Source organism: Chroicocephalus ridibundus, chromosome 9, assembly GCF_963924245.1.
Source record: "Chroicocephalus ridibundus chromosome 9, bChrRid1.1, whole genome shotgun sequence".
In the NCBI taxonomy this organism is placed as follows: Eukaryota; Metazoa; Chordata; class Aves; order Charadriiformes; family Laridae; genus Chroicocephalus; species Chroicocephalus ridibundus.
In genome coordinates, this window is record NC_086292.1 from 19,264,120 (window position 1) to 19,334,361 (window position 70,242).

Below are 70,242 nucleotides of genomic sequence, written 5' to 3' on the forward strand. Positions count from 1 at the left end.
AGCAGCCGGAGCGCGGCGGGAAGGGACCGCGACTGAACGTGCTTGGGGGCGCTCAGCGCGGACCCAGGGGTCCTCCCCGGCCCGGCGCCGAAGGAGGAACCGCCGGTGTTTGCGGCCTCCGCAGCGGCCGCCATCTCCCGGGCACCGGGGCGGGCTCGGCGCCGAGAGGCAACAGGCTGCCGTGGCGGCGGAGGCTCCCCGCGCCCCTCCGCGCCGCTCCGCGCCCCGCTCCCGGCCGCGCCGCGCCGCGCCGCGCCGCCGGCCCCGCCCCGGCCCCGCCCCGCCGGCCGGCGGCTCGGCTCGGCGCTCTCCCATTGGCTGCGGGGCTGCGCGCCGTCCCCGCCCCCGCCCGCCCATTGGACGCGGCGCGCCGTCGCCCGCCCCCGCGCCGCCCGCCCCCGCGCCGCCCGCCGGCGCTCCGGACTGCGGGCAGTGGCGTGCGGCCGCCGCAGCGAGCGCCGGCGGGAGCGGGCTTGGCTCGGCACCGCTCGGCTCCGGCACCCCGCTCCCCATACGCCATGCCCGGAACAGCCGCCGCGCCGCCGGCTCGCAGCGCCTGAGCGGGCGGCGTCGGCGCGGGGAACCGCGGCTCCGGTGCCCGCACCACCACCACCACCACCACCCCCCCCACACCACCCCCCGGCCGGCCGGCCCGCCCGCCCGCCCGCCCGCCCGCCGCTGGGGCAGCCCGGCGGGCGCTGCCCGCATGAGGGCGGCCGGCCGCTGAGGCGGGCGGCCGGCGGCCGTCGGGGGCGGTGGCGGCGATGGGGGCTCTCCCGGCGCTGCTGGGGGCCGCCTTGCTGTGGGCCGGCGCCGGGGCCCTCGTCAACCTGAAGTACTCGGTGGAGGAGGAGCAGCGGGCCGGCACGGTGATCGCCAACGTCGCCAAGGACGCCCGGGACGCCGGTTTCGTTCTGGACCCCCGTCAGCCCACTGCCTTCCGAGTGGTCTCCAACTCGGCCCCCCACCTGGTGGACATCAGCCCCGGGTCGGGGCTGCTGGTGACCAAGCAGAAGATCGACCGGGACCTGCTGTGCCGGCAGAGCCCCAAGTGCGTCATCTCGCTGGAGGTGATGTCCAGCTCCATGGAGATCTGCGTGATCAAGCTGGAGATCAAGGACCTCAATGACAATGCACCCAGCTTCCCCACCGACCAGATCGAGCTGGAGATCTCGGAGACGGCCAGCCCCGGCACCCGGGTGCCGCTGGAGAGTGCCTACGACCCAGACTCGGGCAGCTTTGGTGTGCAGAGCTATGAGATCACCCCCAACGACCTCTTTGGGCTGGAGACCAAGACGCGGGGCGATGGGTCCCGCTTTGCCGAGCTGGTGGTGGAGAAGAGCCTGGACCGCGAGACTCAGTCCCACTACAGCTACGTGATCACGGCGCTAGATGGTGGTGACCCGCCCAACTTTGGCACGGTGGAGCTCAGCATCCGCGTCATCGACTCCAATGACAACAACCCGCTCTTCGAGGAGCCGGCCTACACCGTCAGCGTGCCTGAAAACGCCCCGCCGGGTACGCCGGTCATCCGCCTCAACGCCTCCGACCCGGACGAGGGCACCAACGGCCAGGTCCTCTACTCCTTCCACAGCTACGTTTCCGAGCGGGCCCGGGAGCTCTTCCAGATCGACCCCCAGAGTGGCCTCATCACGGTGAGCGGTGCCATCGACTACGAGGAGGGTCACGTCTATGAGCTGGATGTGCAGGCCAAGGACTTGGGGCCTAACTCCATCCCTGCCCATTGCAAAGTGACCATCAGCGTCCAGGATGCCAACGACAACCCGCCGCTTATCAACCTGCTCTCCGTCAACAGCGAGCTGGTGGAGGTGAGCGAGAACGCCCCCCCAGGGTACGTCATCGCCCTGGTGAGGGTCTCGGACCGTGACTCCGGGGCCAACGGGCGGGTGCAGTGCAAGCTCCTGGGCAACGTGCCTTTCCGCCTGCAGGAGTACGAGAGCTTCTCCACCATCCTGGTGGATGGCAGGCTGGACCGGGAGCAGAGGGACCAGTACAACCTCACCATCCAGGCCAAAGACAATGGTGTCCCCTCCCTGCAGGCCACCAAGTCTTTTACTGTCAAGATCACCGATGAGAATGATAACCATCCCCACTTCTCCAAGCCCTATTACCAGGTCATTGTGCAGGAGAACAACACCCCAGGGGCCTACCTCCTCTCAGTCTCGGCCAGGGACCCTGACCTGGGCCTCAATGGCAGTGTCTCCTACCAGATCGTGCCCTCCCAAGTCAGGGACATGCCTGTATTCACCTACGTCTCCATCAACCCCAACTCTGGAGATATCTATGCTTTGAGGTCCTTCAATCATGAACAGACGAAGGCCTTTGAGTTCAAGGTCTTGGCAAAAGACGGGGGTAATCCCTCTCTGCAGAGCAATGCCACTGTCAGGGTGATCGTCCTGGACGTCAATGACAACACCCCTGTGATCACAGCCCCACCGCTGGTCAATGGCACTGCGGAGGTGTACATCCCCAGGAACGCAGGGGTCGGCTACTTGGTGACAGTGGTCAAGGCAGACGACTATGACGAGGGTGAAAATGGCAGACTTTCCTATGAAATGGTGGAAGGAGACAGGGGATTTTTTGAGATAGACCAGGTCAATGGAGAGATAAGGACCACCAGAGCCTTTGGGGAGAACGCAAAGACAGCCTATGAGCTGATCGTGGTGGCTCACGACCATGGAAAAACATCTCTCTCGGCTTCTGCCTTGATTTTGATATACCTGTCTCCAGCCCTGGATGCCCAGGAGTCCATAGGATCTGTTAACCTCTCCTTGATTTTCATTATTGCCCTGGGGTCTATTGCAGCCATTCTTTTTGTCACCATGATCTTCGTGGCAGTCAAGTGCAAAAGGGATAACAAGGAAATCAGGACCTACAACTGCAGGTAAAGACATCTTTGTTTCTGTGCACCTGCCAGGTCTGCTTTGATTTTTGCCATCACACTTTTCCATTTGCTGCGCTGTACTTGGGGGGGGGGGGGGGCGGGGATGTGGAGGGGTAGATTTGCTTTGGGGGCAAAAGTGAGGTTCCCGTCCCTCTAAGCAAATTTCCTGCAAAGCTTTAAAAAAATTGCTCTCTGGGAGGAGAACAGAAATCTTTGCCGAGGAACAGATCGACTTAATTGTGCGGCTTGACAATCTGTTGCAGCATCCGTGATTTTATGCGCTCCGTTGCAGGAAAGCGGGGGGTAAAGAACAGTTTTCTAGCGGCCACAGCACGGTTCCCGTGGGCAGCCCCCTGTCCCCGGGCTCACGAAGCGGGGGGAAAAAGCCCCCCCAACCCACCGCAGCATCCCCTGGCATCCCTAAGCCCTCGCTCGCTGTTCAAAAGAGCTATTGTGCGCCCGACGCGGCCCCTCGCCACGGCCGACCATGGGGCCAACCGGAGAAAATAACGGCAAAAAACCCACCCGTTTTCCCCCCAGTTTCCCATTCCGGAGGCCAGCACGGCTGGTTGGGCTGGGAGCGACTGGGGGCAAGGGAGGATTTTTGCAGGACTGCGTTATTTTTGCCCCGGTTGAATGCGTGTTCCGCGGGTCCGAAATGCCGGAGGGGAGGTCAGCCCCGCGCCTGGAGCCCCTGAAAGGCTGATAGGGAAAATCCAGTCCCCTGAATATGTAACAGCCGGGCGATTATTGTCTCTCTTTTACTATTCTCTGTGTTACACAAGTTAGGAGACAAATGCTAACCACACATGAATATCAATCAGATGCCATAAAAGAGCAGCTGCAATGCCTCATAAATGGTTTAATCCTGTTACTAGTGAAATAGCCATGACTTCTCCATTCCTTCGGCACCGAGTCGTTTCGGAGGGGAGGGATGGAAATTAATTTCGCTCTACCTTGGAAACGCATGCTGGCCCCCCGGCAATTCTGCGGCGCAGGGGGGGGATGTGCAGTCTTTAAAGTTTTATTTACGCAGAAATAATGCCGGAGAGTTGGGGGTTTATGCCCTGTTTTCACAGCCTAAAGTGCGTTTATAAGCTTTTTTTTTTTTGCTCCATGGAGGAAAAATCATCTGCAAATAAAGGTCGGTCTGTGCTGTATTACGGGATGCCAGGCTCCAAGTGAAAGCTCATGCACCAGATTTCTTGCCAGCTCGGCCCGTTAAACGAGAACAGGACCTGAATGGATAAAAAAATCATGTCGTGGTGGTGCCTCTAACAGCTTCACACATATGTATAAGCCCTGGGTTTACTGTGACGGCTTAGGGATTAATGAAGTGCAGTTTAATTAAATAATTGGTCAATAGAGAAAGGACAGCAAAATGAATGCCTGCAGGAAATAATTTGGCTCTGGCATTGCCAAACTTAAACATTTAGGTAAACAAAACAATTAAAGCTTCATCGAGCATTGTTAGACGAGGCAGCAGCGTATAGATTGTTGGCAGGACGGAAATCCCTGCCTTGCCCTGCTTTCTTTGCGTGGTCAGGGGGCTGCAGGGGCTGTTAGCGATGTGCAATCCGGGCAGGAGAAGTGGAGAAGCCCCAGGTAGGCTTCAGCAGCGGCTGTGATCACGGGGCACTCTCTGCCCGCGCTGGGTGCCAGCCTCGAGGCTTTGCTTTCCGAGGTTCTTCACAGCAGCTGCCAGAGAGCCTTCGTAAAACGTGTTAATTTATGAGGCACGTCAGGTTATATGAGAGCTGTTCGACTTGGTGGCATTTTCATGCTCAGGCAATTAGCTTTCTGGAACAAGAATATGTGTCCGATATTTGCCTTTCTAGATAAACTGTATTATTTATTCATCCCATTATTTCTGTTGCAGCTATTGTTTTTTTTTTATTATTTTTTAATGCTGTTATCAAAACAAGAAGAGGAGCGAAATCCCGACTTTAAAAATGTGTATTTCTGACTGTGGGGAGCATGCGATGTGCTTCCCTGGGAAATACCGAGCTGCCCAACGCTGTGCATGCACAGATTCATCTGTAGGGCATCAGCTGGGGCTGTGTTGCTCCTTGTGGGAAGAGGAGCCACAGTCACCCTGAGCCCAGCACACCCAGTTAATGCAAGGTGCAGTCACACTTGTCATTATTTGGTCAGGCGCCGGTTTACGATAACTTTTTTTCCGGTGGTGTTTTGCAGAAAGCATTCGAGGCACTTCGTCAGTTGATTCTTTTGGCAGGTGGGAAGCAAAGAGGGAAAGAAAGGCAGAGGAAAAACAAGCTTGCAGTAAAAAAAAAAAAAAAAAAGGTCAAAAAGGATCATTTCTCTTTGCAAAACACAGTTGTTGTTCTCCGATTTCTAGAAGGTGAAAGCATTTCCCAGCAGAAGGGGGTGTGCGTGTCGGGGGGCGAGGGAAGGCTAGGATGCGGTTGGAGGAAAGATTTCGAGTTATCAGGTATTATCAGGAGACAGTCAAAACACCAGCAATTTGGATAAAGCATTAATAAACAAACAGCCTTTGGAGTTTGAGAGAATAGAGCTTGCCAGCTCGGACTGCTTCTGGGTCTGCTTTATTTACTGCTATGGAAAATGAAGTGGGGAAAAAAATCTGCTATTCATTTTGAATTTTCATTACAGGGACCAAATTAAATCACTTTTAAAATCCTTATTACGCATGGAAATGAATGCAGGTACCCTTTTCAGTTCAGGGATTTTAACATCTCAATTTTTCTCTTCTGCAGGCTGGACTTTACTCCTAGTAACTAAATATCAGCAATTATAAACACTAGAGAAAAACAGAGGCACTCTCCCTTCCCATTACTTTTCATATCTGACCCGAAAACATTATACATATGAAAATAAGCTAAAGACTGTGTCGTGCCACCAGACCCAGAACATGACGTAATGTGCATGACTAAGAAGCCTACACGGAGATGGGGGCCAAGCCCTCCGGGTTTCTGCATGTGTATTTAGCGGGGCAGGGTTCGGGATGCTCTCAGCTACTCATTTTCCTTCTGTCCCCTCAGAATCGCAGAATACTCCTACGGGCATCAAAAGAAATCAAGCAAGAAAAAGAAGATCAGCAAGAATGATATCCGCCTGGTACCACGGGACGTGGAGGAGACGGATAAAATGAATGTTGTGAGCTGCTCCTCTCTCACTTCATCCCTCAACTACTTCGATTACCACCAGCAGACCCTGCCGTTGGGCTGCCGCCGCTCTGAAAGCACCTTCCTCAATGTGGAGAGCCAGAACAACAGGAACGCCGGCTCCAACCACATTTACCATCACACCTTCACGGGGCAGAGCCCCCAGCAGCCTGACCTCATCATCAATGGGATGCCGCTGCCGGAGGTGAGCAGCCCTGCGCCCCACGGGCATCGGTCGCGGCTCTGCACGTGGACCGCGCGCGGCATGCGGGTCTGGTGGTGGAATTGCTGCTGAAACAGCGTGTTGAGCGAACAGACAAGGGCGTTTTCCACGCATTGGACACCCCCAGGGCGAGGGAGCGTTGGAGGACGGGTTGAGGGGGGAGCGGCGGGCACCCCAGCTGGTGGGTTGTGGACCACTGGTGGTCGTGGGTGGATGGTTCACCCCCAGGCACTGCTGAGACCCCCAGAAGTGCCCAGGCAGGGATTGTGGCACTGCCGGGCCAGGTCTCCGTGCTGCCAGGAGGATGGACGTGGCGGTTTTGTGAGTGGATTTTGAGTGTGGTGATGCTCAAGGGAAGGGACACCCTCACAGGAGGTTTTTAAAAGGCTGTTGCAAGTGGTGTTGGTGGCTGTTGCTGTGGAGGCAGCCGGTTGTGCTGGGGATGCTGGCAGCACGGGGTGCCCCGGTGTCACCGCCAGCACGGTGCTGTCCCCTTGTCACACACCAGCCAGCATAGGAGGGATGCACGGGACCTGCCGAAGGCAGGGAAAGGGGCCGCTCCGATCCATGCCATCCTCATCAGGTTCTTCTAATTCATCAGCTTTCCTGCACATCACAGACATCATTTAATGTTGCTTGTTTGTCTCTCTTTGAATTATTGTTTGGTATTAAGGAAAACAGTCAAAGGTTTGTCATGTTTCCTGCTTTGAACAGGATAACAAAGCTGAAGAAGCAGCTGAAATATTTATGGCTTGCTCAGTTTTGCGTTCAGTGTGCTGGTGTAAATGCAAAATGATGCTGCTGGAGACAGTGGAGCTGCTTCAGATTTATACTTCCTCTACGGCGAGCAGAGCCCGGCGCCCTGCCAGCCTCTGCAGGGCTGCTGGGGAGGACTGGTGCCGGTGGGCCTGATCCTGCAGCCTTCATGTTGGCAAAATGATGGTGTTTAACCTCTGCTAAGGCTACAGAACCAGCTCCCGAGAGGTCACATACCAGGGTCAGCCCAGTTTTGGGGTGCTCCCAGGCCACATGCTGGTTGCTCAACGCAGAGGTGCAGCTTTTAACAACCAGACAGTCGGGAGGGGGGTTTTTGGGATCTCTGTGACAGCTCGTGTGCTGAATTCTGTCCTGCCGGCCTTTCGAGCCTGTCCTGCCTTCGCCGGTGCAGGCGTTGCCTTTCCGAGGTTACCCACGGAGATGCTGCCAGGAGGCAGCTTCTGCACGGGGGCACCAGTGCGGCCACCCGCATGTCTTTGTGAGGGTATGGCGGGGGCAACTGGGCCCGGGTCCCGAGAATTAAAGCTCCATTTAACTTCTGGTGTCGGTATAAAAGCTGTAATAGAGTTTCTTAGCAATAACTGAATGGGAATGACCTGGCTATAAGCACTCGTATATTCTACTTGCGTGTTTCCAGCCATAGAGTTGAGTGGGCTCCCAAATGCCCTTTTGGGGGGAGACAGGGACTTTTCATCTGAGTCTGGATAGGAACAGTTTGGGATAAGCCTGTCTCTGGTCAAATAAGGCAGAAAAGCAGCTACCGAAGCCTGTGCTTGGGCAGGCTAGGGTGGGAGACACCACCCGTCACGTACTGGGGGATCGCCATCAAAGCTCAGATCTGCCTGTGCTCTTCACTGAGTACCAGCTGGGGCTCAGGGTGCACAGCCGCCTGAGGGGCACATCGCAAGGTTGTGAGTGACCAAAGCTGTGGGGATGCCGGGCACAACAGAATTCCTGCTTTCCTGGGGCGGTGTCCTTTGGAGAAGGGTCTGGAGCGCATCTTTGGCTAGTGCCTTGCTAAGGGCAGGGAGCCGTGGAACACCCTGTCAGCCCATGATTCACTGCCGCAGACAAAATTCAGTCATAAAATCCATCAGACGTTGGCATTAGCTAGAAGTGCGCGCAGCCAGCGGGAGGTCTGCGATGCCGGAGGGGAGGAAAGGACCGCTGGGAACACCCCAGTTCAGCCGATAAAGTTAACAGGCAGCTGCAGGCAGTGCTGCCCACATTCTCACATCCTGCAGTTAGCCTGGGTCTTGTGCGATGGGATCTCCAAAGACCCTCACCGCCTTGTGGACCCTCACGTGAGGGAGCCGGGACACTTGTTGCTGTTCCCTGTGCCTCATTGTTGCTTCCCCCCGTGCCTTCTCTCCTCGCCCCATTTCCCCATCGCTCATGCGGGTGGGATGCACTGGTACCTCACCTGGAGAAATAACTTTGTCTCATGTAACGAGAGCATGTCCTTGGCAGGCGTCTGCTCGCTCCCCGAGGATGCTTTTGGACAAAAGGGCGGGGCCAGGGCATGGGGAGGAGAAATCCCGACTGGAAGCTGCTTGGAAGTTTGGTTTAGGGTTGGAACTTTTCTGTTTTTTGGCAGAGAGCCCCTGTCTTAAGCTTCCAGCTGTTGCAAGGGAAGTTATCCTGTTGGTGGGGTGGGTTCTATGGGCTTCTAAAAAATCCAGGTGACCCCTGAGGGTGAGGAGGCTCAGCGGTGACCAGAGTGACAGCCCTGTCCCAGTGCGCAGGGTGACATGGGAATTCCAGAAAAGATGCTTCCACGGAGGAGCATCGCAGCCTGGTACCCACTGTAGCCCGTCGCTGCCTTAGCAGGTGTTGTGGCGTGATGTTATCCATATGAAGTGTGCTATTGGTACGTCTCCAGGTGATGGTGATTTAATAAATTAAATTCCTGCCCAAGCCTGGAGTTTCCAGAGCCAAACCGTTCCCTGCAGTGCATCCAGCGGGACTTTGTCTGGGCTGGTTTGAATCGCCTCCAGTGACGAGGCTGCCGGCGTTTTCCCCTGGGATCCTTTACGAGGTGTCAGCACTGGGGAGATAACGCTGCTGCTCCACCTGGCAAGTCACTTTTCCTGATGGCAAGGCAAAGCGTTGATTGATAAAAGACAAAATATGCAGGTAAACGTGTCGCTGGCGGTGTCACTTAGCATATAGTGGTCATGGCCGGGAGTAAGCGATTGCCTCTGCAGACGCGTGCTGTCCTAGCGGCGGTGGGTTTGCAATGGAGCTGGTCTTTAATGTGAGGCTCGTTTACTTTAACAGCCAGGAACCTTGAAATAAAAGTCCCCAAGGATGGGTTGTTTGTGGAGCTTCAGGAGCCGTTTCCTCCTCCTCGGTAGGAGCGGTGGCAGGTCTCGGAGCTGGCCGTGCTGTGGGTTGGCTGGTGCTCCCCACCTCTCCCCGCCAATCCAGAAAGGATTAACCGGTAGTGCCTGCGGCGCTCTGAGGATGCAAAAAAAGTTGGAGACGACCCTTGGTAAGCTTTTCCCTTTGGTCTCAGCTGCTGGCTCTGCTTGTGTCGGGGCACAGCTGCTAAGAGAGCATCGGGGGGGAGGCAGGTTCTGGTGGTCCCTTGGGTGCTGGGGTACCGCTCAGGGACCCCTTCCCGCGGCCTTTTGGCATCCTCATGGCTGCAGGCAGCGATGGCAAAAAGTGAGCGGCTGTGGTGAGCGTGGCTGGCAGCGGGAGGCTTGGCCCGCGTGAGTATTTCGGCGTGTTTTGCAAAGGGGGAGCGTGGGACATGTTGGAGCTGCGAGGGCATTGCCGGTCAGAGGCCTCCCCGCTGCCCAGGGCTTTTCTTTTCCTCCCCGCTGAGCCGGAGGAGAAGTCAGCTTTGAAACCCAAAGGGCTTCTTGTCAGGTTTTGCGTGTACGTTGCTGGGAGTTGTAGCAGGGGATGAAAAATCCAAATTAATCGCCGCCGTTAGGCAGCCTCCTTGATAAAAATGCGTGTTGCACTGGGGTGGTGTGGAACGCGGCCCGAACGCCGGGCCTTTTAGGATCCCCGGGACACGACTTGCATGTAGAGCAGCCACCCTTGGGTAACACTTACATGCCTGGGGTTTTCGACTTCATGGTTTTAACAGAAAATGGACGGGAGCCGAATGGCTGCACTGGTGTTTCAGAGGCTGTTTTACATCCCAAATCTGTGCCGCTTTGGGAGTCGGTGCCGCAGTGTGGTGTGCTGTGCCGGGACGGGGCGCAGCCCCCGCGGCACGGCGGCTTGTTTTGCTCCTCCATCTTGCCCAAGGCCGTGGCGGTGGCTGGTCCCCGGCAGGAATGAGGTGAGAAATGGCAGCGGGTGAGCCTTGTTTGAGAGGTTTGAACCTCCAAATGTGGAATTCATGTGGAGGTTCAGGACTGACCGTCCTCTGGGGGTGCGGGATGGCCCCGGGGCGGCGGGGAAGGGAGGCGGCAGCGCTGCCAGCAGGCCGTGAGCGGGGTGCGGATCAGGCCTGGCCTTGCTTTGGTGGGTCCCCATGGAGAAGGTCAAGGCAGAGCAGTCAGTGATCCACCAGGACTCCATTCCTCTGGGGACCTCCCAGACCAGGCGCCGGGACGGGGTTGGGGGCGGGGGCGGGTTATGGCGATCCGCCGCCTCCTGAGCTGGTGGCCACCATCAGTAAGATGGGGAATTACTGGTTTTAGTGATAATCCCGCTCTAATCCCCCAACCTTGATACACTCCGTCGTAATCCTCACTCACACTGATTTTGTTTGGGCTCCTCGCGGCAGCAGGGATTATTTGGAGCGAGCACCAGTTGCAGGATAAGGCCCCGGTGGTTTCAGATATGCTTTTTACTACCTGGAAAGCGTTCTCCTCACTGTAGGAAATGGTTTTCTAAGCACAATAGAGCAATTTTCGTTTCAGGCGGCACCGGCAGTTTTTTTTTTTTGCTCTGGCTATCTGGTGGTGTTAACTAAAGCACATTTCTACAACACACAAAGATTTTTGTTTTGTAAGAAATGAAATCAGCGTGTCTGTTCCTCTTTCTCTGTCGTTTCTCTACTTGTCAATTCTTTCTTCCCCTCCAGCTTATCCTCCTCTTCTCCGCTAGCCTTAAAAAGCCCCCAAAGTGTCTGTTATAATCACATTTTGTGTGTTACAACCAGAATGAATGTACTCACTTTAATATGCTGGGTTTGAGGAAATCAGTTTCTGTCTGGTATAACAGACAATTTGTTATAAACCATGCCATTTAGAAGTGGAGGACCTTGCTTTAGTGTAATGCTGGGGAAACGTCATGATACATAATTGGAAGGGATTTGGCTTGCTTCTGACTAATACTGTGTATAAAGCAGGCGGGGAGGGGGAAGAAGATAATTTCCAACACGGAGAAAGTTTGCAGCGCTGAGACATGCCAGGCTGTTGAAAAAAGGCTTATTTTCAGCTGAGATAATAATTAAAGCATTATCAGTGATGCTGTTGGACTAGTCGGAAGGCTGGCTTTGCAGCGAGCGTGCGTTGCCAGTCTTGTTTTCTCCTTGGGAGGTCACTGTAACTCAGCACTTTTTGGTGCCTGTGATGCGCACCGGGCTCGGTGAGCGCAGGGCTCCCCGTTAGTGCCTCTGCATCCCTCCCCGGGAGCCGGCAGCAGCCTTTCTTCTCCCGGAGCCCACCGAAGAGGAGGGATGCTCCCAGTTGTAGGTGATGCCCTGCCTTGGGAAAGCGGACCCTGCCCGGGCACCCTGGATTAGCACCTGCGGCGTGGGAACCCCAAAATTCCCCGGGTGCTCTCCCTGCTCACTCCAAATCTGCCCCGAAATCACAACTCCTGGCAAATCCCTCAGCTTCACTACTCCCCAAGGGTTTTGTGTATCGCTGCACGTTCCCTGACCCCTCCGAGCGTCCGAGGCTGACATTATGGAAATCAGCAGCTTTTTATTCCGTTGCGAGGTCAGCCTGACCAAATTATACGTCTCCTAATGTAATCGCTCCAAGCTCTCCATTTGGAAAAATTCATTTGAATACCTTGCAACAGAGATAAATACGCCGGCTCCCATTCATGTTTAACCACATCTCTCGCTGATGGCCACGCTCGCTGCATTGTGTCTTAGGCCAGCCTGGAATTCAGCACGCTTTGGCTTTTGGCTGGGTGGTACGAGGCTGCGACCCCATCCCGGCACTCTTTTGAGTTTTCCTGGGGTTTTCCAGCCCGCAGCGGGGTCCCGGCTGGCTGGGACCACAGGGGTTTACTGCGAGGGCCTGTGGAGGAATTAGGGCCAGTTTGTGGCATGTGGTGGCAGTAGGCAAGCTGTATTTACCATAAAAACCCTCTCCTTTGATGGCAAGACCTATATATAATGATATAATGATTATATCATTATATATTACATACTGTATGTTATATATTGTATATTCTCTCTTATACACTATATGCTATATAATATACAGGATGTACTTATAAGCATATAAAAAGTATGTAGAGAATTATTATATATTGTACTTAATTACGTAACTAAGGATATAATATGTCATATAACTACATAGTTATAATTCGGTTTTATGCGATTGGTTTGGGGTTTAGGGTCCATCTTTACTGAAAATAGAGAGGCTTGTCTTGTTTTCCTTTTAGTAAATTTGAATTTCTGATGCATAATTCTAATGCATCTCTTACTTGTCGAGTCTATAAAAAAAAGCTCCTGCGACTATATTTACATGGCAGATAAGATTTTTCCCTTAAATTAGGAAAGATTTATAGTAAGGTTTTTTTTAAATTACACCAAAAGGGTGGTCTTGCACGCTATTTATGGCTTTTCTTGTAGTAGTTTCCAAATCAGCTCCTGCTGTATTGAGCGATTTGAACTCTGTGGTTTCTCCCTGTCGTTTGCTTTGCATAAAGCAGACGCCGCATGCAAAGGCAGCGTTGAGGCCAAGCTCGTGTCGCCTTTGAATAACCTTATGTGCATCTGCTGGGCTCCTTGGAAGAGCCGTATTTCCCAGCTGCTGTCTCCTGAGGTCCCTCCTGAGGGCTTTGAGCCAGAGAAGCTGCTCAGACAGGTGCCCCCCCAGGTCCTGCCCTCACCAAGGATGCCCTGCCTGGGTTTTCCCTAAATTCCCATCATCCGGAAAGGGCAGCGTCTGCCTGTCCTTCATCCCCTGCCTGTCTCCATCCTTCAGCTCTGCCTGCAGGCTCTCTGGCCAGGAGCCCCCCATCCCTCCGGGCACACCTCTCCTCTTGCCCCCTGGCAGCAGCTCCCGCTCTCCTGGGAGGGCTCAGATGGGGGCGACCCCCCTGTTCCCCCTTCCCTGCCCACCTGCCTGCGGGGCTGGGCATGGCCCCGCTTCAGCAAATGATTAGATATTGTTCCCAGTAGAGGCTATAGTTGAGTTCCAATCATTTTCTGTTAATTAAAATACAGGATGGTCTTATTTGTAGCATAAATAGTTGTAATCTGTGTACTTATAAGTGTAATTATAATTTAAATTAGAGCGTGCTCTGAATTGGCGATGGATAGGGTGTTCTGCAGGCAGTGCTACCCTCACCGGGCTGTCCCCTGGTGTCCCCCGTGGTCCCAGTCCCCACCATACCCAGGAGAGCATCTCCCTCGGCTCAACAAAGGGACACTGAGGCTGTTGGTGGCTCCTGATTTCTCTGTGGCTGCTGGGGCAGAACCCGTGATACCCGTTGGAGGATTTACCGGAGAAGAGACCACAGCATCATTGCTTCAGTGCCGCCTTCTAGTTTCTAGTCCAAATTTGGAAGGAAGTAATGGCTTATGTCAGCCAGATAAGTGATTAGTACTTATCGGCGACGCGGCTCCCTGTTTAACACGGAATTACGGTGAGTTCTCCTTAGGCTGGGGAAAGCTTGAGCGTGGTGGCTGCTGGTGCTGCAGCGGCCAGATGCCCATAGCTGGTGTTGCAGCTCATGCACCCTCTGATGGCAACCCTTGGCACACGGCAGGTAGCCCCAGCTGTGGCTTCTCCTTGCACCCGGTGCGTCTTGTAGGTCTGTGATAAAGAGCGAAGGTCTGCGTGCGTCAGAGCTGTCTGGATGAGGTCCTCCTCACGATGCCCTCTTGGCCTCTGGAGATCTGGACATGAATCCTTCGTGGTTTTCACGGGGATCTGGAGCTTGTCGGATTAGACCATCTTTTGTAACGGCAGGTGTATGCCACAGGGCAGGTTTTCAAATTCCCGTGTTGGTGGATTGCATTAACCCATCCTAAGTCAGGTATGTAAAATTCCATTAAGGGAGAACCCTCTGGCATTTTCTCACCCGTGCTCGAGCTCTGCAGGCTATGCTAATGCAGTGCGTTTGCTCATCTATTAGGAGGATGATGGCTTTAAAATAATAACATTTATCTTTGGCAGCGGACCTACAATAGTGCACGCTGAGTACAATTTTGTGAAAGGCTCTGCAGATGTTGCCTCATTCAATCTGGGTCAAAAAGAGTGCTTAGAATCATAAAGGTTAGAAAGAGATCAAATAATTCGGCGGTTTTATTGCTGAATAATGTACTTGGAAAATATCATTCACCATTATTAGACTAAGTGAGTACAGAAAACACAGGACTCAATAGTCATTTCTGAGTATTGGCTGATTTTACTGTTTTTATAATGTAGCTAAATTCCCTGTTATTGATTCTAGCATCGATTATCGATCTGGAAATGTAAATATATGTGCTGGTGGGAGCACACAGAGTTGGACAATTAGGGAATTAGGCTTCCGCCCCTTCCCGCAGCGCCTGGCAGTGGGCATCACACCCACGGGGCACACTTGTGGGGAACTGTCAGGGTTTTGGGAGATGAAGAAATGGGAAAGCACCCATTTTATGCCTGTTCTTTTCCATGCTGGTGTAAACTCGGTCAGGCAAACCCAGATGGGCTGGGATGCCGGCAGCAGCATGGGGACTCGGTGCCCGCCCCTGCGACTCCCATCACCTGCTCCCTCCTGGACTTTTCATATTCAGATTCACATCTGGATGCTCTGGCAGGGACCCAGCTTCAGTGACATTTGGTAATCAAATCCACACGGCTGTTGGCTTAGAAACAGCATCCAGACCTGTCTGCCCGGTGAAATGCTTTTCCAGACGTTTGCAAGCAGTTCCTCTGCTTTTTTGTTCAGCTCCCGCCGTGGCTGTGTCCCCTGTTTGAGGGGAAACACTGCGCTTGGGCTGAGATCCTTCCCTCTACGTCAATTAATGGCAGGGGTTGGGTTAGCGAGAGACCAAAGCCCTGGTCCCATGCGCGCTCTGCATCTCGTGGTGAGCCCATGGACCAGAGCCAGCAGCATTGCTGTGGGAGCCCCGGTCTCCCACCGGGCTGGGGCTCGCTCAGCTGCCCGCTGGATTCCTTTGTTTGGAAGGAAAAAAAAAGTAAAAAGAAAAGATGAATTTTAGAATATGTTCATCTCTTGTTCTCTGCACTTGGTTGTTGTCAGCATTAATATGCCATTAACACATGCTCATTAGGAGGAGAATGATTATACCCTGCAGAATATGGGGGAAACCTTCATTAGGCACTAACATATTGAACTGAGCGGCAAACTTCACTTGGGAAAACTGGGGAAGGTTCTGCTCAGCATCAGGTTTCCCTAATTTCTCCCCGTTGGTCTGATAAAAGCACCTTGTCTTCTGTAGCACGTGCTTTTGGCCAGGGCTGCGGGTGATGCGTGGGCGAGCCTGGGCTCGGGCTCCATCCCTAAAATACTTCTCGGGACCTCAAATCTTTCTTCATCCTCAAATCCATCTTCTTCAGATCGAGGATGTCCTCATCAGAGCTTATTTTGGCACGCAAAGAGGACGCAAGCCCGTGTCCCCCCTGCGAGGGCTGTACTGGCTCCTCAGGCTGAAAGGCGATGAAATCTCCGCAGAGCTGGGAGATGCTCTGGGAACAGATTTGTTGAGAAAGGAGGTGTCATTTCTACATCCTCGCTTTTCACACTTTAACGACATTTTTTAAGCGTTCATCTGGCCTTGCTGCCTCCAGTCTGAAGCCATAACCTGCCATGTGTGACAGGGCAATTGCTCGCCCCGGTAATGATTACAGCAGAGCCCGGCGTTGCTCCCTTGTTTGCTTGGCGCGTGGCAGCTCGAGGCATGTGCGTGGTGCTCTCTTAAAGTCAATCAATAAGAATAATTGCAAGTTCAGGTGGGGGTGAGGGAGGACAGTGCTGGAGCAGACAAATATTTGCAGATTAAGACCCTGTTTACATGCAGATGCCTCCTCTGATAGGTAACAAGGGACGGACAATAAGGACCATATGTGGTATTTAAGCAGAATTTATTCTAAATGGGGTGATTTCATAGATTTCCATGGAGCCGACAGCTGTCCTCTGTATTAAATGTGAGCGTGCTGCCTCTGTCCCTGCCCCGCTGCCCTTTCTGCCCAGGGTTTGGTAGGATTTTGCAGTGTTGGTGGTGGGGCATTGCAGTCCCATCCCCCTTCACCTCCACCTCAGTGTGGCCAGAGGGAATCCCAGTTTTCACCTGGAAACCTCAGCAAAGGAAAAATGGCATTTGTTGGGCCTGGATTTCCCATTGTGAAGGTGAATGAAAGCATCAGGAGCGCAGGAAGGCACTGTGGGAGGCTGCCCTTTTCTTTTTGTGCCTAGAGGAGGCTGAGGAGCAGCGATGCTGGGCTGAGCGATGCCAGGCTGAGTGATGCCAGCTGCCCGCAGGACAACCCAGGGGATGTGCTGGAGCTGCAACTGATGGTGGGGAGACCCAAACCGCAGGTTGGAGGGTTTCTTCCTGCAGAGGTGGAGATGGAGACGGAGAGGGCTGTAGCTGCCCACCCTGGGGTTGTATTGCCTTCAACCCCTTTGACATTGATTCTGAAACCTAATAATGGGGAAGTATCATATAAACATAGAATGGTTTAGGTTGGAAGGGACCTTAAAGACCATCTAGTTCCACCCCCCTGCCCTGGGCAGGGACACCTCCCACCAGACCAGGTTGCTCCAAGCCCCGTCCAGCCTGGCCTTGAACCCCTCCAGGGATGGGGCAGCCACAGCTTCTCTGGGCAACCTGGGCCAGGGGCTCACCACCCTCACCGTGAAAAATTTCTTCTTGATACCTAATCTGAATCTCCCCTCTTCCAGTTTGAAGCCATTACCCCTCGTCCTATCGCTACATGCCCTCTCCAGCTTTCTTGTAGGCCCCCTTCAGATACTGGAAGGGGCTCTAAGGTCTCCCTCGAGCCTTCTCTTCTTCAGGCTGAACACCCCCAACTCTCTCAGTCTGTCCTCACAGCGGAGGAGCTGTCCTCGCAGCATCTTCGTGGCCCTCGAGTACACCAAAACCAGAGGTGAACTGCGGTTATCCATCATTGACGCGGAAGGAAACGAGGGGGTGAGGTGAGAGACCAGCATGCAACAGGTCAGGCTTGGAAACTTTTTGGTGTCTACCAGTGCCTTCATTAGAAGTAGAGTACCATCTCCTGGCTTGTGGTGGCTGGATGGACAGATGGATGGATGGACACCCCGGCTGTCAAGGGGACAGGTCAGTGGCCGTCCCAGCTTCACCCAACTTCTCTTTGGTCATTTCTCCTCTGACCTTAATGACTTCTCCCTCTCAGCCTGCCGTGCTGTCCACAGGCAGAGTGGCCACAGGCTCCCATCTAATCACATCTCACCACGTTGGAAATGTGGCTGCGTCCGTTCACTGGGTGCTGCGTGACTCATGTAATCGCCATGCGAAATGCATCATTCATAAACTGTTTAGTGCGACCTTTTGTGCAGTAGCACTAATTATTATTATCACAGAAGCCCAGTAAACTAGACTAGTAATTATCAGGGATTTATTTGAATGGACAGCTAAGCTATTCTTGGCAAGTTAGTCAAAGCAGTTGTCATGACAGCCACACAAATGTGTCTTATGAATTGGGTTAATTAGGGTAATTAATAACTGTTGTTTTGCCCTTTTTAACAAGGTATTGCCTAGACACTGTCAAAAAATAGCAATTGCACCTAACAGAAATAGTTGTCTTCTAGCAGCAACCTTCAAATCACAGAATCAAAGTAGTAAATACCTGTTGGGTTGTCGTTCCACAAAGCAACGTGTCATCCTTCTCCTTGCGCAAAAGCAGGGAGCAAAAGGCTCTGTTGTAGCTTTTCTGCTGAGCTTCTCCTGCTGTGCAGTGTTATCTAGGGATTGGTAGTCATCATTATTGGTATTATTATTATTTATTTTAATGCCACGCTGCTCCAAGCCATTGTCACAGAGGGGGTCTCTGCCGTGCCCGACTCCGTGCGGGTGGCGAGGGCAGCCCCAAGGTGCTCCTGTTGGTCGGAGCAGGCTCTGCAAGTGGCAGGACTTAAAGCCAATTTTCAAGTTGTGATTGTAAATTATTGTTGTTTTGCCAGTGCATCGTCACCATCCTCATCAGGATGGCTGGTGTCGAGCCAAGTCCTCGCTCAGCAGAGCATCTGCTTCTTTTGAAAGAAGGGTTTTGCTGAATCAGTGGTTTTGGTTTTGTCGTGGTTGTTGCCGATATTGAGTAATGGTGGTAACTAAAGCTCTTCATAACCCGCCTGGATGCAGTCCTGAGCAATGTGCTCTAGGCAATCCTGCTTTAGCAGGGGAGTTGGACTAGATGATCTCTAGAGGTCCCTTCCAACTCTGAAAAATTACGTGATTCTGTGATAACCAAATAACACCAAAGAGCCTCAAAAGGAAAAAACCAAAACATAGTCATATAGCGTCATAGAATGGTTTGGGTTGGAAGGGACCTTAAAAGATCATCTAGTTTCACCCCCCTGCCCTGGGCAGGGACACCTCCCACCAGACCGGGTTGCTCCAAGCCCCGTCCAGCCTGGCCTTGAACACCTCCAGGGATGGGGCAGCCACAGCTTCTCTGGGCAGCCTGGGCCAGGGGCTCACCACCCTCACAGTGAAAAATCTCTTCCTGCTCTCTAACCTAAATTTCCCCCTTTTCAGTTTGAAGCCATTACCCCTTGGTTCTATCACTACATGCCCTTGTAGAAAGTCCCTCTCCAGCTTTCCTGGAGCCCCTTCAGATACTGGAAGGACGCTGTAAGGTCTCCCCAAAGCCTTCTCTTCTCCAGGCTGAACACCCCCAACTTTCTCAGCCTGTCCTCACAGCAGAGGGGCTCCAGCCCTTTGGTCATCTTCATGGCCCTCCTCTGGACCTGCTTCAACAGGTCCCCATCCCAGGGAGCACCCTGGGCACCCCCGGCTCCCTGCGGTGGTGGTGGTCCCCGTCTCATGCCAGTGGGTTGGGTGTTTGCTGGCACAGAGCATTGTCTCCCCAAGGACTGAAAGATTTGGGGCTGATCATTAAAAATGGCCCAAGATTACAGAGGCGACTGAGGAATATTATGTAAGTTTTGTAGAAAAAATGACCTGAATAGATGAGTGAAGGCTCTGGCTGGTTCTCCAGCCGCACCGAGCCCTGTCTATTTATATCACCTCTGGGCTTTCGAAGCCCTCTTTTAACTGAAGCTTATTTGATAACACACGATTTTTAAAAAGAAAATTAAAAAAAAATGAAGAAGGAATGGGGGAAAAGAAACCCTAAAGAAAAACACCTCTATGGAGAAGGTAGGGTTTTAATGAAGAAATATTTTACACCATTCTCCTACAACCTTAGGGCTAATAGCCTGGAACTGGTACTTTGGCTCCTTAAAAAGCCCAACAAGACAAGCCAATTACGGCCTCTGAAACATTTTTATTTTTAGTTCCTTGTAATAGCAATTCATCCTCGGCTATGGTACATTAACTGGAAGGAACAAGAAGTAGTAAGGTTTTGGCATCTTTGTAATAACCAACGGGCTGTGTTTACCAGGCTGTTAATAACGTGGGGTGGCTGTCGGGCAGGGGGAGAGGGTAGTGTGGGGATGGGGATGGCACCCAGGCAGCGCCAAAGCAGGCATCCCCCAACCTCCTGAGTGCTTTACTATCATTTATTTCCCTACAGTTTCTTCTGGGAGAAAACAGGGTCCTGTTGGGTGAGATTTCCTCCGTTTCCTGGTGTCCCCAAGCTGGCGGCATGGCTCGTAGGGGGAGAAGGGCTGGTCGGAGGGTGCTGGTATATTCCCCAAGGATGCTGGAGCCAGTGTGGCGCCTTTTTTGCGGGTGGCAGGGGGTTTTGAGGGGAGCCGAGCTGGGTTTGCAGTCGGTCTCAAGGCTGCAGGGTAGTTTTATGGGCTGGATAGCTGCATTTTCTGGCCCAAGTAAGGAAAATAAAAAAAAAAAATAAAAATTGGGGGAAAGTGGTTTTGATAAATAATTTCGTTACAAGCGAAATCCCCTTGAGGCTCAGAGTGGGAGCCGGCGGAGGCTGTCCTGATTGCAAGCCTTCCCGTGCAATGCCAGATAAACAATGTAAACGATAACACGATGAGCACGCAGGGCAGTGTTCCCTATAGTTTTATTATCCGCCATTGCCGGGGAATTTTAGCTGAAGCCAGGCGGGAGCTGGGACAGGATCAGGTTTCCGGTGAAGCCGCAGGATGGAAAAGTCTGTAGGGTATAAGGTGATAAGTGAAGCGCTTGTATCTTGCTTGAAAAAATCATAATAAATGTGGCTTGCACTGAGAAACGGGGCAGGGACGAGGTCCCTGGGTGCCCATCCTGCTCTCCCCGGCTGCTCCTGGGGTTGCCACTCGCCACGGCACTGGTCTTGGCACCCCCCAGCCAAATTTATCCCTGGAAAGCTATGAAATGGGGAAATTCTCTGGCTGCTGCCGTGAGCCTGCTCACCCTCCGTCCTGGAGTCCCTCAGGGGTGTCCCTGTCCTCTCTGGGATGCAGAATTGGAGAGACATGCCCTGTGGTGGCCGGGCACCAGCTGAACCCAGTGTCCCATCCTGGTGCCCAGCCCTGTTTCAGCATGTCCCTGTGCCCTCCACCACCCTGGGGCTTGGGCATACTCAGGGATGCAGCTGGTGGGGTGGCCACCCAGGCATCCCATCACTCCAATGTGCCGAGCTGGCGGTGGCATCTCACGCCTTCGCTATTTTTAACTCAGCTGCAGTGATTTTTGTTTTTTTTTTCTTTTTTTTTCTTTCCTTTTTTTTTTTTTTCAGTGACAAATCTGGGATTTCTGTTCCCCACAAAACACATCACTCTGACCTGCCGCTCCAGAAGGTGAATGACAAGGAGTTTTATTTAGCCCTGGTGATGGGAACATTTAAAAAAAGGTTCCTCTGTTATATTTGTTTTCATTCCTAATGGCAGGAGGCAGGGAAAGGACAGTTCTGAAAGGTTTTTTTACAAATCTGTAAGTCATGCCCCATTACCCTGGGGCTGCTGATTAGATCCAGATTGTTTCTCGCACTACTTAGGGAGGGGTGTAGTCCACAGTGGAAGCTGCGTGCATGGATCCATTACACATCTGAAAGTCCCAGGCATAGGTGATCGGGGAAAAAAATCCCTTTTATTAGGTTTATTGGCTATTATATCCCTGTAGGGAATTTTCCTTGGCATTCTGAGGCAGCCCCCCGTGCAGAAGGCTGTGTTGTGGGGGGGGCCGGTGAGCTCAGCCCTGTGCCTGTCGATGGGCACAAGGGAGGGAGGCATTGCCCCCCCTTGGCCCAAAAATCCCTCCTGTCCCAGCACCGGGGGGGCACTGGGCAGCTGCAGGGGCATCGCCACCCTCCTGGCTGCTCCAGTCCAGGGAAGGCATCTGTATGCTCTCCCTTAGAAAGCATACCCCCTTTTGGGTTAGTATTTTGCTTTTCGATCGATTTTGGGGTGGTGGTGCCAAGTGGGTACCTGCCCCGGCAACGCTGCTGGAGGGACCCCTGTGCCACGGCCACCAAAGAGCTTTTGGGTTACAGACGCCATAGGCATGTAAGGCAGGTTTTTTTATTATTGCATTTTTGCTCTTCATAACCATACTGTAGATTTCTGATATGTTGACAAATTCAAGCAGGTGACACTATTTGTGGCTTTCAGGAGTGTAATTATGGCTTCATTGTGTGTTGCCGCGCTTGGGATTCAATCTGGGTTTCTAATCCTATACCCTTTTTCAAAATCACATCACAGCAGCAACTTTCCTCCTGCCTCCCATCCATTTGCAGACACACAAAAAAATGAGAAAGCCTGTATTTATTTGGGGAGGGGACAGGAGTTCAGCACGGATTAGTGGGCATGCCTGTGCCGTAATACAATCTGGTTTGATACTTCTGCTCGTTCTGATGAGCGGGGTGATGCTAAAGGATGAACTCTCCCAGCAATTTCTCTGCAATGCTTTTTATTTCATCACGAGAAAATGGAGGCTGGACTCAGTTCCTTCGGTGTTTAATAATGTCCATCAGAACCAAATGCCCTTTATTTAAGCTGCAGTAATAATTAGAGGGTCGGTGGTGTTAAGCAGCCGTGGAGTCTGGCTCTGAGGAATGTTCATTGTGCCTCATTAAATTTGGAATTAGTGCTTAAAAGGTCAGAAATAAATATTCTGTTTATATTTCGGGGATAGTAAATCTAAATGGATGCTGTGTTTGCACATCCTCGTCTCTGCTCGTTCCTGCTGTACTGAGTGAGGCACCGCTCCATTTGGTTTAGGCAGCAATCTGAGCGTCTGCAAAAAAGCCCAACCCCAAAACCAACCCTGGTTTCATTGATCAAGGGCAGGAAAATGATCTGCTGTATTACATCTAATTATAAAACGTCAATATCAGATGCTAAATGCACTTACTTTTTCAGAGACACTAATATTGCTAGTTTACAGTTTGCAATCTCCTGTATTACAGGCTTTAGCAGTAAGCTGGGGAAATGCTGCGAAGGGAGATGCCAGAGGTCAGATCTTTTTAACCTTTATCGAGCTCCTCTAGGTGACTGGCTCTTAAATGCTCCTTAATAAGAGCCAAATTGCTTCATGTTTTCCTTCCGTCTTGCCTGCCATAGCGGAGGTGCATCCCCTGGCTTGTGCTCCAGCGCCTGTGGAGTGGGCTGGAGATAATGATGGGGACCGGTGGCCAAAGGCCCCAACCCCACGGGGGTCTCCGAGCCACAGCATGGAGAAGGTGGTGGGCTCCTTGGGGTGAGGCAGGCATCGCTCACCCCACCATGTCCGCCAGCATTTGTGGGCTTTCCCCCATGGGGGAAGCACCAGCCGAGTGGAGTTTGCACGGGGTTTAACGCAAAGCCTTGGGCTGGTGCTGCTCTCGCATCTCCGATACCCATCCTGCCAGGAAGTGCCGATGCGGGAAAGTGAGGAACTGGGAAATACAGGTCTGTCTCTTGCTATATCATCCCAGGCTGTGGCTGCAGCACTCGGGACCCTCACCTGTGGTGGCAGACATTGGAGATGCCATCAGTGCCTGAGCGGAGCCAGCGGGGAGCACAGGGAAGGAGGAGCAGAGGCACAGGGATGGTCTCCGTTGGCCTGTCCTGGCCTCTGACCAATGCTCCGAGGCAGCAGCGTCCTCGTCAGAAGCCAGTAGCGCAGGGGCTAATTACGTGGCGTCACACACAACGGGGGAAAAATCTCTCCTGACGTCCTTTGTGATCCGCTCCAGCCTGGAGCAGGATGTGATGGGTCTCCTGCCGATGTGTGGAGAGAGACCAGTCACCTTGCTGGGAGTGAGAGCACCAGGAGGAGCCCGGCTGTTCACCTCAGGGCCATGGGGATAGATTTCAGGGTTCGGTGGGGTTTTGTACCGTGCCTGCTCCCAGCGGAAAGGAGTCTCAGACCTCTTATTTATTTCCTGTGAGGTAATAAGCAGCTTGCTAAATGATAATGACTTTCCCTCATTGCTGATGCATACTTCATTTGACCTGGTCCCTACTTGGAAATTTCCCCTGTTTCCCAAGTGCATCTGGAGTGGTTTTATTTAATTTGCATGAATTCTGTATCACCCACAATGTAGTTCAAACCATAAGAATTAAGTGCTGGCGAGATCTCCTAACGGGCAGCAACAGTTTTATTGCAGATGCTCGAGCCTGTGATTGAGTGGCCCACGGAGACAAGGACCGAGGATACAGGAGGACCAGAAGAAGCAGTTTTACAAGCCCTGCCCTTCCCATCAGGGAGGCCCTGTGGATTTTGGGGAACGATTTGCCATTTCTGTGGTCCCTGATGATGCCATCAGCGTGGAGGGAAGGTCAGGAGACCGGTGCTCCTGGTGAAGACATGCAGCTTGATGCAGAGGATGAGGAACTGTTGCGTGTTTCGGGAGGATTTTCTGAAACCCAAAAGGAGAGATGCACGTTTCAGCCTTGGAGAAAGGTCCGCTTTGTTTTTTAATAATAAAGGGTGACATGCAAGCTTTATTAGCAAGGCACGTAGGGGGAAAAAAAAAAGGCTCAAGGGATAACCCTGAAAAAGTGGCGCTAAATGTGTCATTTTTATGAAACTGATTTTGTGAAGAGTCCCTACATGCTTTGGCAGGAGGTTGCAGCAGGTTTACAATAATTTGTAGAAAGATAGGAATGTTTTCACCCTGAAGTGAGAGGAAGGGCAAAAAAACCCGCTTTAAAGTCTTCTTCCAAGGCGGCGGCTGGCTGAGGGACGGATACCTGTCACTTCGGGTCAGGAGAGATGGATCCAGCTTCGAACAACCATGGAGTTTGCTGGGGGGCTGATGTGTGGACCAAGGAGCCAAACCCTCCGTCGAGAGCCTGGACCCAGACACAGCGGGGAAAGCTGGATTTTCGCCTCCATGGAGTTTGGTTTGAAAAAAACCGCACATTTGAAATAGCTGAAAAGAGGAAAGAGTGAGAAAGAGCCAGAGCCTGGGCATCTGCCCTGAGGCAGGCAGGCTGGCAGGGACGCTCCGAGCCTCCTGGCATGGCCCAGGACGTGTCCCCAACACCCTGGGGATCGACCCTAGCCAGCATCCTCTATTTCTCCATCAGTCCACAGCAGTGGTCGTGCTCAGAGTCGCCGCAGCCCGCTGCCCTTTCCGCTGGCACTTGCATTAATTCCCCTTAAACCGCCTTTGGATCCTCCGGGGTTTATTTCTGTTTCTAAGGCAGAGAGTGAGCAGTCGTTAGAGCAGCGCCCTGTTGCTAACGGACCTTTTGCTAATGGGGAAGTCACCCCCCCAGTGATGTCCAGGTCAAGAAGAGTTGTACTGACGTTTGTACGTCTCTTTTTTTTTTTTTTTTTTAATTTAATGGAGTTGGCAGTCCTCAACCGAAAGGAAACCACTGGGAAAAAAAAAAAAGTTTAAAATTTCCCTGCTGATTGCTCGATGCCGAGTGTGTCTGTTGTTATATTTATATTTGTGTTGCTAAGGCAGCAGTTAAAAGCATTTTTCAAATTAGGCACTGGTAAGCTATGTGCCGAGCCAGGGCTCCCCCTTTGATGGCATTGACACCAACACGCCTGCAGCTGGAAAGCAAATCCCGAGCCTGGAGGACGCCCTGCTCCGAGAGAAATGCGGGCTGAGACCACAGACTTTATGCTGGGTGTTATTCAGTGCTTCCTGATGTCGTGAATGTATTGTTTATTGCCAGCACAGAGGCTGAGGGTCTGATCCTAACAAGCCTGAGCATCCTTTATTCGTGTTAGGATGAGCGGGAGAGCAGAATTGGCAGCGCTGTTCGGGAGGTCCTTGCTATACCTGGACATGGACATGGACAGGAGAGGCTGGACTCAAGGCTGGGCCCCCCTTTGATTCCCATGGGAGCGACGCTCATCAGTGAGAAAGTAATGGTTTGTTTGCTTCTGCCAAAGGAACGAAGAAGATGAGGGCTGGCCTCTTGATGATGCACTTTATGAAGAGCACACTTTCATCGGCGCCAGCCAGCCTTACCTTTTCCCTCTTTTTTTTCTGCTTCGACTTTGTTCTTTGTGCCTCATTAAGAGAGGGAGCGGATCCTTTCCCAATTAAAATGTTGACATGTCGGAGACGTTCTCCTTCCCCGTCGTTTTGGCTGTTTGTAAGTGATTGCACCTCGCAGGATGAACTAGAATTAAATCAAGTGAACTTCGATTGAATAATGCAAGCTATAAAGCAGCCCTCCTCCATGAAAAATCTCATTTCTTTTTTTATTTTTCTGGTTTGATCCCCCTAGCCTGCCTGGAGATAACCTTGAGGGATAATGCCTCGGCTGAGAAGAGGTCTCGTAAACTGCTGGGCTGCCTCGTGCATCTCGTTCCCCCCAGCCCAGCGAAGCACATTTCCCATCCTTGTGGCCCTGTCACTCCTTGTCTTGTCCAAAATCTGGAAGTAATTAGCATTAGTCGTGGTGGGATGGGGGATTTGAAGCCTGGGAACGGATGCTGGGACCAACCCCGCGGGAACCCGCTGCCTTCACCCGTGGACTTAGGGGTTGTGTCCTCATTAGCAATGTGGTGTGGAGCATCCCGAGCAGGGGGGACGTGGGGACCAGGGAGTCTGCACAGTACTTCAGGCCATCAAACTTAAGCCATGGGGAATTTGCTCGTTGGTGAATGATTTCAGTTGGGCCAAGATTTGGTCTTTTTTGGAGTCAGAAATCAATAGCAAAGCTCCTGGCGATGTTGATGGGAGGGGGATTTAGTGTGAAGTCTGTATCTAGGTTGTGGTAGGAGACATCATGGCAGCATGTGTGGCATTTCTTCAGCCTGTGGTGGCACTAGCTTGAGTGTTCCCAGGGTATCCCCTGCCCCCTGAAGCCTGGGCCATGCAGCATCAGTGCTCTGAGCGTTTTAAAGCTCTGTGATGTACATGTATATATTGCAGTTTGCACTCTGGGGCCTCCCACCCACCTGTTCCTCTCCCCAGTTTTCCTGGGGCTGGGATGCACACGCAGACATAGGGATGAAGCTGATGGAGGCAGAGGTGGGCGCAGGGGGTCTCTCGCTGCTGCTGGGCAGAGTGGCAGGGCTGGGGATGCGGGGACGGAGCCAGCCGAGGCTCTGGGATTGCTGGAGCCGTTCCCAGGTCTGCCAGTGCAGGGTGCTTGGAGGGGGCTCCCTGCCAAGCAGGGATTGCTTTGAATCTGGCTCCGACCCCTCCTGCCCTCCATTGCTCATCTCTGAGGGGCAGGAGCTCCGAATGGCCCCTCCGAGCCCCTTTGTGGGGCTGGGATCTCCCGCGGGGCTGCTGTGGGGGGACATGCCGTGGGGTGGCATCCCTTCCCCTGGGATGGCAGCCTCAGGATTGATGGATAAACACAGGATCAGGCATTTTCTGTGGCGTTTAAGTCTTTGGCATCGTGTATTTTAAAATTACATGTGTCCGTTTGCTCCCAAGCTCTAACCATCAAAGTCGTCCTGCAGGACTGAGGATGCAGAACTGCAGGGACCAGTAGTTTGTGCAGTAAATCTCCTGCGTGACTCTCCAGCAGTAATTACTATCTGAAAGTAATAACCGAGCTGTGCTGAGTGCTAGGCCAACTCCCCCGGCTCGCGGCTCCTTGCATGTTTCTCTCTGGGAGGCTCCTGTTTGGTAAATTAGATATTGTGCTGTATTTCAGAAAAGGTCACACTTAACCAACGCTGCCTTTGCTTTATTATCTTGGCAGAGCAGTGTAACCTCTGCCGGGGTACGATTGGATTTCACATTGGGCTCTGCTGCAGCCGCCCCGCTCCCTGCATCCTGCCGTTGTGATTACGTTAGCAGCAGACTCTGCTTTCCTTTATTTATTGAGACATTAAAGATGCATGCATTTATTTTTACCATGTTCATAATTGCCATAAAAACAGGCCATAGTATCCCAGAGTGGCTCTTGGGGAAGGAAAGCGGCCACGGGGCTGGGGCAAGGAGGAGCCATGGCAGAGAGGAGGCAGGACGGGGCTGCTGGGGCAGGTGGATGTCCCCGCTCCTGTCCTGGCAGGGGGGGACACTGCTGTTAGCCCAGAGGATGCGGGGCAGAGCAGAGTCTGCCCCTTCTGCTGCCCAGGGTGTCTGGGGGGCAAGGAGCATCCCCCAGACCAGGGGTGACGCTGGGGAGAGCCCAGGTGGGATCCCTGCAGATCTGGGGGGACTTTGGGTGAATGGAGGGATGGACTGGGGTGCCTGATTCATACAAAGAGACCTGCATCCTCCTGGGTGCCTGAAGCCCAGGAAGGATCCTGGCCAGGCAGTGCAGATCCTGCAGTGTCCCACCACATAGCGTCCACTGTGACTCACCATGCAGCTCCCACCACATTCTACCATGCAGGTCCCACCACGCAGCTCCCACTGCATCCCACCACGCAGCTCCCACTGCATCCCACCATGCAGTTCCCACCACATCCCACCACGCAGCTCCCACCGCATCCCACCACGCAGTTCCCACCACATCCCACCACGTAGCTCCCACGGCATCCCACCACGGGACGCAGCTCCCACCATGGCCTCCTGGGTGGTAACACCCTGCTCTCTTCCCTGCCTCCTGGTTGCTTTTTTCATTCCTTACCTGCTGTGAGCACCAGAAATTTGGGGCTTTGTAATCTGAGGTTAAAAGACAGTGTTTCAAGTGCAGAGTTAGCGTGTTTTGCTTGCAAATGACAAATCCATTGACTCTTCTCCCCTGCTTTCACTCCCCTCCAACTTTTAAGCATGTCACCCATTGTTTGCTTTTTTATTAATAACAGAGCCCACTGTCTCGGCAAATGAAATGATGTAAAACAAAGAAAAGCGCCCGCATTAAATTCTCCAGCAGGGGATTACCTTGCTGGCATTTACATATCTATGCAATAAATATTTTAACATGTTAATTATACACTAATAAGAAAAATACCTTTTGAACTTTCAGTCAAATTGACACACACAGAACCGAGTCCATCAGGGAATTAAAAGCAATTAGTTTTGTAACAGAGTGTAGTCACATTGTTTCTTCTCTGCAAATTGTTCTGTGGTCACCAGCCAGCCCTTTTTTTTGGTGAAAGCTGGTGCAAAGACCGAGAGGGACCAGAAGTTTCCGTGCCCGACTGCATCCCACTCGCTGGGGTCTGTGCCATACTGGGACGCTCCTTCCCTCCCGCTGGGTTTGCTGGTGGTTCCTGTCCCAGCCCTGCAAACCCAGCTTTTCCCACGTGTGGGGAAATCAAACTTGTAACCATCTCCCTTTTCTTTTCCTCCTTCCAGACTGAAAATTACTCCTTCGATTCCAACTACGTGAACAGCAGAGCTCATTTAATAAAAAGGTACGTAGGCTCGCTTGAAAGCGCTCGGGTTTGCCCAGCCAAATCCTGATTATTTAATGTTCTTCCTTACTGTGTTATATACTACTTGCTTTTCTTAATATGCAAAACGTTTTGAGAGTAATCATTTGATTTTAAAAACAGTATTTACTTCTTATTAAGTCCCATTGCTCTTGGTTTGCAATAAAGGGCGAGTCTTTTTTTCTTCTCTTTGACTCCTTCGCACCGGGAAGTTGCAGTGAGTTAGGCGGAGTGCTGTTACCCTGACAACTTTCGAATTCATAGAGTTTATTCTATTTGAATGCCCAGGAATAAAATGATAGACCTGGATGGTGAGATCTCCCTGCTATGTGAGGTGAGGGAGAAGAAAAAAAAAAAAGAAATCTCGTTTGGGGGCAGGTAATTGGCTTGGATACACGCTCACTGTTTTAGTTTGAATACCAAGGCAAAACAGCACTTTTCTGGGCTTCTTTCTGCCCTGGGTAAAAGGGAAATCATCAGTTCAAGCTGGCAATTACCTCTGGGAGAATTTAACTGTTTGGATAAAGTACTGGGATCCTCAGAACTTCGCGGTGGCGAGGAAATGTCTTGGGAAGGTTAATGTCAGGGTTGAACCCCACCGGATTGTGTTAAAGGAGAGGTGAACGTCTTCCCGCGGGGCGGGCGGCCAGGTTTGCGTCTGCCTCCAGGAAAGGCACCGACGGGATCGATACTCATCAGGGCAGGGCTGGAGGGCCGTCTCCCCGTGCAGGAGGTAGTCGGCAGATCTTTGCCCACCTCCCCTCTCCTGCCTGGGCACCGGCCGAGGTGTGCGGTGGGCCAGCCGTGCCCGTCCCCAGCTTGTACCCAGGGCTCTGCAGAAGCCATGGTGTAACGGAGAGCAGGAGCCGGCCCTGAACCGTTGAGATCTGATCCGAGCAGTAAAAAAAAAAAAAAAATCCAATTATCTGCCTGGCTGAGATCCCATTTGTTTACATCTTAAAAATCTAAGGAGTAAGGGAGCTGCGAGCGCGTTGTTTAAGCAGCTCGGGTTCAGCTAGCGAAGGGCAGGTATATTTGCCTGCGTGGCTCATGATGTTTAACGATGCTAATGCGATTGCGAGAGAAAGATGGCTTGCCTGCGCCACGCCGCTCCTCGCCAGAGAGTCTGCAGGCATCCTGAAAGAAAAAAAAACAAAAAAAACCCCCAAATCTATTAATCTTTCCTCGTTCACACCTAAGATAAAGGCAAGCAGTGCTCCCGCCTGCCGCAGCAGGGCTGGCTCCCAGGCTGTATTGTTTGGGAAATGCTGCTGCCGCCGGTTCCCCGAGACCTGCCCATCTTTTAGAGAAGTGGCAGCCGCGGAAACGTGTCGTGTGGCTGCTGCATTACGGTCTGGTTCACTGCAGGGAAGATAAATGCGCTGGAACACGGGTTGCCTGCGTATTACGAACAGCAGCTCCGTGTAGGACAGCATTTCCCCTCGCTTTCTACCTTTGTCTTGTATCTTAAGTACAACGGGTGCCGGGAACGTTGTGCAGACATCTAAGAACAAAAAATATTTTCTGTAACATACTGTGGCATCATTTTCATCCTTTGCCTTTATGGAGATGTTGTAGCTCTTCTATCTTTGGTGAGTGAATCTCCTCAAATCCAGCACTTTAATTAATCTATTTGTACTTTTCCTGTGTTGTCTGCCTGCCTCTCTCGCTCATCTACAAATGAATTGTAGATTTGTAGTGCTTTCTTAACTTAAAAATTCTTTGATGTCGCCTGGAATCAAAGTTAGTGGCTTCAACAGGGACATCTTTATTTAAAAGGTAATGTTTGAAGGTTTACCAATTTATATGTATTTCAGAGCTCCCCCCTCGCGTGCTTTTGCAAAGCATCAGATGGTAGGTGGTCTGCTTGGTTTCCGTGGAGACGCAAAAGGGCTTTTCAAAGTAATGAAAATCTCCAGCTCTTTGGGGCTTTAAAGCACAGGCCGCTTCTTCCACCAGTGTTTCACACCAAATCCACCAGTGAAAAAGTTTGGGGCGGTGGGTGCAGGTGGGTCTCCCTTGATGGGTGGCCCCAGGGATGCCCCGATGGCCATGCCACCCAGGGCATCTCCGGATGTCCCTATGGCTCGCTGCAGCTGGGTGGTGCAGGGCATTGCCCCTCACGGGGATCCCCATTGCAGCCAGAAATGAAACTATTCCATCCCTCCGAGGCTCCGGGAGGAGAGCTGGGTGTCCAGAGCTGGGTGACAGAGCAGCTCAGCTCTTGGGTCCCCCCGGCTTGCAGGGGGTGTCAGGGAGTTCCCCTGTGGATCAGATCTCATTAAATCTGTGTGCACTCGGACCCAGAATCACACGGTTATTTTTGAAAATAAGAAGAGCATCGTCATAGTGAAAAGAAATTCCCGTTTCGAGGAAGACTTTTGTTTTCAAACTTTAAGCAATTAGGATTTCGCCATCCCTGGAGGTATTTAAAATATGGATAGACGTGGTGCTGAGGGACGTGGTTTAGTGGTGGTTGGACTCGAAGATCTTAGAGGTCCCTTCCAACCTAAACAATTCTATGATTCTGTGATTCTATAAGCTAAAAAGTTATGGTTTAGATCCTGTCTAACTTTAATATGAGATAATATGACTTGAGGGAGCCTAGTTATAGAAACAGCTCATTTAATGTATATATTTTATTCTCCAGTTTTATTCTCCAGTGCTGTTTCACTCTCTGCTTCCACACTATCCACAGCATCCTGACCCACAGGCTCCCACTGTACCCATGGGCAGAAGCAGCCTGTGAGGGCGGCATGGGCCGGTTGATGTGTTTTGGGGTGCTGAGCAGGGGGTGCCCCCTTGAGCCCCCTTCCCCAGCTCTCTGTGCTGGAGGAGCAGTCCCTGGGTGCTGGGGGTGCCAGGGGACGTCCCTGTCTCTGTGGGGTGTGAGGCTGAGCAGTGGCAGCCCTGCCACCACCGTGGGTCTGGCCGAGGGGGCTACCTTGTCCCACCCAGTAAGTCACGGCTGTATCTCTCCCCCAGCAGCTCCACGTTCAAGGACTTGGAGGGGAACAGCCTGAAGGACAGTGGCCACGAGGAGAGCGACCAGACGGACAGTGAGCACGACGTGCAGCGGGGCCTCTACTGCGACACAGCCGTCAACGACGTGCTGAACACCAGCGTCCCCTCCATGGGATCCCAGGGCCCCGAGCAAGGTGAGGCACCGCCGGGCACCCTGGGGGGCTGGCCACCGCCTCCCCTGTCACCCACATGCCCCATCCCGTGGCTCCAGTGCTGCCTCGGTGGGTGCACAGTAAGGGTGCTTAACGCATGCTGGGGATAACACTGTACATCGTCGGAGCGTGGGGTGGGTAGGAATTAATCTTCACGCCAGGCCTGTCAGGTAAGCGAGCAGTTAGGATTATCCGCTGTTTCACAGGCAGAAAACCCAAGCTTTTGAGCATCCGCCTGACAGCAAGTGAGTGGTGGAATTGGGATTAGGTCTGGAATTACTGGGGTTGGTCCCTGTTCCTCTTCGGAGTGCCCTTCCTGTGTGCTCCACTCACCCTCTCTGGAGCTTGCAACTTCTAAAAGTCAGCAGAGCGTGTGGGCAATCAGTCCGGCATCCCACAAGGGATGAGCTCAGGGCGAGGGTTTGTCTTTTCCCCCCCAACAGCCAGCACGGTTTCAGCTCTCGCGCATCCCCCTGTGCAAGAGATGAAGTCCTGCTCTGAAACCAGATGGGTATTAGCTAGAGGAAAGAAGTCAGAGGAGCTCAGCTGAGCCCGATCCGTCGTTTGTACTTGGGCATGAATGTCGCTTTTAATGTCTGACTGATGCAAACATCCTATGCAAACATCCTGTCTTTTTCAATTAAGAAGCCTGAATGCGGTTTGGTGCTCGGGCGCAGGGGAGCCTCAGGGCGCTTGGCTATATCTTGAGATAAGCTGTAGCTGAGGCACAACTGGAAGCCCCACTGCTAAAAGACTTAAGGATATGAAAACAAAATGCTGTGATTATGAACTGGTCTTCAGCTGTTTAATTCAATTCATGGTAAACATCATTAAAAGCCTTTGTTTTGCTGTCATAAAAGAGTCAAACGGGGGAGAGAGAGTTCTTGCCATCTGCGCTGCCGAATGTGGTTTTTTATTTTTTTTTTCTGGAGAGAAGCTGATCGCTGTATTAATTCTCGATAGAGTCTGTTAAATAGCCATAGTTAACCCTGTAAGACTCCGTGAGGAGGGGAACGCGGAGGTCACCTACCCATTCCACGCTGCCAGCCACGCTAATTGGAGAGGGATGGCATCCGCAGCGATAATGTATTTCCAGACAACCCTACTGTGGCCAAAGATGAAAAAAATTAAACATTTATATAACTGTACAGTGGCAGTTTAATTCTCTGCGGACCGGCACCGTGTCAGAGAATGCAGGCTGATAGCTATCATTTATTATTCTTCTATTACAAAGAAATGCTTTTTCATTTCGATCAGGAGAGGGTTTCCTAAGATGCGTTTGCAGTAAGGGATGACTGTAGGAGCAAAAATGTTCATAATTGATTCCCGTCCCAATGAATGGTCTGAGCAACATCTGTTAATTTTTTGTCACATTTCTTCAGCAAAAAACCCCCACAATCTCAATGGACTGCAGATAGGGTTTTACAGAGATTACATTTCTGATAAGTCTGCGTGCTGGCTCTGTTGCGCACCAGATAACAATGCAAATAAGTTAGAGAGTATGAGTTGGAGGCAGAGCTTGCCGGAGGAGTCAGATGGAAATAAATATGGTCCAATCCATTGTAACAAGAACTCCTTCTTGCCTGTAAAATACCCCCCAAAAATCAAGAATATTTCCAGAAGGCGGCTTCTGAATGCAACCTGTGTCTGGCTCCCAGTCCCATGATGGCCAAGGGGTTGGTGCTCTTGGCTGTGGGTTATATTTCCACCCAGCTGGACCTGCAGGCAGGTAAACGTGCTCTCCTGTTGTGCGGGACACACACTGCCTTACGCCTGCCAGGGTATCAGGGTGTTCGTGGAGCAATGAGGGGAACAGCACAAGCGGGGAGGTTAGCGGTTACTGTCACAGAAGCTGAAAAAAAGGTTAAAGAGACTATTTTCTGAGCTGATTTGTTGAGCGGGGACTGCAGAAAATAATCAGGAAAATCAAGACGCTGAGATGATGGTGATAACAGCGCTTCCCGCATGATTAAAGTGATGGTTTTGGCATAGTAATTTTTACTCGATTTTGGGTCAGAGTGGTGGGGAAGGAAGAAAACCCAGCAAGTCCAGTGCCGAGGATGCATGGGAGCAATGGGCTGACCACCACCCTGAGCACACAGTCCATGGCCGAAGGACAGCCTGGCAGCTCATGTCCCCATGCTTTGCCTTCACTCACTGTCCCTGCCCGATCTGCATCTAGTGTCATCCCGGAGAGTCGCCGGGGTTTGCTCGTCAATGTTAATGATCCTGCCAGGGAGCCCGGCAAGGTGCAGCCCCGGCCAGGCTCTGCTGGGCTTGGACCTCGGCTTGTCCACGAGTCCTTCGTAAGCGGACAACTCAGACTTCATCCAGATAACTGGGGAGTCTTTACCTGCCTGGTGGGTAATCCTAGATCTGCCAAGGCAAGACACTGGTTGGCAGAAATCCTTGCAGGTTGGTGGTAGAGTGTGATGCCTCTGTGGTGGCACTGGGGGGTTAGCGTGGACCTGTCTGGCCAGCCTTCACTTAGTGAGATGTTGGATTTCCTGCAGAAGGAGGTAGGCATGGATGAGTCCAAGCTCCTTCAGTGTTCTTAAACCACTGTGTGAGCCCAGTGCTGGTGGTGAGTATGTGGCCACGGGATCCCCAGGGACCTGCTGCAGGTGTTCAGGTGGCCTCTGCGCCCTCTACCCTTCCACTGTCCTGGTGGCACTCTTGGGTGGGAGTGACACCAGCTGCCAGTCCTGCTGGCAGGAGCCCTTGCTCTTCCTTTGGAAATGACCTAGATTTCCAGAGAAATGGCAAACCACAGCATGGAGGGTGTCGAGCTTTAGTGGGCAGCAGCAGGTCATCATAAATATCGCCTGGAGCTCAGCCACATCGCTTATTTTGGGAGTAGGACTTCTGCCCAGTCCTTCTTTACCTCAGGATCTTAATTATTGATTATAAATTCATCCATTGAAAAGATGGCTTTAATTGCTCTAATATGTACCCAATTTGGAGTTCATTATCGCCCAGAATTGTTTTCCTTCCCCTGCTAATTGACACCAAATGGGATGCTGAGGAAGGCGGGCACCGATGCCGCTCCACCTTTCGTGATTGCCTGGCTGCCGTTTAATTGTTTGTTTATTTGTGGAGGTGTTAAGCGCTGCTAGAAGTTTATACGCACTCCTTTCCTAACGGCGTTCTCAGCTGAACTTCCAAACAGATTTGTTTGAGAAAGGGAGGTTTTGATGCGGCTGTTGGATCTCCACAACGTTTTGGGTTGGCTGGAGAAGTCTGTTGGAGGATGGGGGTAAATCCTGGGGTTCCCCGTCGTACCATGGCCTGTTTTCACACAATATGGAGTGGATTTTCTCCATGTTCTGGTGTAACCTTGACTCAAAGTCCAGCACTGGAGGAAACTGATTTCCAACAAGGGAGTGAAGTGTGCGGTGGTGGTGGTGGTGGGCAGGAGACCCACTACCTGCATTGCCTCCATGGACACCACCTCAGTGGGTGATGCCGGTGGCCGTGGGAGCTTTGCTGTCGGGTTTGAAGCTCCTGGTGCCTGTTCCTCCCAGCAATGCGGGGAAATCTCAGCATGAAATGTTTTCCAACACTGCAAAGCGTGGTGGTGCTTTTCCCGGGAAATGGCAGCGCGGACCAGATGTTTCGCAAGGTAATTGAAAATTCCATTTTATCAGAAAGCATTTGCTGTCAAAAAGTTTTATCTTTACTTCAACAAAGAGGTTGATTAGATCCCTCAAGACCTGAATTAGCATCTTTGAGGATAGATACTCTGTTTTGCGATTCAGGTAGTTATTCCTCCCTTGGTTTTGCTCATACTGGGACTTTTTTTTGTTTTTTTAAATCCGTTTGCCCTCTTCCAAACTTAGCGTTTGTGCAGGTTTGGCTTGTTTTCTTTGTACGGGCACCTACATCTGCCTAAATATTTTCTACTACCTTTTTCACCTTGCGTTGAGCCAGAGCCATACTTATACTCTGTAAGTCATAGGAGCTCCTGCCAGCATAGAAATCAGAAAGGAACTATTTCAAATATGTGTTTTTAATGTTAGAAGCAACAGATTTCAAACTTATCTTCATTCCCAGTGCGGGCTAGTATTTTTACCATCAGTTGTAGAAGGAAAATCGTTGGCCAAATGAAGCGGTGATTCGCTGTTTAAGATGAAAATAGAATCCAAAAGAAAATAAAAAAATAATAAACACACACTAATCGTAAAAAAAGCGCCAGTGTTAGAAATAGTCACCACAGCCATAAAACAGTGAAAAAGCTTTAAAATCAAAGTGAGAGGGTTTTTAAGCAATGTCAGTAATGTGTCTCCACAGAGAATTGCTTCTAAAAGCGTCGCTTCCATTTTTCTGGTGCCAGATCAGCAGTAAAGGTTGGCGTGAAATGTCATCTGGAAAGACCTGATCCTGCATACATTTCCACATTTGAGTAACTTTGCTCACAGAGGTGCTTTAATTGTGCCTGAGTCTTGTAAACTCCAGCAAGATGGAGGGTTCTTTTGAATAGAAATGGGTTATATTGAAATGCTTACGTTAAGTCTTCTTTATACTATCGCACGGTATAGGAATAGGCGTGAATGTAAAGCAGAGCCGGGCGCGTGATACTCACCGAAACTTTTCTTGCTGGTTGCAGCCCAAATTATTCAGATACATCGTCATTTAGGGGATCAGGTTTTATCTAGAATATTCCAATAGGTTCTTAGGCTCATCTCCATAGTATCTGGGTGCATTTCAGTTGTGAATTGAGAACATGACTAATGGTATTAACTGGAGGCAAACACAGGTATTAGAAACTGTTGATTTTTTAAGCTGATTTCCAGCAGTCATTCCACCTGCAACTCCCTTTTGACTCTGCAGAAAAGCCTTTCTCTAGAGCTGTATGTACACGAAGACCTACGTGACATATTCTAGGGCTTTGGAGGCTGGAAATACAGCTGCATTTCCCTGGAAGTTTGAACAAATTAATAAAAATACCTACTTCCTTGTATTCATATATGCAGCACAAGACATAAAGTATAACATTCGTGTGTGAGTGACAGCACATCCCTTAAGATGGATAAACGCTGTAAGCTTTCTTTACAGGGCAACGTCAATTATTACAGCTCTTCTGATTTCTGCATTATTGCCTGCATGTCGCCATCAAGCAGCCTCAGTGAGCTCGGCCGTGCTCCTGCAGTGGCCGGCCTGGAGGGAGCAGTCAGCTTCCCGCCGAGCTTTGAAACCCCAGAGAAGGATTTTTGTGATGAGTGGGTAAGCTGGGCTTTGGGAAGAGGAGCTGATTGTCTTAAGATTCCTACACTTTTAAATTATTACGTACAGAGCATCCAAGTCAGCTCATGGATGGCTGTGTGGTGGTTGCTGATGCTTTTGTACATGCTCTCCATCCTCCCCAAGTGCCCACTCTTGCTAACGTGGCCCAGCTGGGCTTGGAAAGGGACATAACATCTTTTGTGAGACCAATACGTAACTGGAAGAAAAGCTGTCAAGCACTCAGACTAACAAGGCTTTCTTCAGGTTGTCCCTTATCCTTGCCAAGGTCCACCTTCAATGGGTGATCTGGACAGGCAGAGTTGGGCGGTGGGTTAGGCTGCCCCACCGATGGGCTCAGCTTCCTTCAGCGCTGTGTTGTGGTCACTCGAGGAGGTTTCATCCACACATGGACACTCTGGCTGGCACGGACAGACCCCTCGTGGTGCTCCTGCCTTATGTTCCTAGCTCTGTAGCGTTGAGCAAAGCACGGAGGAATCCTCACTGGAACCTGATGGAGGGGCAGGGGTGATCCTGAAGTCATATCCTCAGCCATAAATGAACACCGATCCCCTTCTGCAACAGCAGAACTGAATAACAAACAGATGTGTAACCTCCTTTCTTTGCATAAGAAGCATTGTCAGATATCCCACATTCCTGGCACTCTTTCTTCAGCTTCCAGGCTCCTTCCATCAAAGATAATTCTTGCAACATCTCCATCGCTGAAGCTGCTCAGTCCAGGGTCACAGGAGTTATAACCTTTACATCCTCGAGTCCTTGCCATCTAAGCATAGAAAAAGCTCACCAGATGTGAACGTTTTGGCAACTTTGAGAGGGAAATTCAAACTTGGCTCCATGCCCTGTTACGTAGGTTTGTAATGGATGAATGATCAACCCAGAAAGTTGGAGGGTTTCTAGTGTTTTATTGTACTTTTTAATGAGATTTTGTCAAATTTAGTTATTGCTTATCCGTATTTTTGCTGGGTGACTGGAGAGCAATTTATAGGAGATAGGAAGAAGTGATATTTCTGATTAGAGAGTTTCAGCTTCTCTTTGTGCTTGATTTTGTTAACGGCTCCCAAACTCCAGCCCAAGCAGAAGATCCGCAGAGAAGATCTTTGTCAGGGTTCAGCTGAACGACGGGGCGGTGCTAACCCCAGCTCTCCCAAAGCATCCTTTTCCAAAACCGCCACACAATACTTGGGTTTTCAAATATTTCTAAGATAAATAAACAGTTCAGTCAAGCTTGCAGCTTCCTTTTCCCTTATAAACAAGCCAAAAACAAGCCACGTGGACTTTTTTTTTCCCCCTTTGCCAGTAACCTCTAAGGAAACCATTAACACTTTCTGTCTCCCAGCAGTTAAGTCTGGCAAAGCGGTCAAGGTAATGGCCATCGTATTTAACAGTGGGGAAGGTATATGAATAAAACCGAACCTTCTGCTAACGCAGCACGCCAGCACTTCCTGATCTCCTCCTGTAATCAATCTACATCGTTAATGACTCTGAAAACAGACTGAACTGCTGGGGCTGGCACCGGGAAACTTGCATTACAAACTAACCATCTCTTATTAACCTTTCGGTGTTTCCTTCACAACACTAATTAGAGCCAAATAAAACTACTGTTTGTGAAACTCTTAAGTTAAAATACAATTTTCAGAGGAAGTATGGTAAACTCCAAAGCTCCTGTTTGCTTGGCCTTTCTTTTTAATTATGATGGAGGATGGCTGTTACTTGTTTAACTGAGGCTTACATGATTAATGCTGCAATGTTACTGTAATTAAAATGGCAAAAAAAGATGTGATTGGAGCCTGTATAATTTACAGACATGTCGGCATTCTGGTGGCAGAGCAGCTCGAAGTGTTGCAAAGAGGAATCACAAAAATTTATTCTAATTAAAATTGCCAGATTGACTAAACAACAGGTGACTTATGTAACTTGAGCGACTTGCTCTCGGGGTGAGAAATCATCTGAAATCAGTGAATTATACAAAGCTGTCTATTATTCTCCTAAATGGGAAAGTGTGTGCTTACCATGGCAACCCGCATCAATTTTGCAGCCGCTGGAAAATACAGGGCCCTTTATTAAAGGAATAATCACGGCAAGCAGCGGGCTGACCCTCGGCACGGCGAGTTTCCGAGCATCCTTCGGAGCCCGGCTGGTTGCCATTGGGTTAAATCCCGTCCTGCTGCACCGAAACGTGTCCCCAGCAGCTCCGGGAGGGATTCGGGTACGACGCTGGACCCGCAGCTCCGGAGGGGGTGGTACAAGGTGGGTACCTGCTTTTTTCCCCCCCAAAATAACGGTGCAGTTAACTTTTTAAGTGCAAGAAAGATAAATCATTTGGACCTCTCTTAATTATGCTGGCATGCTGCAGGGAGCTGCCGGGCAGGGGACCGCATCTCCCCTGGGTGCAGGGGAAGGAGCCCAAACCCCCCGAAATACCCCGTATTACGAGTGTCTAAACTGCTCCGGTTCCAGCAGATAACTGCTGAAGGGAGACACAGCACTGGGTTTGTCTCTAGGTTGTTTTACTAAATGATCTATGTAATAATATATAAGTCAAAACTCTGTAATAATTGGCACCAAACAGCAAAGAGAACTTGCAGCTTTTATCCCTCTTAAGGGAAGCGCTGCCACTCAAAACTCGGGAGTGCTATATTTTATTTCTCATACAGCATATATGAATGTTAGAGAGTGCGTGTTTTTAAGTGGGTCAGAGGATTATTAGGAAGTTTGGCAGCCTTTCCTGACGGCAGACAGGCAGGTACGCAGCCGAGCGGGCTGTGCCGGGCTCCGGCTGGCCTTGTGTGGCCTTTGCTCAGTCATTTCCCTTTCTATCCTGCATTTAATCCCTGTGTTTGTTTGGAAAATAAATTCTTTATAGGAAGTATATTATAAATATATGCTAGCCATAATGTGTATGATCACAGTAAGCGTAATGTGGCCCCTTTTTTGCCGAGCATCTGTAATAGTAATGATCAGCTTCCCCACTCGCAGCATTAGCTCTCTTAGTGTTTTTATTTTTCAGCAAGAAACCCTTTTTTGTTCCGTTTTCCTTATCGTATTTTCACCCTTTTTCAAGTGTGGAGAATGACTTGCTTTGTAACCGGCTTCATTAGCTACTGGCACGTTGTGTTTCATTACCGATAGCCACAGCCGGCTGCGGGTGACAGCCTGTGGCAGCGGGTGACACCAGCAGTCACCACTGTGTCACTTCACCTTCGGGCAGTGACGGTGACACTCGGGGCAGGGAAGTGGAGTCGGGTTGAGATGGGCTGGGCTGGAGGTCTGGGGGTAGGAAATAGGAGGACATGTGGGTACGTGGGACGACTAGCTGTAGCCAAAGCCGAGCTTTATCCTGAAGAAATCCTGGGTTAACGTCAGTCCCTGTAGGAAAAGGAGAAAATTGAACCACACAAAAAAAAAAAAAAAAAAAAAAGAAGATGAAAAAAGCCCTCTCTGAATTGAAGCAATAGGAAATGAAAATTGCTGAGATATACTGTCATGTGGGTAGTGGTGCTACCAACCTTGTGCTGCAGTAATTACCTCTATGCATGCAATTTGTGCTCGGCTACGACTGATTTCCCACATCATCCGGTGCCCAGGCTATATTCAATCAGTCCCAGCTGGAGAAAACGATCTTGGATCATTTGGTGAGATGTCACCACAGATGCTACCTTGCCTCTTAGGGAAGCGCTCGGGAGCCTCCCCGAGGGCTGGGACAGTCACGAGAAGGTCCCTGTGAGGCAGAGGGGTGCCACCTCCTGCGGGGTGGGGGTGAAAGGTGAGGAGCTCCTGGCCCTTTCTGGGGAGACGGTTCTGCTCCGCTGGGTGCGTGCGGGAGACGGTAGGTTTCATGGTCGTTCTTGCACTGGTTTATGTGAAAAATGAAAGAGCGAAGAGCAGTGGTTGGAAATTTTTTGTGAGAAGCCTGAGGAACGTGGGTGTTCTCATCTCTTGCAAACCAAAATAGGTCGGGCACTTGATTTCCTCAGATGCTTTGGAAGTGTCAGCTTCATTAAAGACAGGAGGGAGGAGAGTAGCTGGTGCGAGTGCAGCAGACGGTGCTGCCTCGTCCAGTTTAACAGGGGAACCGCTCCCGATCCAGGCGAGGAGCCTCCAGATTTGCCCTGTAAGAGGAACGGCTTTCTCCATGCAAATAACTGGGCTTCGGGATTTGATAAGGCTCAGCGAGAAGTTGTAAAGGGGCAGCTCCTGTTTGGGAAGAGGAATTTGGCTAGAAACCTGAAGTCAAAACCGTGCGTAGTAGTAATTCAGGAAAGGTCAGGGAGCCAGAAGTGGTTTTGTGAGTGGGAGGTGCGTTAGTGGAGGGTATAAATTGTTGGTGGATGAGAAGCTCAACATGACCTGGCAATGTGAGCTCACAGACGAGAAAGCCCCCTGCACCCTGGGCTGCATACCCAGCAGCGGGGGCAGCAGGGCGAGGGGGGGGATTCTGCCCCTCTGCTCCGCTCTGGGGCCACCAACATCAGAAGGACGTGGACCTGTTGGAGCGGGGCCAGAGGAGGCCATGGAGATGCTGCAAGGGCTGGAGCCCCTCTGCTGTGAGGACAGGCTGAGAGAGTTGGGGGGGTTCAGCCTGGAGAAGAGAAGGCTCCGGGGAGACCTTAGAGCCCCTTCCAGTCCCTAAAGGGGCTCCAGGAAAGCTGGGGAGGGACTCTGGATCAGGGAGGGGACCGATAGGATGAGGGGTAACAGCTTTAAACTGGAAGAGGGGAGATTTAGATGAGATCTGAGGAAGAAATTCTTTGCTGTGAGGGTGGTGAGCCCCTGGCCCAGGTTGCCCAGAGAAGCTGTGGCTGCCCCATCCCTGGAGGGGTTCAAGGCCAGGCTGGACGGGGCTTGGAGCAACCTGGTCTGGTGGGAGGTGTCCCTGCCCAGGGCAGGGGGGTGGAACTGGATGATCTTTAATGTCCCTTCCAACCCAAACCATTCTGTGATTCTATGATAAATACCCTTGGGGAGGGTCTGGCAGACCCAGGTGGGTCCCCAGGTGGGCACTATGCATGTATTGGACTTTGATTTGGTTTTCACTCTCTGTGTTGACCAGCTGAGGTGTTTGTGCTGCTGACGTTGCTGCTCGCCACAACATTTGAACGGAAGCCGTGTATTCTCACTGCTCCACCTGGCCCGGCCTCACTGCCTTTCCTAAGCACCCATCCCTGGGTGCCCGGGTCAGCCGGCAGCACTGACTTCCACAGCCAGCATCTGCTCTGACAGGCCGTGCTTTCCCAGCCACTCTCTGATTAGTTTTGGTCCCTCAGATGCATTGATTTACAGACCTTTCCTCTGCAATACAGCTTTTCTCAATGACAGTCCATGAGGCACATGATAACTCAGCAGCCTAAATTATTCAGGCAAATTGAATGTGTTTGGCTTGTTCCAAACTTTTGTTTCCTTTCAGTGCTGTCAGGAGAACAGGTAGCCGTGATGCTTGTATCCAACTCATTCCAGTGCCAGGGAGACACAAACAGCTCAAGTATAACCCGTGTTTTGCCTTGTTCATCACTTATTTCCAGCTTTAGTCGTGCTTTTTCTGGGCACTTGTGTGCCTCATAAAAATGTTTAACTCGCATCTTGGGTTGCTCCCCTCTGGTACGCTGCTGCGCTCTGGGAAGTCACTTCATCTTGTGGTGGAAACAGCCCTGTAAAATACAAAGAAAATTCTGTATCTATTCCACCCTTCAGCCACGTGTTCTTTTGTGGAACTATATTCACTCATGCAAATATTTTGACCCATTAGTCATCACTATAGGATCCAGGAACCTCACATTAATGAAGACAAGTAATTAAAACGAACAATTCCACCTGCAATTCCCTCACCGCCTGACCTCTGCTTTGTCAGTCTTCCTCCATTGTTATTGAGAAGATATGTCCAATTAATTCACTATAAAATCCACGCGAGCCCTTCCCTGGGCAGACGTGCCTTGCAGGGACCAGTGAGCTCTGGCCCATCAGGTGGAGAGGAGATGCTTCGTCAGTGCAGAAATGTCCCCTTGCTTTCTGGAGACTGTTCTGCATCAGGAGCTTCTGGGTATGGCTGGAGAGATTGGCTTTTGCTCTCTGAACACGTGGATTTGCTTCTTACTTCGTCTGGAGGTTTAGGACCCGACTCAAAGCCCATTGAATCCAGCAGGACTCTTTCAGCAGAGACCACTGGGCTTGAAATAGGACCCAGGAGAGACGGCATCCTCGGGGGACGTGCTCTGAACTTTGCTTGAGACGTCGGGCATCTAAGCCTGTGTGCGGAAGTGAACTCGGGGAGAAGAGATCCGCTACTCAGCATCGCTCTAATGCAGGCAACGAGGCAGAGGCGCTGCTGGAGGATGGAGGTTTGCCTCGGAAAATTCTAGCTGCAAACGAGACACGTGATTTTAGGAATTAGAATAATTACCCCCTGGAACAGGTTCCCAAGGGATGTGATATATTCTGTATCACTTAGAGTCTTTAAATCACATTTGCATGTTTTTCCCAAAAGCGTGCCTTGTCACTCCAAGCGAAGGGCTGTGTGTTTGGGAAGCACGGCGTGACAAAGCTGAGCATCCTGTGGTTTGCAAGGAGACAGAGCAGGGAGTTGCCGTGGCCCCATGGGAATTCAGCTCTACAGATCCCTGCAGGAGTGGGTTTTGGCATGTCCTCGTGGAGAAGAGCTCACGACTGTCCCCTCGGCCGGCGCTGGCTGCCATGCAAGAATGTGCGGGATTGAGCAAGTAGCCGCACTGGGGGTGATTCAGGAGTGAACTCCCCCAGCCAAAATCTGCCTTCCCTTTCCGAACACACGCAGTCCCTTCCTCGCTGAATCAGACGTCTCCAAGGGCTGAGCAATCCTGGCTGTATCGGTGTTTCCAGGACCTTCCCTCCCACCGCTCCCCAAATGATGAGAGCGTTTTTGAAGATCTCATTTCCTGGCCTTTCCCTTTTATCTCTCCAAACAGCAAGTAAACGAGCAGCCCTTTAGTTTTTAGTTACTGCTTCTGCACCCGGTGAGCTATCAGAGGCTGTTGACGACAACTTTTCTCTTTTCCGTGCTCCTGCCTGCAGGATTTGGGGAGATAATTCATTTGGTCCTGGTGCTTTGTCAACTTTCAGCAGTTGTAATTGCCTAATGATCAGTGCTGATGCTGTTGTTAAGCCTGTTAAAACTTTGTCCTGCTGAACAGCCAGGCTGCGGCTGTCTCATCATGTTGTGCCTGCTGCTGTGTGGGCTGGGGATGCCTTTGATGCTCCCTCCCCGGCCCTGGCTTTGGTTGATGCTGCCGGCGCCCGCAGAGGGGGGACGGATGCAGCAGGGTGTTATCCACGCTAGGGAACCACGCACAACTGACGAATAACCCCACGGAGAGCCAGATGCTTTCCAGAATAAATCTCCCTTTGTCTGCCCTGATGCCTACACCAGCCCCGAGGAGCCTGGGGAAGGTGGTCCATTGCCCTGAGCCCTTGCAGGGCATCAAGAGATGCGCTGGAGGAGACTGTCACTAGTAGGGTATTGCAATTTAGCAACCTCCATGCCATTTTTGCTCTTCCATCTCTCGGGTGCCTTTTCCACCTTTGTTAACATTTTTTTTAGAGCTCTAATGGCCGCATTTCATGCTATCACCTTCTTTGCTATGCATCCAAGGTGCCCAACTGGCTGGTGCCGTCTCTCGAAGCTCCCGTCGCTCATCCTCGCCTCTTCCAAGGCTGTTTCTTACTTAATGGCACACACTGAACATTAGTGCATTACCATCCCTTTTCCAAGAACAGTCTCCATCCACTCTTCTCTTGTCCCCCAGTGCCTCATCCAATTTAATTAATTATACTTAGTATATTACGCATCCTGTCAAAGTTTTTCCTTTCCGAGGTTTAATGGTTTTTTAATTCTAATGCATGCTGCATGTGTAAGTGTTTTAGAAATGAGGCGAGCGTGCAGTGGCAAAGAGGCAGCATTACATCTGTGTGCCGCAGACAGCGAGGGTGGATCCCTGTAGAGAGACTCCAGCAGAATTACTGCAGGACCGCGTTGCCTGCCTCCCCCGTTGCATCCCCCTTCTTGTGCCCAGGGAAGGGGCAAAATCAGGCTGATTCCCACCACAGAGGAACACATTTGGGTTAAGCATCTTGTGCTCCTGCCATGGGAGTGGGCGCCCGGCTGGCGGCTCAGCCCTGGCCCTGGCTGCCGCAGCCCTGTGGTGAACTCCAATGTAATGAACTTGACTCTTCTCGCGCTAACTCTGTCTGAAAGCACCAAATTACATCAGTCATTTCGACGTTGCTTTATCCCTTTGAAGAAAGGCTGCGTTAAGGATGCGGTGGGGACTAGACTAATCAGGTAACGCTGGCTAAGGCTGGTACTTATTGCTCTTTATTTCCCGGTGACAGTTAAAAGGTTTGGTCAGAAAAGTGGTTCAGGAGGAATGATTTTGTGGGGTCTTACACCTACTAGCTTTGGGTATTTCCAGATAAAACCTGCTCAGGCTAAGAGGGTTGTGGGTTGGTGGTTTGTTTTTTTTTTCCTTGCCTGTCGTGTTGCAAAGTGCTTAGGTTTTGAAAATCCAGCTGGGCTCTGTCTGTCTGTCACACCGTCACCGGGAGTAACGATGCCATGGTGCAATTTAGCTGACAGCCCTGTGAACCGGGGCCGGGAGCCAACACCACCCAGCCTGACCTCAGGGCAGCGCTGCAGAAAGGCGCCTCGGAGAAGTCAGGAATGATGGGAGGCTGCACAGGCAGAGAAGCCTGGCCAGAAGTCAGAGCAGCGCTGGAGCAGCCCTCCTTGGGGACCAGGAGCCTCCTGCCCACCACGTTGGAGCCACAGGATGGGAGCATGTGGCAGGACCCAGGGTGGTGTGCAGACCCCCCACGTTGGACTCGGCATCAAGTGCCCAGGCACCCGTGGGTTGGCATCAGCTTGGCTGGAGCCGTGGAGCCCAACACTGGTCATGAAAACAGGGTTATTTTCTATTCCCGTTGTTCAGCCATCTCCCTGTGGCTCTTCAGTTTACAGCCCAGGCAAACTCGAGGGCTCATTTTCCATCTCATCCCCACAGCTGCAGGGCCGATGGGACAGGACGCGATGGGACAGGATGGGATGAGATGAAATGGGACGGGATGAGATGGTATGGGACCTCACCTCCATTGCTGGAAATTGAGCTTGTCCCTGACTTGCAGGTAATGTAATTAGGCTTATATGAGGTTTTAGATTTGACTCTTGACCTTGGAGTAATTTTATGTGTATATTTATACACTATGATCATTCTCTTAATTGATGAAGGTAAACTTAATTGCCAGAACGAAGTTGTGGCTGAATTAAATGGGCCAGATTCACAGGCTTTGGCAGTGACGTGATCTCTTCTGGCGGCTATGGGGCCAGTCTAACCCATGGCTGGTGTTCCCCTGGCATTGCTGTTATCCCTCCTTGGCATGGAGCTGGAACCTCATTTGAGCCCTCCACATAGATTGGTGGCCGGGACAGGGAGGACCAGGAGCATCTTTGTGTCCCAGTGAGTCATGGTGCCATATCAGGCCATGGGTGCTGTTGGGTGCTGGACAATGTAGAGCAGCTTTCGCAGATCTGTCACCATGGCCATCCCAGTTCCCTGTGGGATTTCCTCATGCACCTGCCACCCTAGGCCAGCACCTCATCATGGGACATTCCCGTGCTTCAGAAGAGAGGATCCACCAGCATGGAAAAGCCTTGTGTTCATCTGAAAAAGAGTTAAAGTAGAACACCAGGGAGGGGACAACGCCGGGCTGCAGGGTGGAGGAGCGAGAGGTCAATGTCATGATGAAGGATGGCCAACAACCAATGCTTGCGGTTTAAAAAAAAAGGGAAAAATTCCCTAGCTATCTCCCGATGGTGGGGAACGCCCCATCGTGCTGGGAAGCCTTCCAGCTCCCTCCGCTCTTCAGAGCTGTGCACTTTTAGAAAGTACAAAGAGCTTCTCATAATGTTTTGCCTTGTGGGTACGTCTATGATTAATTCCGTGCAAGCATTACTGGTGCAATAACAATACTGGAGGTCCTAAAACTGAAAAAGGAAACACATTTGGCTCGTACTTCATACACAATCACTTACACTTAAGCTATTGATAGTTGATTGGGATCTGTAGACTGCTGGGCTGGTGCCACTGGGTTTCTGAGCGCGTTCAATGGCTGGAACAGACAGCGAGGCTGTAGGTTTTGGCAAGCTGTAGGTCTCATTAGTCAGGCTGACTGTATCTGACACGAGAGATTCCCATCCACCAAGATGAAGCTCACTTCCCTAGGCTTTGGCTGACGTCCCAACAATATTTACATGAAGGACAACAGAGGATCAGTGTTAGATTAAGGCTGTTCCAGTAGGCAGACAGTTAAATATTCTATTGAAATACTCTTTTGATTATTTAGATAATAATGAAGTTTATGCATGTCCTTGAGAAATCTGGGGAAAGGCAGTTGTTTTATGCTAAGCATGCAAAGATGTGTTTAATCTTGATAATAGGAGTAAATTATGTATCAGCATTTATAACCTCGGCTCCTTTATTTCTCACTTGTTGTGTGGAAGCACCAGAAACCTCACAGGGACGGGAGAGCCTCGGAGGTGGGGGTCTCGCCTGCATCCCCGCTCCTGCCAGCACCCTGGCCCTCCGCATCCCTGTGGGGAGACGATGAGGATGAAGATGGGTTCTTCTGCTTCATCCTGGACAAGGGAGGTGCCGGTTGCTTTAACACACTCGCCATGAGCCCCCCGAGGGGTGTACATCGGTAGGGATGCAGTGAGGGTAGGGATGCTGCTCCGACAGGCGCTGGGCCAGGAGCTGGCCCGGCATGAGCAGCTGGGAATTGCTTCTTATCTCCCCCAACTGTAATTTCTGTTTTGTTGGATTTTTATCAGACTCGCGGAGCAGCTATTTTCTGAGCAATGGCTAATTTTGAATGGGACAGGGTAATAATTCGATTTATTGCTGCCATTGGAATGTGGCTGGTCCCGCGTTACCCCCACAGAATATGTGAATTTTTCTGTTTCGGATTTGACAATAGCAGCGAAAAGTAACCTTTGGATTAATTTGCTTTAGTGACTAAAGTCCCATTAAATGGAAGGCAGCTGGTGTCAAAGGCATAAATGGAGACAAAGTTTTGCTCCCAATTGTGGGAAATGTGTTTAAACAGACTAGAAATGTTTCCATCTCTGCAGGGTATAATATACTCAAATGGTTACATTAACATGAAAAAAATATAAGAAAGAGTGTATTTAGGACAATCCCTCTGTATCCAGTGTTAATGAAATTGAATTCCAGTAATGAAGTCAAAGGGTTGTATTCTGCACTCGTGCAGGCAGCGTGGTAACTGCCATTAGCATTAATGGGAGCAGTGCCTATGAATTACGGAGCCGTAATGGTTCAAGATGGAAAAGGTCTATCAGATCCCAGAGTGCTCTCCTCTCCCAGGACCGCATCCTGCATCCTAACATCAGTTAGGCCGTTAATGAGCCCTGCATGGAGGCGCGAGTAGCGGAGTTTCGGAGGTGAAATCCCCTCTGCTCAAGGGCTGGCACAAGCTCGACGGACCACTTAAGTCGTCAGAAAAGGATTAATTGGAGTTTAAATGGTGTGTTCCACCCGCCCTCTGAAGGGGAATTAATTTTGCCATGTGAATGAGGTGGGGATTGGCCCGCGGTCCCGGCTAAAGGGGGGCAGCCAGCATTAAATTGCATCCCAGCCCATAATACTGGGTCTGGCTCTGCCGGAGTGCCCAGCGTGCCCTTGGGTGATTGCCCTCCTTCCCACAGCCGCCTTCTCATCCCAAAGCCTTCGACCTGCCTGGAAAGGCATTTTTTTTCCAGATAAAATCTTTTGCATCAATTCTATCTTCCACTGTGTGGTTAGCCAGGCGCCCCGGATGTGTCGGTGTGTCAGTCTTCATTCATGAGATGGGGGCCGTTCCGCAGAAGGAAGGGGGTTATTAATGGTAATATGGAGCAGGGGAAGAGGGGAATGGGCCAACCCCGTGGCTGGTGTAAATCCGTGTGGGTCCCCGGCACATATCTCTGTTGGCCATTACAGAAGCGCTGCCCATGAGCTGCATTCAGCCATGGGTCCTTATCAGCAACCGCCTGATAAATTAATCTAATTTGCATCCCTTGTTTCATTAAAAGAATTCCTCGCAGGCATTTGCTTTGTCCAAGCACTGTTGACCTCCTGTGTTGGGACAGACAATCCAGGATTAAAAATACGGCATTTTTTAGCTTGCATAAATCCCAAACAATGGGGAAAGAGAGGAAAAGAAAGGCTCCTCGTTGCGGTAAAAAGCATTTGTCACTGTCCCTGGTTATTAGTATCCTCCGAGCATTGTGCAAGGGGAGCCACGCCAGGATTACATTTCTGCATAGACTGGGGATTTCTTATTAGGAAAGGCGAAGAAGGCTCTGTAAAAGCCCATAGGTCAAAAATATAATACACTATTCCCCACCTCTTGTTTCCTCATATTATGCTATTACGGGAGATAAGGGAGAGGTGCAGAGTCTTAATTTACAAGCAAATGATGAACCATGGCTGGGGACTGTTTGTATTTTGCTGGAGCTTATTATTTTATCCGGAGCGTAATGCGGTGGATGATGCTCGGAAGAGCTGCTCCTGGTGGGACGGAGGGGAGGTGGGCGCCGCCGACGGGTCTAGGGTGCTTGGGTGCCACAGGGGGGCTCAGGGACATGCCCTGCCCTTCCTGGTGTGCATCCCTGCGAAAATTAGGGTGCTGGAGTTGAAAAGAAACCCCAAAGTAGCTGGGAAGAGGAGCGTTAAATAATGCAGTCGCGCATTGTCCATGAAAGATGGCTAACCATGAGTAAACATCAACAGCAGTGTTTGATCCCTTCATGTTTACTATTTATTCATATTTATTATTCATAAATTCCGTCACAAATGTTAGGCCCGCACCCCAGTGAGACATTTGCATTTTATTTTAAGTTTGATTTTTTATTCCCCCCCAATTTCCCTCTTAGTTTCGTGAACTGAGATTTAATGATTTGCTTTTCCACATCGTTCCCATGCTGGCTCTCCCTGGCTTTCCTCTTCTTGTTTCAGGAAGAGATTTCTAACATGGAAAAGTGATATTTGAATAGATTCCCCTAAGGCAATCAATTTACTTTTAATTTGTCTGGAACTAAGCTTTTCTTTGTTGCAATGAGAAAGGATTGAAACTGCTGTAAAATTTATTAGCTTCCAGGAAGATTTTGAAATGAATTTTTTAATGATCGTGCTGTTTGCTGTACCCAGGAGCGGTGTCATCGTGATTACAGTATAATCATAGGGTTGCTGAAGAAACGCCGAAATGTGGAGATAAAGCCAGGCTCCGGCAGGATGGTACCTACGGTACCGGACCAGGTCTAGGCACGTGTGTCCCGCTCCGGCGCGGGCTTCCACACGATGCTCCCATCCCAGCCAGGCTACCATTCTTCCAGAAACGCCCTTTTCTATTTTTTTTTCTTAGTTTTCCTTTTCAAGCGACTCCTCCGCTCCTTCTCCTTGCTCCCCATGTGCTAGCACAAATGAGCTCCACTTACTCACCTCAGCAAAGCTGCTCTGACATGGATTGGATTGAACTGAGCGGCTGTTTGAAAATGGAAACTCCAGGGACTATTGTCATCGCCCAAATTGCACCTTAGATTGTATAACAGCACATGTCATCTGGCCATTTATCAGGAATATTACATTCCCAGGCACTTGCACCTTGCTACGATTTAACTTTGTCTCTTTGGCCAGCGCTGCGATTCCACTGGAGATAATTCAATTGCTCCGAGAGCTGAACGGGCGCCTTGCACGCCGGCTTCATGATGCTCTGCCGCGGGCATGCGGGCTTTGAACCGGAGACTGAAAGCACTTGTACACTCTGGACGTTCCTTAATCCTTTCTTTTAATGAGACAAGACCCCACGCAGTGGGGAGATGGACATCTGGTGCTCCAGAGCCCACCGATGTCCTCTGCCAGCTCCTCCTGGGCTCCTCTTGGCTCCCGGCTCTTGGGCATCCATCCCATCTCCTGGCCAAGAGCTTTCATGGTGGGACTGGGACATGCTAGGGGTGCCGGCGGCAGGGTGCTCGGACCCTTTGGATGGGTGCTGTGTTGGGAATTAGGGCAGTCCCGACATTTCATGTCACCTCCCGGCTTCCTGTGCCACTGTGGCTTTGTCCCCGTTCCCCACCAGCGATGATGGCTCTGCATCTGCCCACAGCTGAGCTGTGGGTGTCCTTGTCTCTCCCACCAGGTCTTCCTGCAGCTGATGGTTCGTGGCAGCCCTCTGCCAGGCTCAGACCCTGCAGGAGGCGCAGGCAGGGCAGGCAGCGCAGGCAGGACAGGCAGGGCAGACAGCACACAAGACTGGCTGAGGCTCATTATTACTTGCCTTTGTGGTGGTCCCTCAAGGTGCAAGTCGAGAAGGTTTGAAATCCGGAGCTCAACGTGGGTTTGCCATACTTGTTGAGGAGCATATTTATTCCTGTTGGTTTTATTTTGTTTCATATTTGCTACGTGAGAGCTCACGTTTAGCAACGATGCGTTTTTTTTCCGCCAAGCCTGACTTCAGGATAAGCTGCTCACCTCTTGATGGCGAGGCTTCTGCCAGGATGTTTTGCACCTGGGGGGGGACACAATTTGAAAAGCTACCTTGCCCTAAGATGCTCTGAAACGAGATGCTGAAACCTCATCTCCAGCGTGGTTATTACCTGGGCTTTGTTCCTTGCATTAAGAACATTTTTTAGTGCAGCCAGTTAACAGTTGTATTGACTAGGGCAGGTTTCAGGCTGTAAAAGAATTTCCTGTTGTCCTATTTCCAATTGTTAAAGTGGTAAAAAAAATATAAAATAAAAGACAGAGCAGTGCAATAAAGAGGTGGTGAATGGGAATGGCCGTCCTGGGTGCCGTTAGGGCTGGATGAGTCAGACCCGGCTGCCAAGGGCAGTGCTGGGAGCGGTGGCCGGTGGCTCCGTGCCTGCATCTGCTTTGGGGCAGGATCTGCTCCCGCAGAGGAGGAGGATGCGAGGTGGCAGCTCTGGGATCAGGGAGGAACCCAAAGCCCTCTGAGCTTGGACCTGGGATAGCAGAAGATCAGTGTGGCATTTGTGTGTATCAACAGGGGCACGCTTGTGGTATAAAAGCAGTATTTTATGTCAACTACAGGGTTGAGATGGTGATGGGTGGGTAGCTGAAGATCCTCATTCTGCCACGGAGAAGCGGCTCCTGCTCGGGGCTCTGTGCTGGTCCGTGGGTCTGCTGCCCAGTCAGGGCTGCTCTGGGCAGCCCGGACACATGTTGTCCCCAAAAGCAGGATGGTTTCTGGCTGTGGGACGTGGTCTCCGCAGACCAAAGCTGAGACGTGTGGTGGGGACAGGAGCAGGCAGGCAGAATGTGCTGTGGAGCTACCTGTTGTCTTCACATCTGCGGACGGATGGCGACTCCTGTCCCACTGCCTGTCAGCATGGCGTCCTTCCTACTTGTTACGTTCCCTTCGTAAAATAAAAGATTGAACTGGTATAATTTAATATACTGCTTTTCATCTACTCTTCTGCCCGCATTTCAGCTGCCACTGGCTCGACTTGCAGACAAGCATCTTGGTGCCCAGAGCGGATCATCTCCCCAGCAGATCGGCACCGCGCCAGCGGTCTTTAATAAACCCGCTCTGGAAGCACATGTCCCTTTCTAGGGTTTGAAGGGTATCCACTTGCAGTGCAGTAACTGGTGAGGTCCTCCATTCATTTTTAACTGTAAAATGTACCAGCTTGGAATAAATAGGTCAAGGCAGGACACAGCTACCCGTGCTCCTGCTGGAGTGCGGTTTGCCGGGCTGCAGTGGTCCTATGGGGCTGGGCAATGCTGTGGGGAAGGTGAGGAGCATCATCTCCCCCCTGCCTTCCCATGCTGGACCAGCCAGCCCAGCGTGTGCCCAGATCTGGCCTTTCATGTTTGTGGAGAGACTGAAGTGATGTGTGCTCCAGCAACGTGCCCAAGGTCACACAGCACAATAAATCAGTGTCTCATCGGGGATGAGAACCCAAGATATTCCTGTAGCCCCTCCAGCCATCACCAAGTCCTCTGCTATCACAGCCAGACTACACAACTTTGTATGCCCGTAGCATCCTTTTGAAGTTAAGCTGTGGATAAATAGGCAGACAGCAACACTTTCTGGGCAATTTTTCTCTTTTTTTAATTTTTTTTTTATTTTGTTCAAGTACTTGAAAGTAACAGAATCAAACTGTAAGAGCGTGGGTTTTTAGATCTCGGTGCAGGTCGTTCTGCGTGTAAGGCTCAGAGCATCCTTCTCTCAAACTGCTGGAAAGGCGGCTGCCCAAACCCAGACCTCCTGCACAGCCACCCGGCGCCACCGAGTAGCCTCTCTGGTGTAGAGAAAAAGCTTATATTTTACCCATAGATTTTTCAATTAATTGGCTTCTTTTCCTTTAAAAAAAAAATAAAATCCTTTTTTTCTTTTTTTTTTGAGGCCTGCCTTTTACTCGTTTATTCTCTGTAAGCGTTAAGCTGCTCATATTTTGGTGCATTGTGTTATGTGCTGCGAATTTTTATCAGCCGCCCTAGCGCTCGAATGTGGTGGAAATACCAATGTGGCTGAGGAGCGGAGGTTATGCACACAGATGTACAAAGCATGGGAATGAAGGGTTTGCGGAGGGACGGGAAGCAAACCCAGGCTGAGTCTGCACCTTCGCAGGCTTCGATCCATCAAACCGGCACCGACCGAGCACCGTCTCCTATGGGTAATGGCATTAGTGCTTTGACGCTGCTTTGTGGGTATGTAGGAAGGAGCTACGGCTTTGCGTAGGGCTTTATGAGGGCTAGCTGCAATTAAAAATTCTTATCGAATGAAGGAAAAGGCGTAAGCCGAGGCTGAAAAGCAGCCGGGAGCCTGCGGTGTTCGGCGGGAGGATGCTCAGCAAAAGCTGGGGATGTTGAGAATCCTGCAGTTGCTTTACAGCTTTGCACTTGGCTGAGCCCCGGTTTGTCCGTCGGTGATGGGGGGGGGTCCTGCATTCCTGGGGGCCAGCCGGCAGCGCAGGGATGCATCCGAGCATCGGGCAGCAGGATTTGCACCCACCCAGAAGCGTTCAGAGCTGGGCAGGGAAGGTCCTTGGAAAGGGTTAAGCCACCACGCGCCGTATTTCAGCCCTGTGGAGTGGTGTCGGGGACAGCCCCGAGTGGAGAGAAGGGATCTTTATTGCTGTGGTATGAATAAAGCCCCCAGCACCGGGAATGACACATTTAATCTTCAGTGGAGTGGGCAGTCTCAGAGATTTATAAAGCCTCTGGTGGGGAGGGAGGTCAGCAGGGATGAAGCAAAAAGTTAGAACACAAATATACACCAAAAAACCCCAAAGAAAACACCCTCCTCCTTCCACTCCCTTCCCCTCTCTGCAAAAAGTCAAGCTTAAAAGTCACGTCAGACCGAGCTTAAAACATAGTGGCTTTTGGGGGCTGGTTACAGGCCCCCAGATGTCCCACGGGGGACAGCCCCCGGGACGCACTCCCAGCCAAAATCCCTTCCCCGGGCAGGCAGCGGGACAGGTGACACACGACCTGTTGGCACCTGAACTCCAGTCGTTAGAGCAGCAGAGAAATAACAGTAAAAAGAAAAACAAAATAAAATAAAATCCATCTTCCGAGCTTTGCTTCAAACCGGTTGCTGTCTGGGGTAGGATAACGGCTGCACATGTGGGAGCGATGGCTCGGCAGGGGGTCCCCCAGCCCGGGCAGGGATCAGGGGGGTGGTGGGCACTCCCCTGCCATTCACCATCCCTTGTGTCTTCTCCCCGCAGACCAGAGCGAAGGGTTCCACTGCAGGGAGGAGTGCCGCATCCTGGGCCACTCGGACCGGTGCTGGATGCCCCGCGGCGCCGTCCCCAGCCGCGCCAAGTCCCCCGAGCATGGCAGGAACGTCATCGCCCTCTCCATCGAGGCGACGGCGGTGGACGCGGAGCCTTACGCAGACTGCAGCACAAAAAGGACCTTCGCCACCTTCGGCAAGGAAGGGGGCGAGCCGCTCGCCGAGGAGCGGCTCGCCAACCCCAAAGGCAAAAGAACGGTGGACCCGGCCGCCTGCAGCCCCAAGGTGAGCGGTGCCGTCCGTGAGGCGGGCAACGGCTGCGAGGCCGTCAGCCCCGTCACCTCGCCTCTCCACCTGAAGAGCCCTTTGGCCGGCAAGCCAGCGGCAAGCTATGGTGCCGGGCATTGCGTCGGCAACCGGGAACGGGAGCCCTTTGGGAACAGTGGTCCCTCCCGGCCGACAGAGGCAGAGCCCCGAGGGGCGGACAGCGAGAGCGGGGGGCAGGAGGGCAACCCGCTCCTCCAGGAACGCCGGGACAAGGACTCGCCCGGCGCCCGGAGACTAAAAGACATCGTCCTCTGAGCGGCAGCCGGCAAGGAGGAGGAGGATGGAGGATGAGGAGGATGAGGGACCGCACGACTCCCAGCGCAGATTGTTTTTATCGCTTACCAATGGTTCACAGATTGCTGTATTTAAAAGCTTTCCCTAAATGTATTGTTTATAAATGAAGCTATCGTTAATGTGACAATCCCACTTGTCTCAACAGGGGTGTGCAGCCGGAGCAAAGTAGCTGGTGTTTGGCTTTTGCCGGGAGGCGGTGGGTGGCGGGGGCAGAGGCGAGACCCCCCCCGCCCCAGTCCTCAGGAGCGCTCGCTATCCCCTCCTCGGAGTTTCTATATTTTTATATCTCAAAACCGAAGATAAATTTCCATTCCCGGAAAGAATGGAATGGCAAATTCCTTATTCGGACACCTTTAATAATCACCCCGGCGGTTTTGTAGAGTCTAGACAAAAATAGCGGCCATTTCTCGTGTGCGACTGTTGGAAATGACAGTCAGGTGAGTTTTAATATTCGCCCAACACGAGGTTGTTTGTATTTTAAGATGTTGCTATTTTGCTATGGACACCCCTGCATTTATGAATCCTTTTGCTGTCACACGCTTATCTGTACTATTATTGTATTTGATATTGCAAATTACTGTATGTCTAGTGATGGCAAAAGGCTTTCAAGCTTAAAAAAAAAAAAATAAGAAAAAAAAAATAATCACAATCATCTTACTTAAACCTTGGGGAACCTGCAGTTTTCAGACCTGGTGGAGCAAAGCGCTTCTTCCAGCCCCCCCTCCATCGCCTGCAGCTGCCCCCCGACTCTTGCAGGGCAGCGACAGGGCATCAAGGGAAGAGGTTTTTGGGGAAAATTCTGCCTGGATTGCAGTTGTCGGATGTGCCGCGCTGAATTTTTTTTCCCCCTCACCCGTTTCTTTTGCATCATTTCAAGGCAATGCATGGAAGATTGGTTTCCACAAGTTGTTTTTTTTCTAGTTCCCAGATTTAGATATCCCCCGTCTCCAATCATTTCCAAGTCAAAGTGATGGAATTATTTAAGAGATCTAAATTACCTTCTCAATTAGGTACACGCTTCCATGTCAGCGTTTCCCAGTTGTGATTATGCCAAGAGTGTGTGTGTGTGCGTGTGTGTGTGTGTGTGTGTGAGATCATGGCATGGATTTTAGACTGTTCCGATTTCTTTCTATCCCTGCATCATAAATAAGTACGGAACGAGCAATAGCGATGTTAATTTAGGGGCAGACAGGTGATATGTAACAACGCTACTAATTCAATTAATGTGCCTTCTTAATGGAGAAAAAATTAAAGCAATTCATTATTTTTTCTCATAATTAAGGACTTTTTTTTGTGTGGGTACAAATTTACTCATATAAAATTGATTTTAAAATTGAGCTACTTTAATAGCCATTTTGTAGAAGGGAGAGAGGGAAGGGGGTTTCACAGCTCTCTGCTCTCTCGCAGTGATAATTCCTCAGTGAGGTATGAGAAAGGTAGGAGGATTTCAGTTAGTCTATTATTATTATTATTATTATTATTGTTATTATTATTATTAACCCTTCACCAGACCGATTTTCCTACCCTAAATAATATTTCCTAGAATTGAAAAAATGATGATGGAAGGGAAAATATATAGCTCTTGCCAATGTTTGCTGTACCAGCAAGTTGAAATTAGCGGTTTCTAGAGAAGTAGCCTTTCTAGGTCTACGTATCATGAGAAAGTATTTGTTACTTTGCTTTATTTAAATTAAAAACATCAACAAGAAAACAAGCTCCAGTCATTATTATCCTCAAAAGAAAAATTAAGCTCCAGCCACTTGTGTCTTCAGGGCAGATGGATGCTGCCCGAAGCCATGGCCGGTCCGAGACAGGTCCGCAGTCAGGCTGGTCCCCCTGCCCCTTGCTAGGGCCAGGAATTGGGAAAGAACCGATGCCAAACGGTCGTCTAAGGAAATCTGTGAGGCTTCCCTCGCTGGTGTTGATGACTACCTCATTCGGCTCCCATCCCATGCCTTGACGTGATGTCCTGCATCCCTCCGGAAAGCCAAGCGGGGATTTTCCCCTCTCTTCTGGAGTCTGAGCCCATTTTTCAGGGATATGTTATTTCTGTTCCAGCGGTGTTTCCTGCCTGTGTGCTGTTACTGCTCTCATTTATTTCTGGGGTTTTCTCCCCCCAAAACATGTGTATTATTGTAACACAAGCAAAGAAGAAAGGGGCTGGCTTGGGACTGTTGGAGTAACTGGATTTTCTGCAACTGTTAGGCTGGGTTTATTCTCATGTCGCCTGTTTTTGTCAGCTCCGGGTGGTTTTTCTGGGGGGGAATCTTTCTCGTGTGCGTTTGCTGAGCCTGACACCCTGTCTCTCAGATCCTCTTGCCTTCGCAGGGCAACGGCCCCCCATCGTCCCATCGTCCGTCCCCCACCTCCGTCAGGATGGGACCCGGCTCCCCCCCCGTTCCCCATCGCAGGGATGGGGAGCATGGGTCCCCCCTGTCCCTGGGCACCCCATCATCAGCAGCATCATCTTCATCATCATCACCATCCCCATCATCATCATCATCCCCAGCCGCCCACAAAGCACCGGCCATTAATTTCTGCTGAGCGTTGCCCTCTGCCTGCGGAGCCACCGCCACCAGCCCGGCGTTTGGGATGAAAAATAGATGCTAACTGAAAAGGAAGAAAGAAAAAATAATAATAAAAAAACCCCACAAAACCAAAAAAAGAAACATGTCTCTAATTTACCCAGAGGAAACGTTCCTTGCCACTCTGAATAAAAGCGCAGCTGAGAAGGAATGTGAAATAATTCTGTATTAAAAGGGGGCATTAAAGAGGTCAGTAAACCCTTATGCCTCCAAGAAAATCGTTTAAACACCAGTTTTTCTGGGCTGACCCGGGCTGCGGCCAGGGATGCGGAGCGAGGGGCCGAGGGGAGAGCCGGAGAGTGGCCCCGGCCCCGCTGCTTCCATCCTCTCCTGGATATTTCGCTGCTCCTGTCACTGTCCCTCTGTGTCACTTGAGATGAGTTCAGGGCTCTTGGGCAAATCACAGTCTCACTTGGATTTGGGTTTTTTTTCCTAGTTGCATCGAATCTGGCCATGCAAAAACGTTCAAGGCTGCAGGGTGGGTGAGTTGGTTTGGTTTTGGGTTTGGTTTTTTTTTTGGGGGGGGGGGGGCAGGGGTGTTCCAGATGCAATTATTGTGCTTTTTAATAACTTGAACCCGTCCTCAGATTTGGTTTAGGAAGAATCGCCGGGATGCGTTGATTTCCTCCAGGCGGGCTGGCTCTGCTCCCGTTTCTCCTCTTTATCCGGGGAGCGGCATCCCCTTGCGATTCTCCCCCGAGCATGACGAGGACCCCATCTGGAGCAGCCCCGGGGCTGGGGACCTGGGGAGGTGGGGGGTGAGAAGGTGACCCCTACCCCGTGCTGGCCCAGGGAGCCTTCCCCACTCCCGCTGGCCTTTCCCAGCCTTTCCCAGGGCTGTGCCGGGAGTGGGGATGGAGAGCTGAGGGGAACGACTCACGGCTGGAAAAATCCCTCCCCCTTCCTGAGCACTGTTGTTGCCGTTCCCTGTTTGTGTGAGACTGAAGGTGGGCTGTGGATCACACTTTGTGCAGAAGTGAATTCTTTTTGTTTTGTTTTTTTTTTTTTGTTTTGTTTTGTTTTTTTTTTGTTTTGTTTTGTTGTTTTGTTTTGTTTTGTTTTTTCAAAATAGGAAACAAGTTGTAAAGAACATACTGTTGGATATGTTGAAATTATTCTTGGTGGGGGGCGGGGAGAAAAAAAAAATCTAATTATGAATGGAAACACATTTGTCTGTCATTGGGGAAAAATTGATGATCTTGTCGCTCCAGCTGCTTTGGCAGCTCTGGGTAATCTCTCATCCGACCCGTGAGCTGCGCTTCCCATGGGGAAAAAGCCCGGCGCTGCTGAGACAGACCCTCCGTTGGCCTCAGCTGATGTTCAGCTGATCCAAACTGGGATATCCTCTCCAAACGCACCCACCGCAAACTGGTTTTCAGCAGCACCCACTCCCCCCCGGCAGCCCGGGGGGAGCCGCGGGGTCCGGCACCCAAAGGCCGGGGCTGGCGGCAGCAGGGACTGAGCGCGGTACGTCTCGTTGTGGTGTCTCCGTTGCCGAGTATATGAAGAATAAATTGTTGTATATGCTGATCTGTATGTTATGTACATTTTCACGGTGATTGAATCATTGTAAACAACAAAACGGAAAAAAGGGAAAAAAAAATAAAAAAAAAAGAATCACCATTCTGTCTATTTTATGAAGATGATAAAGCAGCTTTATTAAATTATTACGATTCTGTTTCAAAATGGTGTACCTGCCACATTGGGGTTTTTTTTCATCTGATGAGAACTTTGTTTTCCACCTAAATGTGATTTTTTTTGGTTTTTTTTTCTTTTCTCTGCTTTGAGCATCTAATGCATTTTAGTATTAAAGCAATTATTGAATAAAATGGAAAGTTAAGTGTTTGGTTAAATACGCCTAAGTGGGTTTGCTTTGACGGGCTGTGGGGGCTGGCCCGGGGGCAGAAGCCAGCGCGTGGTGGGGCGCCCACGGGGTCCCCTGGGTGCCCCCCCGGTCCCCTGGGTGCCACCCCAGGCCTTTCCTCGTCTGCTTCTCCCACAGCTCATCCGCTCGGGCAACCGAGAGACCGCCAAGCTCAGGCACAGCTTTCCCAGCCCCGAGGAGGGGGTGTCACTGTCCCCGTGGGTGACCCACCGGGCAGGCTCTCAGCCCCATCGCGGCTTCTCGCCCCCATGAAACCGGGCACGGTGCTGGTCCTCCGCACTGCAAGCCCTTCATCTTTGGGGGAAATACAGCTCCGACACCCACTTATGGGTAGGGAACACCTCCACCACACACTTCTTTTCCACTGAGGCACTTCTTTTCCCCAGGTTTTCTGGAGAGCACTTTGGAGGCTGTGGGGAGACGGTGAGGAGCATCCGCCGCCGCTGAATTAATGGTCTGTTCGTGGACCGCTCTCATGCACGGGCCATCTGGGTGCTCGGTGGCTAGCAGGGGTAGATGCCCTCCCCTAATCGCCTCTGCTCGTTCAGTGGCCCAGCCAAGGTGACACCAAGGTGGAACTGGAAGGAGAGCAGTGACACGGGAAGCCCATTCCCTGGGGTGGGAAGATGCATCGGCTGCATACCCCAGAATCACCCCGCATGGCCAGGGCACATGGGGAGTGGGGGGCAACCACACCTGGATGTGTCCCCACCGCTGGAACCCCCTGGTAAAGGCTCCAGCAATGCGACGGACTCAGTTCCCGCAGAGGCGTGTGTCGGGACAGGGACCCCGGGCAATGGTTTGCAGCCAGCCCAGCCCCAGGGCCCGGCTGCACCTTCGTTAGCAAGTCATTTGGGGCAGGTGGGTGAAAGGGGATAAAGGCAGGCTGTGGAGGGGAAGGCTGCTGCTTGTTTGGGGTTTGTAGCCCTTGCCCTCTCTGGGCTGGTTTGCAGCTGGGGGACCGGCCATGGGCTGTGCCGCGCCGCAGCATCCCCGAGCTGTGCCCCCTGCCCGCACCGGGGACACCGTACCAGTGCCGTGCCAGCACCGTGGGCTCATCTCCCAGGTAGGGACCAACCTTCTTTTGGGGGGAATTGGCCCCGGTGAGCTACCCTTGGGCAGCAGCGGTGGGAGGTGAAGGAGGGAGGGCACTGGCCGTGGGGCTGCAGCGGGGCTCCCTGGGGGGCTGGCAATGCAGAGGACAAGATGTGGGGGCAGGCATGGGCTGACTGCAGGCTGGGAGCAACAATGAGGCCGAAAGCTCCCCGGAGGGAGGTTTTTTCCCTTGCAGCATCCCAGACCGGCTCTCACCCACAACCTGCTGGACCCCGCGGGCGTTGGGCTCGCTCCTGATTTAATAAAGCTTCTCTAAGGGCAGGCAGCTTGCCGTGCTGGCCGCCGGCTCCTGCTCGCAGCGAGCTGGGGGCTCAGAAATGTCAGGATGGTGACATGTCCCTGCCGTGCTTCCCAGCCCACTGTCGCCATCCCCTGTCCCCGCCGGCGCACCCCAAAGGGCTGCTGTGTCTCCTCTGCGGAGACAGCGGCAGTGACGGCGGCAAAGTTTGCATAAATAGCAGTGCCAGGAAGGGCTGGGGTGGGAGGGAGCGTGATTGAGTCCTCGGCAGATAACGAAGGGATTTTTCTTCCAAGCGTGCCTGTTTGGAAACGCTGCTGGCTCCTAGGGCTGTGCTAAATCCCACCATGCGGCAGGTTGCCTTGTCCCCAGGGCCACATCCTGAGCTGGAGCCCCGGCGACGTTCCTGCCCAGGATGGTCCTGGACCTGGGGGGGACCCAGCCCACGGTTCCCTGAGCTTCCCAGTATCGCTGGGGCTGTGGCAGTGGCTGGTTGTCCCTGCTCAGCCATGGGAGAGATCTTCTTGGAGTACTGTGTCCAGCTCTGGAGCGCTCAGCACAAGAGGGACACAGACCTGTTGGAGTGGGGCCAGAGGAGGCCATGAGGATCCTGCGAGGGCTGGAGCCCCTCTGCTGTGAGGACAGGCTCAGAGAGATGGGGGGGTTCAGCCTGGAGAAAAGAAGGCTCCGGGGAGACCTTAGAGCCTCTTCCAGTATGTGAAGGGGGCCTACAGGAAAGCTGGGAGGGACTATTGGCAAGGGCACTTATCGACAGGACGATGGACAATGGTTTTATACTAGAGCAGGGTGGGTTTAGATGAGACATGAGGAAGAAGTTCTTTCCACTGAGGGTGGTGAGACACTGGCCCAGGTTGCCCAGAGAGGTGGTGGAGGCCCCATCCCTGGAGACATTCAAGGCCAGGCTGGATGAGGCTCTGAGCAACCTGATCTAGTTGAAGATGTCCCTGCTGACTGCAGGGGGGTTGGACTAGATGGCCTTTAGAGGTCCCTTCCAACCCAACACATCCTATGATTCTATGACTGTATGATTCCTGGGGGGCTGTACTGCCCCCTGAGGTGCAGAGCCCCCCTGCCCTGCTGTACCCCTGCTGAGTGAGGGGCTCAGCCACAAAAAAGCATCTCTGTGAAGCTGGACAGAGAATAAATTAGCAAAGAAAGCAGACAGCCCTCGCTGGGCAAGGTTCAGAGCTGGTTCATAGACACGGATCGCATCTCTGTTTCTTCTGGACATTATTTTAGATTATGCTGGATGTTAAACTGGAATATCTAAATAGAGCCAAATTGGATTAACAAGCAATGAATTATCATACGCTTTGACTGCTAAGTCCACAAAGACAAGAACAAATAAATTGGAGGGATCAAAGGCCTGAAAGCACAGAGCAAAAAATATATATAATATATTTCTGTTAGAAGCAGGGCTCTGCGAACACAGGGCATTGCGGGCAGGGAAGGGAAGGGAGGAATGAAGGTCCTCCTGCGTTTCTGTTGCTCCCGCGTCTGGGCTCTGCTCCGGGACTGCACTGCCGGTGGGGAATGGTGTGGGATGGATTGCCTGCAGCCACTGGTCCTGGGCAGAAACCCGGGATGTGGAGTCCCCGGAGGGACCGAGGAGTCCAACCTCCCTGGCAACCCCAGCGGGCCTGCCCCTCGTTTAACTTGCATCTTGTGGGGGTTTTTTTGTTGTTTTGTGGTATTGTCCTTTTCTTTCCAATGTGATGTAACCGAGCATTCCCCAAAAGCCATCAGAGAACAAACACGGGTGGGTGTAGGGTTATGGAGTTCACCCCGGCTGCTGCCTGTGCTCAGCCCTGCGCAGCCCCCACCTCTCCTCCCAGCTGCGGCAGGAGGGATCATAGAATGGTTTGGGTTAGAAGGGACCTTGAAGACCATCCAGTGCCACCCCCCTGCCCTGGGCAGGGACACCTCCCACCAGACCAGGTTGCTCCAAGCCCCGTCCAGCCTGGCCTTGAACCCCTCCAGGGATGGGGCAGCCACAGCTTCTCTGGGCAACCTGGGCCAGGGGCTCACCACCCTCACAGCAAAGAATTTCTTCCTCATGTCCAATCTAAAGTTCCCCTTTCTCAGTTTAAAACTGTTCCCCCTTGACCCATGGCTCCCCTCCCTGATCCAGAGTCCCTCTCCAGCTTTCCTGGAGCCCCTTCAGATACTGGAAGGGGCTCTAAGGTCTCCCCGGAGCCTTCTCTTCTCCAGGCTGAACCCCCCCAGCTCTCTCAGCCTGTCCTCACAGCAGAGGGGCTTCAGCCCTCCCAGCATCTCTGTGGCCTCCTCTGGCCCCACTCCAAGAGGTCCATGTCCTTCTTGTGCTGAGGGCTCCAGAGCTGGACGCAATGCTCCAGGTGGGGTCTCACCAGAGCAGAGCAGAGGGGCAGAATCACCTCCCTCGCCCTGCTGCCTACGCTGCTGGGGATGCAGCCCAGGGTGCAGTTGGCGTTCTGGGCTGCCAGCACACGTCGCCGGCTCATGTTGAGCTTCTCGTCCACCAACACCCCCAAGTCCTTCTCCTCAGGGCTGTTCTCCATCCATTCTCCACCCCAGCCTCTATTTGTGCCTGGGATCACCCCGACCCAGGTGCATGACCTTGCACTTTGGCCCGGTTGAACTTCATTGCCTCTTTGGGGACAAATTCTGGGCTTTTGGGGAGACCTCACGCTGTGGGCGGGGGCGTCTGGGCAGGTTCTGTGGGGATGTGTTTGGCAGTGCTGTGCTGCAGCGTGATCAGTCATTGCAATCCAGTGTCTTTTAAAAAAAAAAAAAAAAAGGGCAACAAAAACTCAGCAAAGCACCACCGTGGTACTGCTGTAGAAAACCCTGCTGTGGCACTTGCCATTAATACAGATAAAAAATTGAGACACATGGCAAACAACATTAACCCCACTGCTGATCAAGCTTAAAAGCTTTTTTTTTTTTTTCCCCCCCCAAGAAAAATAGTCTCTGGATTGCAGTTAAATAATGGGTAGTGGGAGGAATCGGTGCCTGCAGAAGCCTCTGCTGTGGGTCCCGTGCCGCTTGCCGGTGCTCCTGCCCTGGGTGAGCGATGGTGACCGGGGTTGCAGCAGAGGGGCAAAGGCAAACAGAGGGTGACCCCTTCCAAAGCTTTGGGACAGCAGAAACCCGAAGCCACCTGGTGCTTTAGGGGGAGACGGCGCAGGAGCAGAGCAGCAGCCTTGGCGGGGGCCAGTCTGCCCTGCCTGAAGGTGATGAATTGTCTTCCAAGGCCAAAATAAAAAGGAATTACAATTATAAAAACTGAGAGAGAGAGAGCAGCTCAGTGCGAGGGTTTCCAGCTTCCCGGACAGGACAGGGCCGGGGGTGTGTTTGCTTGGTGAGAGCTCACATCCCCCAAATGTGGAGGTAGCTGGGGCTCCCTGCATCCCTGGGGTGGGGGAGCTCCAGTGTGGCCCCTCTCTCCTGCTGCAGCAGAGCCGGTTTTCCGCTTTCCAGCCCCAAATCTTCACCTTCCCCATCTGGCCCTGGCTCCCCGGCCCGTGTGGATGGATGCTCCATCACCAGCATCCTTCGGCATCTCCCATCGCTTGCGGCAGGCTTTGCAGAATGGACCCCCCAGCGCCCTGGACTCGCTGGGCCACCGCGGTGCTGGGGCAGCTTCAGGGGGCAGGAGGCACCTGGGCAGGGCCGGGGGTGAACTGGGGGGGCACCAGGGGTGGGCACAGCAGCAGCTCCATCCTGGCCATGAGAAAGCCTGGGCTGCTCCGCTCCCTTGCTGCCCATGTGGAGAGCAGACAGAGGCGGGGTTGTTTTGACTGGAAAAGGAAAAATGAGCAAACAACATTCTCCAGGTTCCTATTTTTTTTTTTCCTTTTTTTTAACTTTCCTGATAAGGAAAGATCCTTTTTTTTTTTTTTCTTTCTTATTCTCCTTTCTGCCTCTGCTGCACACTGACTCAAAGGCTGTTCTTTATCTATTTGATTCTCTGTAAAATTGATCTTATTCTCTTTGGAGGAGTTAGGTTTAAATCACAGGATGAAATCTGGGCCCCAGTGAATCAATATCAAATCTCCTATCAACCTCAGCCTGGGGTGGAGATTTCGGCCACGGGGCTTCGGTTCCTCCGTTTCCCAGTGGGACATGTCATCTGTTGATGGAGGACACTTTTGTCTTTGGCCAGCAAACCCTTCCCAAGGTCTCCATTAAAGCTCATCGCTTCTGCCGACCTTCTGCTCCAGCCCCACGTGCCTGCGCTTGTGATGGAGACAAGGGCCAAAGTCTCCTGCTCTAAATTTGGATGGAAATACCCCAAGCCACCCACCCACCCGTCGGGAAGGTTCTGGGAGGTGTGAAGGCAGGGAGTGATGGGTGAGGAGGGAGATGCGCTCGGCGAGGGGTGAGCTCTGCCTGCCTGCACCCTCCCTCCTCCATCCTTAGTCCTGGCCTCCGAACCCCGGCACAGCTCTGCATCCCCTGCTGCTCCTTCCCTGCCCGGTGGCACTGGCACGGTCCCCAGAGCTGACACCCAGCTCCGGTGCTGTGCTCCCGGGGGGGGGGTAAAGAAAAAGAACTCTTCTTTTTTTGGCTTCCTGTTGCTATAGCAACAGCATCCCACCTCCTCAGTGGGTGACGGGGGTGGCTGGGCAGCCTGAGCACCACTGGGGCCATGGGCAGGATGTGGCCCCTGGCAGGGGAAGGGTCACGCTGGCCACCTGCAATCCGGTGGCTGCAGCGCTTGGGCTGGATGGCAGCAGGGTCCCCCCTTCTGCCCAGACATCCCTAGGGCGGCCGCGTCCCCCCTTCCCGCTGCCGGTGGGAGAGGGCGCCTGAGGCAGAGGGCGCAGCAAAGCTGTGTCTTTATCGGCGGATAACCGGTAGCTTTTGAAGTCTCCAAAGAGAGCCGGGGTGTTTCTTGATCTGCTCTTAAATAAGTCATCGCCGCCGCTGTTAGCTGGCGTGAAGGAGGGGAGGATGCGCGGGGAGAGGCGGGATGGCGCCTGCCCGCACGGGGCAGAGCAGCTGCGGGGCATCGCCTCGGGAAGAGACTTTGGGGTATTAAATATTTGATGCGCAAAGTTTATTTTAGCCTGAGCCCGAGCGGAGTCCTGCGCCTCTGGAACACGGTTGGTGGAGAGGAACAGCCTCAGCCGGTTTGCTGGTGTTTACGCGCCTTGATTTCTCTTGGAATTTTGGTGCCGTGTCACCCCCAGAACATCCACGGCCGTGATTTGCACCCAATACCCTTTTTTTTTTTTTTTTCTGGTTCTTTGCTTATGCTCAGCTGCGGGGAGGGGGGGACTGCAGAAGGCTGGTGTCCGGTAGGTATTCAGTGTTAACAGAAATGTTGACAGGTCAGACCGTGTTTTTTAAATGGTACTCTTTTTTTTGCTGTTGCTGGCTCCCCTTGGACTCTCTTCCCACCAGCAGCACCTCTCGCATTTATCTCATTCGAGTCCTCTAAGCAAATCTTATCTCTACATTTATTGCATCTTTGGGAATAGTAATTTTCAAGTCAGCTTTCACATTACTCCATATTTGTTACTACGCCTCTGTCGAGGGAAAACCTGGCTCGTTATTAGTTCTCTGCCTGATACAAAACATTTAATTTGAACACAAACCACCAAGAGAGAGATACATATTGCTTTTCATAACCAAAGTGTCAACATCTTGACCAGCCTGTAGCTGAAGCGATCTTTACCATATGGTGGATTTTTATACTTGAACGTCACATCTGCATCCCCGCTGCCTTTCCTTTCATTCCGGAGATGCCGTGCTGGTGATAAAAGGCGCTGTCTGCATGTCCTTCCTCAACACAATCACAAAAGGACCCCTCAGCAGATAAGGAACTAAACCAGGGATACAATAGCTGTGGCTTCCCACTGGCTTTCTACTCAATAGTTTTCTGCTATGCAAGGGGTGGGGGGAATAAAAAGAAAAAAAAAAATAAAGAAAAAGAATAGCAGTGAGGGAGCGTGTGTTGAGAAAATAAGCTCCTGTAAATCCCAGGGAGGGCACGGCTGCAGGACATGCTGGGAATGGCCACTAGAACCTGGCTGAAACGAGATGAAACTGGTTTGTTTTTTTTTTCCAGATTTCCTGGTGAATGGGATGCTATGAACGGCTTCGCTGAAGCTCAGGGGCCTTCAAAGAATCCAGGTGTGTTTTTTTTAAAGAGAAAAGGCAGCTATGTTCATGTTGGCAAAAATGTATTAGGCTTGGATTACTGCTGGTAAGGATGGGTTGTGTGAGGTTGTTGGTTTAAATGCTTGTTTGAAGCCCCGGGGCGGTGGGAAAGCCCCCGTACCTGGCAGCAGGCGATGGCTCTGCACAAACTGCCGTTGTGCCAGGGTGGGGGCCGTGCCGCCAGCAGCCGAGAGCGCTCCCAGCATCGCCTCTGCCCTCTGCTGCCGCTGGCTCCGTGCCCGTCCCGAGCCCCTGTGCCACTTCTCCCCAGCCCTTCTTGAAGGATGCTGCGAGCACCAGTCCTCTTCCCGGCAGCTGGATTTCTTGGCATGCCCTCAAAACGGGCCACGAACGCCCATTTTGATCGAACTTGAGGTTGCAACGTCTCCGCCACCAGCGCTTCCCTCTTCTCACCTGGCCTGAGAAGGGCAGAAACAGGATTCCTACCCCCATCCTACCTCCATGCTGCCCTTCCATGATGGATGTTTTAAGTCTTGCTGTCTGTTAGACTCTTGCCTGGCCTCTTTCCTACCCCCAGAGCCTCAAGTCTTCCCCCCTTCCCGCCTTCCCACCCCTCTTCCTGCATCCCCGGCAGCTTCACGTGGAGTCTGCGGACTTGGCCTGGGTGCGAGGAAGACCAGGGTCAGGCTCCGTGCTTGGCATGTGCCCTAAATGCCTGCCTCAGCGTTTTGCACGCCGCATTGGATTTTATTGTATGGCTTTAATAGGGAAGTCATGCAGCTCTGGACCCCAAATACACAGCTTTGTAAGAGTAGTGGCTGGAAGAATCCGCAGATAATTCAGTCCTGCCTCTCTTAAGTGAAATAGGATGTTAATACAATACAGTGGAGAATCGCTAATACAATCCTATTTTTATACTAGCACTTTCATGTCATATTAGGAGAAGATTCGACTTTTAGATCTTTTTTAGCAATTTAGCACAGTGAGGATTTCATTATCCTGACAGAACTATTGACAAAAAGAAACACATTAGAATTGGGAGGATAATGGTCCTTGGGAAGAGGAAATTTTGCAAGGCTTTTCATTTAAAACTGGACTGGACAAAGTAACAGGCACTGTGCTGTGGGGAATAATCCTGCATTAGCAAAGGGGTGGACTAGATGACCTTTTAAGTCTTGTCACAGACTAATAGAAGTCGGAGATGGAAGAGACTTTTAGGTCACATCAAACGCTTCTTCCAACCCAGCGCAAGATTATTTCTTGATATATTTGATGGTGGGTTTTTTCCGCTTCTAAAAGTTCCAAGTCACGAAGCTCGCTCTCCCAAGGAGTCTTTTTCACACTATTGCACCCAGTAAGCGTGCGCTTAACTTTGCGCGCCACCATTAATTCCCCTGAATTTAAGTCTCTGCAGGATTTAACAACTTTAATTGGATTACTCACAGCCTGCAAAGTTAAGCACCTGCATAAGGCTTTGCGAGAGGGAGGTTTAACAGATCTTAGGCGTTAAGTTCTTCTCACTTTTCCACCTTAATCTTTATTTTGCTTCGCAGCCCTCTCTCACCTTTCCCTTTGCCTGGCTCAGCTCAGCCTCTTCGTCCTCCTCCTCCTCCTCCTCCTCCTGTCGCGCAGACGGTTCTCACCTTCCTTGCCGTCGGCGATGCAGAACCACGCGAGCGAAGCTCTCGTCACGAAGAATACGAGGGATGGAGAGCTGCCTCGCCGCCAGCTTCTGGCGCCAGCCCTTGCTGCGCTGGGCCATTAAAGTGCTTTTTTTCCCCTCCTCTTCCCCCACCAGCTTTGGAGCAAGAAGAGAAGAAATGGTGGGGATGCAGTTAGGGACGGCGGCACCCCCACCCCCCAGCCCGCGATCTGGCGAGGGGTGAACCTCGCTCACCCTGGCTCTGCGACGAGAGGAGGAGAAGCTTCCATCCGCTCCCAGCCTTCTCCACCAGGTACCCGCTTGTCACGCCGAGAGCAGATGTTCCTGCTGGAAATAGGCTTCCCTGCCGAAGCTGGAGCCATCACTTTGCATTAGAGCCTGCGAGCCCGCTTCCTGCCTTATAGTGCTTTCCCCGGTGACAGGGTGCGAGGCACAAAACATTTTAAATGAAGATCTTTACAATTGTGAACATGCGGCGATAAATATTAATGCTAACTTGTTAAATGGCGAATCAGCAATTTATAGAATGTCTGGGGATGCCTCTCCTTACGTGACACGCGGTGGCCGGGTGTTGCTCTGCCTTTCCCAGCCTTGGCTCAGCGCTGCCTTCCCGAGAGGGACGTGGGCTCTTCTCCTGCTGCCCTGGGGACAGGGTCCCTGGCAGTGCTACCCCACGTTTGTCACCGTGGAACCCAGCTCTGGAGCCCTCAGCACAAGAGGGACATGGAGCTGTTGGAATGGGGC

General features: G+C 51.6%; 1 protein-coding gene across 2 annotated transcripts; it reads left to right on the plus strand.

Moving 5' to 3' along the window:
* The first annotated feature begins 736 nt into the window (after positions 1–736).
* PCDH19 (protocadherin 19) lies at positions 737–60,248 on the plus strand. Of its 2 annotated transcripts, none has more exons than XM_063346428.1 (5): positions 737–2,905; positions 5,929–6,256; positions 28,984–29,042; positions 32,046–32,218; positions 55,251–60,248. In XM_063346428.1, exons 1-5 carry the CDS (start codon positions 765–767, stop codon positions 55,838–55,840), a joined length of 3,291 nt encoding a protein of 1,096 aa, XP_063202498.1. In that variant the 5' UTR covers positions 737–764; the 3' UTR covers positions 55,841–60,248. The 2 variants fall into 2 exon arrangements, with proteins under 2 accessions (XP_063202498.1, XP_063202499.1); XM_063346429.1 differs by having other exon boundaries at positions 32,049–32,218.
* The last annotated feature ends 9,994 nt before the right edge of the window (positions 60,249–70,242 follow it).

What these genes read in the sequence shown, in the direction of transcription:
- PCDH19 (XM_063346428.1), top strand. Translation starts at nt 765, where the DNA reads ATGGGGGCTCTCCCGGCGCTGCTGGGGGCCGCCTTGCTGTGGGCCGGC. An exon ending in ATCAGGACCTACAACTGCAG is followed by an intron (nt 2,906 to 5,928) that starts GTAAAGACATCT and finishes CTGTCCCCTCAG; the next exon opens with AATCGCAGAATACTCCTACG. An exon ending in ATGGGATGCCGCTGCCGGAG is followed by an intron (nt 6,257 to 28,983) that starts GTGAGCAGCCCT and finishes TCCTCCTTCCAG; the next exon opens with ACTGAAAATTACTCCTTCGA.